Raw genomic sequence first — 54,385 nt, forward strand, 5'->3', positions numbered from 1 at the left:
ATAAACAATGGTCAACAACATCTCAAATGCTTAGTGGTATTGACCTTGATTCAGGAAGGTGTTGTTTTGTGGTCAACAACATCTCAAATGTGTGTGGATAAATAAACTAAGCATAAACAATGGTCAACAACATCTCAAATGCTTAGTGGTATTGACCTTGATTCAGGAAGGTGTTGTTTTATGGTCAACAGCATCTCAAATGTGTGTGGATAAATAAACTATGCATAAACAATGGTCAACAACATCTCAAATGCTTAGTGGTATTGACCTTGATTCAGCAAGGTGTTGTTTTGTGGTCAACAACATCTCAAGTTTGTGTGGATAAACAAACTAAGCATAAACAATGGTCAACAACATCTCAAATGCTTAGTGGTATTGACCTTGATTCAACAAGGTGTTGTTTTGTGGTTAACAACATCTCAAATGTGTGTGGATAAACAAACTAAGCATAAACAATGGTCAATAGCATCTCAAATGCTTAGTGGGAAACTTGCTGAGCTTTATGACTCTGAGAAATAATTATTCATGAAGGAATGATGTGTGTGGATAAACGAAATAGAATCAAACCAGGATTGATGTGTTTGATGTGTGTGGATAAAGGAAAATTAGGAATTAATGCTAAGATAGTGTTTGATGTGTGAGGATAAACGAAATAGAATCAAAATATACCATTTCTCAACACAATATTGTGTTTTGTTCTATTTTTATGATTGACCAAAGCTAGAATAGAACCCATTAGAGGATTGAGTGAAGGAATAAAATAGCTAACTTGAACAAGTGCAGAAGAAGACTTAAATTCTTACTAAAATGTACAAATTTGGATGACTCTAATAGAAGTAACCCACTACTTTAAACTAATTCAATTGCCATAAAATGTTCACTTCATTATGATATCAATGTCAATTCCCTCCCTTGTTGGCTATCACAACTAGGACCATTCCTTGTTATACTGCTTGTGACAATTCCATCTAGGAACAATATATATTAATATATAGAACAATATTGATGTTCAGTCTGAAATAGAAATAAGAACAGCTAGTAAAAGTTGCAATCATTATAGGATTTGGATTAATTGTTCTCCTAACCCTCATAAAACTTTCTCTCTAAATGTTTTCTATATACACTAATTGATTGTCCTTATAGCATTCTATCTAGAAATAATCCACATTGACCAATATGTTTTTGTTGACCAGTTCTATAAAAAGCTAATAATGCTAGTCTAAATATGTTGTGAACGTTGAAATTGAAGTTAGTAGTGTGACCACCGAATAATGAATGTTTTCTCCTTTTAAGACATGAATAAAATTCATTGTCTTTGTTCAAAGCAAAGGAGGTTGGGCTGCTTTTTGAAGAATGAAATGATTGCAGGCCTTTGAGCTTTAGAGGGAGCAAAAGAAATTCATAGACATTAGGCAGGTGAGTTAGGTGAAGCAATGATTTCCCATTTTCCTTTTTCTCTCAAGGATCAACATTTAATAAAGTTTTAGGGATTTGTCCTAATCATATTACTTTTGAACTTAATTTGCTGAGGTTGTCTAGGCGTTTGAATCAGTTTTCCGATACCACATTCAGTTCTAAGTGGCAATTACATCAAAGACAATTACATATTCGCATTAAATCAAATTGAAACAATAGATATCCTCCAAAATGACAATATTTATCAAATATTTAGCATACATTCAGAGTTGATCCTAATAACCAAAATTCCTAATTTCAAAAAAAACTCACAATGTATCAAATAATTGGCAATTTTTCAAATAAAATGAAGTTGCGAGTAGTTTACGGATCAAGTGATCCGTAAACTACTTAATATGCTTTACGGATCACTTGATCCGTAAACAACCCAACAACTTCCCGACAGCGTTTTCTGCCATCGTCGGCAAAAACCAAAACCCGAACGACAAACTTTCCTCAAAGAAGAAGAAGAAACGCGAAGAAGAAGCACAAACGTGAAGACCCACACCACAAGCGCGAAGACCCACACCTTCCTCCTAAACACGGAAACAATGGCGGCGATGGCGGCGAAGAAGAAGAAGAATGAAGAAGCTGCGCGGGAGGAAGAAGAAAACTGAAGAAGCAGAAAACTCAAGAAGCAGAACCGTTGGAGGAAGAAGAAGAGCATGCGCGGGAGAGAGAGAGGCGAGAGAGTTATTTCTTTAAAAAAAAAACAGTTAGGGCTTAAAGGACTTTTCACCATAATTGTTGGGTGCACCAACAATACTGCTGGGTGCACCTAACAACACTCATAACAGTTTTGATTGGGCCCATGTTATTTCATACATTTTTTCCCTACTTTTTTTTAAGTTTTCAAAGAAGACTGTAGACAATTGTTAATCATATCTTCCATAATTGTTAGATAGAGCTATTTTTATTTTTTGTTATTAAATTTAGTTAAATATCCTCACCTCTTATCTCTCATTCCTTTTCTTCTTCAAAACTTTCTATTTTATAATACATAATTGAGAAAGGTTTGAAAAAGAAAAGGAATAAGAAGTAAGGATGAAGATATTTAATGTTATTTCATACATTTTTTCCCTAAGTTTACACTTTTTTTAGTTTTCAAAAAAAATATTGTAGGCAATTGTTAAACATATCCTTCATGATAATTAGATAAATCCCTTTTTATTTTTTGTTATAAAATTTAGTTAAATATTCCCACCTCTTATCTCTCGTTCCTTTTCTCCTTAAAATCTTTCTATTTTATAATACATAATTGAGAAAGATTTGAAAAAGAAAAGGAATGAGAAATATGGGTGACAATATTTAAAAAATTTAATAACAAAAATAATGTTCTACATAATTTGTGTGTGTGTGTGTGCGCGTGAGAGATTAAATCAAAGCATACATAGAAAAGGATGGGTAGTATAATCATTTTTATGGACCAAAAAAGGAAGGAGAAGGAAAGACATATTGAATCATTAAACCATGACATGAAAAATAAAGGAAAAAGACACCAAGCCTTTGATTTAGCTAAATTGGTCTTCATATTAAAATCCGACTTTGAATCTGATCACGATAAGGAAGACGAGCTATATTGATCAAATCAAGACTAGAAAGAGACTTAATTACAAAATAATTAAGAAAATGAAATCATCAACTTATGAAACCTAGCCAAGTTAATGACATTAACTTCTTGAGTGTTCTGTAATTGGGTTTGTTCCTACTCTTGGTTTGACAACATAGCTCACTAGCCTTCTCAGGATTTTATTCAGAGTCAAATTCAAATTCGAAGACCGATTCATCTAAATCAAAGGTTTGATATCTTTTTCCTTTGTTTCTTTATGACGTTGTTGGCTTATTCAATATGATTTTCCTTCTCCTTCCTTTTTGGTCAAAAGCAATGATTTTACTATTTATCATCCTCTTTTTATGCTCTTATTCATTTTCATATACAATTATTTTATTTATCCAAACCATATACACAAACTAAGACATGACTTAACAGTATATATGGCATTATCATGATATGTATATCTATCATTAGATTTAAAAGACATGTGTTCATTAGCTTTATGTACTTATGTAATTTAAATATCAATATTTATTATTTTATCGTCATATAAAAAGTATGTTTCACTAAATATGCTTTTAGATTACACACACGTACTAATTTATATATATATATATATATATATATATATATATATATATATATATATATATATATGGTTTGGATTAATAAAATAGTTGTGTATCAAATTGAATCAAAGCATACAGAGAAAATGATGAGTAGTATAATCATTGTTATGGACCAAAAAAGAAAGGAGAAGGAAAGACATATTGAATTATTCAATCATGACATGAAAAATAAAGGAAAAAGATACAAAGCCTTTGATATAGGTAAATTGGTCTTCATATTAAAATCTGACTTTGAATTTGATCACGATAAGGAAGACGAGTTATATTCATCAAATCAAGACCAGAATGAGACATAATTACAAAACAATAAAGAAAATGAAATCATCAACTTATGAAACTTAGCCAAGTTAATGACATTAACTTCTTGATTGTTTTGTAATTGTGTTTGTTCCTACTTTTCATTTGACAACATAGTTTATCAGTCGTGTCAAGATTTTATTCAGTGGAATTCTAATTCGAAGACCAATAAAGCTAAATCAAAAGTTTGATATCTTTTTCCTTTGTTTTTTTATGTCATGGTTGGCTTATTCAATATGGTTTTCCTTCTCATTCCTTTTTGGTCAATAGCAATGATTTTTCTATTCATCCTCCTCTTTTTATGCTCTTATTCATTTTCATATACAATTATTTTATTTATGCAAACCATATATATAAACTAAGACATGACTTACCACTACATATGGCATTATCATGCAATGTATATCTAGCATTAGATTTAAAAGACCTATGTTCATTAGCTTTATGTAATTATGTAATTTAAATATCAATATTTATTATTTTATCCAAATAACAAAAGTATTTTTCACTAAATATACTTTTAGATTACACACACGTAATAATTTATATATATATATATATATATATATATATATATATATATATATGGTTTGGATTAATAAAATAGTTGTGTATAAAATTGACTCAAAGCATACAGAGAAATTGATGAGTAGTATAATCATTGTTATGGACCAAAAAAGAAAGGAGAAGGAAAGACATATTGAATTATTCAACCATGACATGAAAAATAACGGAAAAAGACACCAAACCTTTGATATAGGTAAATTGGTCTTCATATTAAAATCCGGCTTTGAATTTGATCACGATAAGGAAGACGAGTTATATTAATCAAATCAAGACCAGAAAGAGACATAATTACAAAACAATTAAGAAAATGAAATCATCAACTTATGAAACCTGGCCAAGTTAATGACATTAACTTCTTGATTGATTTGTAATTGAGTTTGTTCCTACTCTTCATTTGACAACATAGCTCATTAGTCTTGTCATGATTTTATTCAGAGTGGAATTCTAATTCGAAGACCAATTAAGCTAAATCAAAGGTTTGATATCTTTTTCCTTTGTTTTTTTATGTCATGATTGGCTTATTCAATATGGCTTTCCTTCTCATTCATTTTTGGTCAAAAGCAATGATTTTGTTATTCATCCTCCTCTTTTTATGCTCTTATTCATTTTCATATACAATTATTTTATTTATCCAAACCATATATATAAACTAAGACATGACTTAACACTATATATGGCATTATCATTCAATGTATATCTAGCATTAGATTTAAAAGACATGTGTTCTTTAGCTTTATGTACTTATTTAATTTAAATATCAATATTTATTATTTTATCCTCATATAAAAATATTTTCACTAAATATGCTTTTATAGATTACACACACATAATATATATATATATATATATATATATATATATATATATATATATATATATATATATATATATATATATATATATATGGTTTGGATTAATAAAATAGTTGTGTTTGAAATTGAATCAAAGCATAAAGAGAAAATGATGAGTAGTATAATCATTGTTATGGACCAAAAAATAAGGGAGAAGGAAAGAGATATTGAATCATTCAATCATGACATGAAAAATAAAGGAAAAAGACACCAAGCCTTTGATATAGGTAAACTGGTCTTCATACTAAAATCCAACTTTGAATCTGATCACGATAAGGAAGACGAGTTATATTCATCAAATCCAGACCAGAATGAGACATAATTACAAAACAATTAAGAAAATGAAATCTTCAACTTATGAAACCTAGCCAAGTTAATGACATTAACTTCTTGATTGTTTTGTAATTGTGTTTGTTCCTACTCTTCGTTTGACAACATAGTTCATCAGTCTTGTCATGATTTTATTCAGAGTGAAATTCTAATTTGAAGATCAATTAAGCTAAATCAAAGGTTTGATATCTTTTTCCTTTGTTTTTTTATGTCATGTTTGGATTATTCAATATGGTTTTCCTTCTCATTCCTTTTTGGTCAAAAGCAATGATTTTTCTATTCATCCTCCTCTTTTTATGCTCTTATTCATTTTCATATACAATTATTTTATTTATCCAAACCATATATATAAACTAAGACATGACTTAACACTATATATGGCATTATCATGCAATGTATATCTAGCATTAGATTTAAAAGACATGTGTTCATTAGCTTTATGTACTTATGTAATTTAAATATCAACATTTTTAATTTTATCCTAATATAAAAAGTATTTTTCACTAAATATACTTTTAGATTACACACACGTAATAATTTATATATATATATGGTTTGGATTAATAAAATAGTTGTGTATGAAATTGAATCAAAGCATAAAGAGAAAATGATGAGTAGTATAATCATTGTTATGGACCAAAAAAGAAAGGAGAAGGAAAGACATATTGAATCATTCAATCATGACATGAAAAATAAAGGAAAAAGACACCAAGTCTTTGATATAGGTAAATTGGTCTTCTTATTAAAATCCGACTTTGAATCTGATCACGATAAGGAAGATGAGCTATATTCATCAAATCAAGACCAGAAAGAGACATAATTACATAAAAATTAAGAAAATGAAATCATCAACTTATGAAACCTAGCCAAGTTAATGACATTAATTTCTTGATTGTTTTGTAATTGGGTTTGTTCCTACTCTTCGTTTGACAACATAGCTCATCAGTCTTGTCATGATTTTATTCAGAGTGGAATTCTTATTCGAAGACCAATTCAGCTAAATCAAAGGTTTGATATCTTTTTCCTTTGTTTTTTTATGTCATGGTTGGCTTTTTCAATATGGTTTTTCTTCTCCTTCCTTTTTGCTCAAAAGCAATGATTTTGCTATTCATCCTCCTGTTTTTATGCTCTTATTCATTTTCATATACAATTATTTTATTTATCCAAACCATATACATAAACTAAGACATGACTTAAGACTATATATGGCATTGTCATGCAATGTATATCTAGCATTAGAATTAAAAGACATGTTTCTTTAGCTTTATGTACTTATGTAATTTAAATATCAATATTTATTATTTTATCCTCATATATAAAATATTTTCAAAAAATATGCTTTTAGAATACACACACGTAATTACCCCACTACATCTCCCTTATTATGTTGGTTATTTGGGTCTTTCGAGATTGCATGTACGAACTAGCCAATGCAAGATGTTAAATTTTTTTAATTAATTGTTAGAGTGGATGTAAACTTTTTTTTGTTACATCATTTCTAAATAGAATTGATGTAATACATGCCCATTTCCAAAACAAAATTCTCTCACACCATAAATCCAAACCAAAGCACAAAACAAGGAACAATAGTTCAAAAAAAGTCCCCAATTAAATCAACACAAAGGACTTGTTGAAACCAGAACACAACAAAAATCAATCAATCAGTCAAAAACAATATATTACCTAAATAAAAAAGACAAGGCATGAAAGAAAGGAGAAATTCATAGTACACAATTGAGTATCAAAATAGTGTTACCTCCACGAAGAATTGCACGATGAAGTTGTCAAATCTATGAGTGATGGAAAGGAACCCTAGTGAGTGCATGGAAGATTGAGTGAGGGAGAAGTAGGTCCAGATCCACTCTACCACTAAGGTATCAACCATCTCTCAAAATAATTGTTCCATCTTGTGTTGCAACAGCCACTCAATCAATAGAAAAACAAACAATGCTCCAAAAAATCCCAATCAAATCACCACAAAAAAGTATTTGTCGAAGCCTAAACACCCAAAAAAATATAAATAAAACAATCACTCAAAAGCAATAGATTACCTAAATGAAAAATAAAATACATGGATTAAAATGTGGAAAATTTAAAGTATATAATTAAGTTATCAAAACAATGTTACCTCAATGGAGAATTGCTTGATGAAGTGTTGAAGTCAAGATGTGAGATTTAGATCCAGATTGTCACTAAGGCAACAACTGTCACCTAGAATCACTGCTCTATCTGGTGTAGTAGCCAATGATGTTGGAATCATAGTCCAAATTGTATGAACGTTTGATTCAATGATTTTTGAAGAAACATATATATTGCATCGTTGTTGGGATTGTTGGAGTGTGAGATTAGAGTAAATTTGCACTCTTTCATGTGGGATCTGTGATCCTATCCACCCTAATTCCTCATGTCATTGTTGGATATAGTGTTGCAACTTGTGTTGTTGTCAAACAACCTTTGTTCTCAAAGCTGCTGGCCTCCTAGTACTCTTCTATCTGCGCTCTTTGTCTACCATAAGGAATTAGGGTTGCACTTGTTCTTGGACTTTCACGGCTGATGACACTTAGCATTTATAAGAGAAATTGGTGGGTCTTAGGGTTTCAAGGGAATTGGGCCAATTTTTTTTTTCTTTTTTAAATTTGATTTGTTAGGCCTTAATTAGAGTCCAATTTAGTTTTTTTTAAATGCAAAATATTACATATAATATAATAAATAAAGAAGAAGAGTAATAATGAATATAATAGTATTATAAATGTAATTAACTAACAAAAAAATAAAACATAACAAAGAATATATTAATATGATATAAAAAAATAAAGAAAAATAGAAATAAAAGTTATATATTATATATAAGTATTTTAGGTAGGAAAATGTTGGATCTTATGATCCAAATCACATCCCCACCACCACCTCTTGATCCTAGGTAAGATCTTGATTTCAACAACCATGGTAGCAACAAATACCAAATTGAAGGATAAAATGTAAAGAGGTTTAATTGAGTAACACTATAGACACTAGATCTAAAAGAACTCTCCATGTAAAATCAAGGTTGTAGTCCAGATGCATCAAGATCCAACTTTTCTTCGCACAAGAGCAAGGTTGTAGCAAAGATGAGTTGACAAAGACACATTGGGGTTAAGTGAGATCCAACCAATGGCTCTAGGTATTGTCTTTATGTGGCAGAAAAAAGGTCAAGGCAAGAGGGAGAAAAGAGCATCATCTTCAAAAAAAGAGATCCAATCATCTCAAAATTGCTTTATCAATTTTGAATCCTCAAAGAATAAACATTATTATATAGAGCAAACAACTCTTACAATCTCATGGACAAAGTGGGTTTAGAACGTACTGCTATAATATTAGGGGCAAAATGATTTTAGAATGTAAAAAACAATGAGTAATATCATATGCTAAGTTGGACATTGGTTACAACCATGGGTGATAGATATGATCAACTCATACAATAAAATTATAAGATAAATTGTTTTTGTTCGAGGAGGGTTCATATAACATACTAATTGTGAAGTCATTCAACTTAATCTTATAACTTTGTCAATAGACATTCTCTAATATTTTTGAAGAATCCAATATATTGTTCAATAAAGTATTTTACTTATTGACGTTAAATAGATAATTTTTTTAAAAAAATTGCTATAAAAGCATAGAAATATAAAGTAAATAATAGGATCCTAGGATAATTTTGGATAAAAGAGAAAATTGAAATTTTCATTTAAGGATATTCTGTTATTAGAGTTTCTGTTTTCATGAAAAATTATATCTTTTCCATTATTTCTTATTTTCTTTTAGAATTAAATTATTTTTATTTATAAATAAAATTTAACATTTCTTTCCTTTTCCTCTTGATGTCTTCACCAAAAGATACCTCACATACTTATTTTTAGATTATTAACAAATATTTTATTTATTCACATTAACTAGTCAATAAATTATTTAAAAGTTTGCTATGAATGAATAGGAACAAAAGGAAAATTATAAGATCCTAGTAATAATTTTGGATAAGAAAGGAAGGAATTGAGATTTTTTTATAAAAATTATCATATCACTTTTCGATTTTTTATAAAAATTATCATATCACTTTTCGATTTTTCTTGTTTGTTTGTAGAAAAAAATATATTTTGCATTTATAAAAAAATTAACCGCTCTTTTCTTTTCCTCCTAATTTTTTCATGAATAGATACAGTAACATTTTGTTTTTAGATTGTTATAAAATTATTCATTTATTGAATTTAACCGTTAAACTTTTGTTATGAAGTTTACTACATGTAAAAGCATAGGAATGAAATAAAGTAATTTGTACAATCCTAGTGATAAATTTAGATAAAAAGGAAAGGTGAAATTTTAATTCACAGTAAATATTCTATTAATTAACATATATTTTTACAATATTAGATAAATTTTCTCTTATTCCTTATTCTCTCTTAGCAAATAATTTTTTTGGTTGTTAACTAAAATTTTGAACTGTCTTTCATTTTCCTCCTAGATTCTTCATGAAAAGATAGGTCAATTTGTTTTTTATATTGTTATAAAATTATTTATTCATTCACATTAATTAGTTAAAAAATTTAAAAGGTTTCTATGAAAGCATAAGAATAAAAAGTAAATAATAAAATCCCAGTGATAATTATAGATAAAATATAAAGGAAGATAAAATAAATATTTTATTATGATTTCTTTCTAAATAAACATATTATATAGCTTTCCCTTTATTTCTTATTTTCTTTAATAAAATATTTTTTTATTTGTAAATAGAAATTTAACATCTATTTTCTCTTCTTCCTAATTTATTCATGATACCTTAAAATTTTTGTTTTTAGATTGTTATAAAATGTTTTTTTTTTCACATTTATTAGTTAAAAAATAATTTGAAAGTTTTTTTTATTGAAGCATAAGAATAAAAAGTAAATAATCAGATCCTAATACGATAATTTAAGATAAAAAAAATAAAGGAATGTAAAATTTTCATTTAAAGTAAATATTCTATTATTTCAGTTTTCAGAATTTCAACGCACAAAATGAAGAAAAAATAAATTATTGCTTTGGAAATAATAGTACTTTTCGAGTTCTCAAAACATGCACTTAATCCGACTAGCACAATTTAGAGTAACTTTGAGATATAAATTATGGTAATAGAATTGTTTTATGAAAAACAATGTGCAGCATCATATCCGGTGCTTAGTGAAGCAGTACTACTGATTTCTCAAGGCAAAGCCAAACTCATGAGAATGCTTGCTAATAACAAAGTGGAAGGAAATTAAATGCTTCACATGCTAATAAGTCACAGTATCAGATATATAAGGCTGTAATGAGGCAATGAAAAGAGAATAAGAAGAAATACAGTTTTCCTTTCCTTACCTTTTCTCTCTTAGGAGGCCCCTAGTCCTCCAACTCTAGGAATCTGTTTCTGAATCGTAACAATTAATATAGCTTTCATGAATAGCCCAAGTACAGAACCGCCAAAGCAAAGTTGCTTACACATTGCTACTGTTTCTATTATTCCAGAAAACCAGTTAGTCATAGTGTGAGAAGTGTTGGTAATAGTCAATGTGTTTTTCTTTTGGGAATGATGCAGATAGACTAGCTAGCATTTATAGGCTCAGGGAAGCCACGTTAATTACAGTCATGGACCAGATATACTAGTACTATTTAATTTAACAGTCTTAATTAACAAGTTAGATTTCCTTACACTACACTACTTTCTTTTTATATGACAAAATAGTTTAAAATATGCATTCAAACATTCTGTTTTTACCAAATAAGTCAAATGCAAAAGTGAGATGAGGATTAATTTTGACATGTAAATATCGTTTTTGAGAATTTAAGTAACATAGGAGTATACACCCAAAAAATTAAGTAACTTAGGATCGAGTATTGATATGAATCATTAATGGTTGAAAACAAGCACTCGTGGCTATTTAGTAAAGGAATCTTACTGCTTAGAGAGCACTGAAATTTTGAAAGATAAACTATTTAACTAGCTCCAAAATCTCATAAATTCTAATAGTAGCATTTTGAGTTTGCCTAATTATAATAGGCAAAATAAGTGGGCACCGTTTTGTACTGTGAACATGGAAAGAAAGAGTCATAACAAGTTTACTTAGGCTTATAGGGATATTCATATTCTGCGTCACACCAATTCACCCAAGAATGTTGGGAGAACAAAATTAAGAGCACACCCAAAGGAAAATAGACTGTTAAATTACCACCTAATTTTCTTGTTTTTGTTTTTAAGTTTGGCTGCGTGGGGATCTCTTTGTTGTTTGCCTAAAATTGAAAGGTGCTATACCCAATATTTAATTTTCACATGTCCTAATGTAGTCGTTAATGAAAAAATGATATAGAATATAGTGCTTGTTTACAATGATGAATATAATTTTTTTTATTAATTAAAAAATTTATTTGATCGTGCGATAAATAAGCTTTTTTAGTAATTTTTTAATATTTTTTACAATATTACTTGAAATAACATTTTCAAAAATATTAGTTTTTATTTTTTAATATTTTTTATTTTTATCCTCATTATATTTATTCAATTTTAAAAAAAATAAATCATCATAAATTTATTATTTTTCTATCATTTTATATTTTTAAACTACTTTAATAATTATTTTTTATCAAATATTTATAATTTAACAAATTAGTTTTTCTTTATATGATTAGTAGTTCATAAATAACGAATGAGTTAATTGCATTAACTCATGGGTAGATATGGCTAACATATTTTTGTAATTAGTCTCCTGGAGCACGTCACCTTCACCCATAATTATCTTCATTGGTCTTTTTAAATTTGAAATGCTTAAATGGCGGACATGTATTATATTTAATTTGCAAAATGTTAAGATAGACAAAATTTTGGTGAGATATGAAGGAATTAATAAAACAAGATTGTTTGTTTGTTAATATACGAAAGAAATTAAGTGATTAACAGAGTTGCTAATACAATACAAGTTGCACCATAGTTTGGCACAACTATAGCTTATGTTTAATTTTGCGGCGGGGTCAAGGAAATTCAGTAAATTTTCATGAAGCTATTTTGTATGTCTTTCTACTGTTTTAATAATATCAAGAATTGATTATACTTCTCAAAATTAAGGTAATACCATAAAAAATATTTATTTATTATTTTCCTTTCATCATAAAATAGTAATTGATTATTTCTTATTATAAATCTAATCCAAACCCACTGCTTATCATATGTACTACATGATAGGATGGTAATGATCAACCCTAATAATAAAACCCTATCTTATGATATGTAGAAAAAGATAATAAAGTAAATTTAATAAATATTTTGGAATAAAAATGAAATAAAATATAAGAAGCTGAAAGTTAAAATATTATATTTTACAAAAATAAACTTATTTACCAAAGGTTATTAATGGGATCAAACATACTTTTTTAACTAATAAAAAAACTAAAAAATAACTTAAAATACTTGTTAAACATATTAAAGAAAGAAACTCATAAAAAATACTCATAGTAGTTGCATAAACTTTACCCTTTAATCTCTATACTTAAAAATCATATCATTTAGTTTTATTATAAACTAGTCTTGTTTGGTTAGCGTTTTTTAGTTGTTCATGGACACCAACGTGATAAAGCTGTTTAACAGGGAAATAGAAATTAACACTAAAGCATTAATCTAGTTGTTCATGGATAATTAACAGGAAAATAAAAATATTGTTCGTTGCACCAACAACATAGCAAAAAAAAAAAAAATGTTTGTTGCACCAGCAACATATTAACAGCAAAATGATAAAGACAGCCTACTCACTGTCACCATCTTCCTAATCTTCCTGCCTCCTGATTATGATATCCCAAAATTTTTCATAATACCTATAATAAATAGAGATTTCATCTCCATCATCAAAATCCATTTCTTGAAGAAAATCATACCATGGTTGGACAACACCTTTTCCACCAATGGCAGGATTCAGCGTTTCAACTTTCCATTGCAGTGGGGGGCCATGCCGCCTTAAGACTGTCATGTGGTTGCCGCAAGCTCTAAGAGGAACTTCTGTACAATGGGGGAGTTTCTGTAATTTCGAAAAAATTAATTTTTAAAATGGTAAAAATGTGTTTAAAGAGATTAAGATATGATGAAAGTCAGCTTAACATGGGTTCAGGATGATCTAGCATTTCCTGAGTAAGTTAAAGAGTCCATATGTGCTTCCTGGATGAATGCCTCTGCCTGCCACAAGTTTGCCGCTCCAGTGGTGGTATGAAATGTATGTCAAAAACAGAGTGATGGTCACATGCAAAGAAGTTGATGCTGGTTGACTCATAAAATTTCAAATCTTTCCGGAAGCTTTGGAGTCCATTTGCTAAATACACTTTATCTTTACGTTGTCTGGCTCGTACTTCATAAATGGCTCCATTGTATTTGAGATGAACCATCTCAGGATAGTTTCGTGCCCATTGAGTATGATAAAAGGCTGGAAGTTGTATGGTATTCTGAAAAAAAAGTGAGAAATATAAATGCATGTATATGTAACAATAATAGTAATGGAAGAATTGAGAAAAAAGATGACCTTGTCATTATTGAAGGCAACGATAAATTGCATGATCAGTGGTGGTCGCATGATGACATTTTTCCTCTGTAATCACAGGGATATAAAACCAAATGTCAAAAGAAACTTGTCAAGCAAAGGAAAATTATGAAATGACAGGGATGCACAATATAAAGGTTTGTAAACAAAACACCAAAAAAGAAAAACAGTGGAAAGGACTAATGTGCATACAAATGGAAACCAAATGAAAGGCAAAGACATTAAACGAAAAAACAGAACAACGACAACAATAGAACAAAACGAAAGTGGAAAACAAAAACAAAAATGATAGCCATGCACATAAAAGTTAGAAAAGAAACGACCAAGCCATGCACATAAAAATTAGAAAAGAAACGACCAAGGAGGGCCGGACACCTTCAAGTCCAGTTTTGTTTTTAAACTTGAAAAAGAAAGTAAGGAAAATGACACGACAAAAAACAACGGCATTGCAGAAAACCACTAAACCACGTGCATCAGACACATAGCAGAAAAATCGCAAACCAAAAACCCATGAAAATGAAAATAAACACAACAAAAAGGTAGGTGCTGTGAAGAGAAGAGTAGAAGTTATTTACCTCAGTTGATGCGGTTGAGGATGCGGTGCTCATTTTTTGTATGGCGTGAAAGCAGAGTTTGGACAGAGGAATGAAAAAGGATTTGCAGAAGAAAGTAGATGATAAGCCTTTAGTGTGGTATTTAATGTTTGCTTCTTTCCAATGTCGCACGGTTGTAAATAAATGTGATATCAATAACTGTGAATTGAAGAAGTACGAACTAGATGAAGAGTTTTTGTTCGAATTTGAAGCCTAAGACCGTTGGTATTGTAGGGCAGTAACTGTCTAAATTTATCTTGGGCCAAGATATGAGCATTGGGCCAACTTCTAGAATTGATTGTTAACATTTCATTTTTTATGTATTGTAGAGGGGGTATGAACGACTTATTTAAAGGTGATTATGTCATCTTGCATAACTGCATTTTTTTAATGTGGTTTTTTTGTGTAAAATAAGAATGATGTTGGTTTGAAGGAATGCAATATATGCAGCATGATGTGCTACATTTGGACGATTGGCATGAACGATTTTTAAAAAATATTGTTTCAAGCATAATTATCATATAAGCAGTAACATATGAACGCTAGATATTTCATCATTGAACTTCAGCAATTAAAATTTCTATATTTCGCAGAGAAATAAAGAAAATTTGTTCAAGTAAATGTCAAAGCAAATGTTAAGTTGTGATAAACTGCTAAATAATATAATGTTAAGTAAATGAAGTTATAAATGGAAGATATTAATGTGGTGATTAAGATTGCATACCTGACAATGTTAAATTTAACATTGTAATATATGATATCATCTTTGGCTGTATGTTAGAATGTATATAAGTAAGATAACAATTTGGAATTATTGCCAATAGATAGTACAATTTCTTGTTCGAAAATTTAGAGTTACCTTGTAAGATTTTTGAAAACCTCTTTGAAGACTACATTAGTAGTAGAAGTCATATTTTTTTGGTCTTTATCATGAATAAGAACTTTTAATCCTTGTCTTGAATTGACCCTCGATAATGCAACATATAATTGCCCATGGCTAAAAACTGGTTTTGGCAAATAAAGCCCAACCATAGAAAGTGATTGGCCCTGAGACTTGTTAATCGTCATTGCATAAGATAGCATGATTGGAAATTGTCTTCTTAAAAGCTTGAAAGGCCATGGTGATTGTGAAGGTGACATTGACATTCTTGGGATGTAAACATTATCACCAACATTTTTGCCAGAAATGATTTCAGCTGCAATGACATGTTTGGCTAGTCTAGTAACTATTAATCTAGTACCATTACAAAGTCCTTGCGTTTGGTCTAAGTTTCTTAGCAACATTATAGGACTACCGATTTTTAGCTTGATACGATGATTTGGCAGACCAGATGTGTTTAGTGAATTGAGAAATTCAGTTGTGATTGATTGAAAATGCCAACTGTCAATGGTTTCTGACTTCTCTATATAATCAGAGCTTAAGTATTCCTTTTGTTCACCTATTAAATTTATTTTAGGTACCATACAAAGTTAAATAGAGAATAAATGCTGAGTAGACCTTAGTTTTTGTAAATTTCAGATGTGCATAAATACCTGGAATCAAGGAGAGTATATAATCATTGACCTCTTCAACTGTTTCATTGGTGGAAGCTAATATTGCTCTAGATTTGAAGAAATCAGGATTACTGTGATGTTGATATAAATTTGGAAATGTTGATTTGACTATAGCATCAATGGGGTCATTATATTCAGTAATAAGTAGGTACTCAGGAATTTCAACAGTAGCATATCCATCATTTTGATTCCCAATAACTCCATCTCCAATATCTAGAATCCACTTTGCAAATTTATTAGTTTCTTGATCATCAATTAATTGGGCATTGCCTTGTAAACACATGTTTTTGGTGAGTGTTAAGACTTAACAGGAAGGCCACAGATATGATGAATTGATTGTTGCATTTATAATGTCTGAACGACTTCCTCTTGGAATGATTGGTAGAATTTGTCGGAAATCTCCACCAAATTCAATAACTTTGCCTCCAAAAATTTTATTGGGATTTTTTTTCTTTAAGAATGTCTCTTAAAGTTTGATCAAGTGCTTCAAAGCAAAATTTGTGTGCCATGGGTGCTTCATCCCAAATTATCAGATTTGTCTGATTTAACAATTCTGCTAGCTGATTTCCTTGAAATATATTGCATATAGAGTCTTCAAAAATTGGCATAGGTATCTTAAATTTGGAATGAGCAGTCCTGCCTCCTGGCAATAATAAAGAAGCTATGCCGCTAGAAGCAACCATAATCACAATTTGATTTTTTGCCCTCAGTGAACTTGCTAATGTTGTCCATATGTATGTTTTTCCTGTACCTCCATATCCATATAGAAAAAAACTGCCACCTTCATTGTTATTGACAACTTCCATAATTTTGTGATAAATTTTTTTTTTGTTCGTCTAGAATAAAAAATAAGTTGAGATTTGATAGAAATGAAGAATTAGCGGATGTAAAATTAGAAAATACAGATGGAATTTAACTTTGTTAAATGCAATTTATAATATACAAATTGGTAGATTACCTGTCATCGATAGAAAAAGATTTTTGAATTCTAATCTAGCCTCATCATTGTTGTAATTAAGTTCAGACAATATCAAGCTATTCTCTAGACATGATGCAGGATTTCCACCCTCAGGATATGGCATTGTAGGATAGTCTCTGAGTGATTTTTGGTTTGGATGCATAAGTTTTTCAATTTCCAATAATGTTAAATTTTTAAGTTGCTCATCATCAATGTGTAATTCTAACAAATGATAAAAGAGATAGTTAAACAATGCATATCTGTGATGTTATTCAATATAGAAAGTTACAAACTGATTAAAACTAACTTGTGTTCAAAGTTAATTTTTTTATAATGATATGCAATGTCTTCAGCTAACCAATTCCATATCTGATTCCAGAGTTCTTCAGGTTTAGTAATGACACCTGATAATAGTATTAACACAAATAATTTCCTCAAATAATTAGTTGTACCCTAGTCCTTAGCTTCTTTGATTGCTTCCACAAATTCTCTATCATCTTGCAAAAAACCCATTGCAAAGCATGCTTCTCTATATGTAGGGTATAGAACATTTTCAACCGTTCTAATATCTTCAAATGAAGTAGCTCCTTTACATGCAGTAAGCATCATTCTTAGATAAAACAATTCACCAGTGGTTGGTGGAACCCATATTAACCTGTCAATTGTATTGTCTTTCTTTCTAAGGTTCCATGATCTAGCCTTTTGGTTGTAGACAAATTTGGAAACAAATTGTGAATAAGTGAGATTTCTACCCTCTGAAAACATTTGTTGCTATGCATCCAGGCTAAGAATTTTGATTCTGAAATACATGGCTTTGACAGGATATCATCTATATCATCATCATCTTCATAAAAAACATTGTGTTGTCCTAGCAGATGAAAATGTAATCTCTCCACAGCAGGCTTTCTAGCATGTATTGGAAAACAAAAAATTCTCCAAGTAGCTTCACATGGAGAAATATATCTGACAAAAAAAAATCATAATTAAAAGAATTAATTAAAGAAACATTCAGTAACTTAAGTATACATGTTGAATTAATATTACCTGCAATCCACATATTGTTTAATCTCATCATTTTGACTGATAGCATTCTCAAGTGTACCATTATCATCATGAATAACAAAAGCAGTGACTCTGTCATAACCTTTGTTTATATATTTAATGGAAGTATTTTGATTACACCATTCAACATTTATATGTGCCTGGTATTTCCTCAACAATTTTGCATTGTAAGGTACTATATATCTATTATCAATAATAACTCCATTCTTTGAAATGGTATGGCCATCATTTCTTCTACGATAGATTGGATAGCCATTTGAATCTAAAACAGTTTGAGGGTGAAACATTTTTGGGTAAAAACAGCTACACTTGCCTTCTTTCATACATGGAGACTTAGGTTGGAGAATTCCACATGATCCATGTACCATATGATTTTGGACTAATGTATAGAGTTCAGGGTCATTTTCATGTGAAGGAATTTCTGCTAATATTATGTGGTCAATCTCATCGGAAGATGGATATTTATTATCTGGATGTAAGAATAGCAATAAATGCACATGAGGAAGTCCTCTTTTTTTTGAAATTCAATTGTGTGCATATCTGCAATTGTTAGCTAATTGTATTAATAGTGGAACATTAATGTAGAAATTATGTATAATTGTATTATATCAAGGAAAAATTAAAAAGAATAAACAAATGTGTAACTTTAAAAAGCATATTAATGGCAAACTCACATGCGACAACTTTTCCAAGCAAGTGCTTTTTTGTTAAGTCAAAAAGCATCTGCTCATACTTCAATCTGAAAACACGTGAGATAAGATCCGGTCTATCTGTTGGTTTTAGATTCAAAGGTGCAAACACTCTATGGATTTCAGGCCAATTTGGATTACAGGTTAAAGTAATAAAAAGATTTGGAAAACCCACATGGCTGCATATTGCCATACCATCAAAATAAAGTTGGTCCATATAGCGTGGACTGCCAACAAAGATTGACGACAAAATCACTCTTTTTCCTTTAGAAGATCCTTTACTGCATCCAGCATCTAATGATGTTTGTAAACTGCAATACTTGTCAACTCTAAGTTTTTTTTATTGTTCCTAATGTAGCTAAGTCTTTCAGACTCAACCATCGTGTATGCTTCAACAATGAATTGTTGGAATAGTTTTCTAGAATGCAACAAAGTTTGTGCTTCCTTTGATCTGGACTGTAGTCTATAAGCAAACCATTCTCTCATCGTTAGACGATTTCTCTTCCTTTTCTGCTGCTAGGTGTACAACGGTGAAGTATATCATGTCTATATCCATATTCACCATAAGGGAAGAGTAAAGGGTATTGGAGTCCTAGATAGCTAGAGTGTAATTCATGGATTCTTTGTAATTCTCCATTTTGAGGTTTAACAATAATATCCCTTCTTGAGTCTGAACTCAAAATCACAAACAATTAGAGCCGCAACTTTAGAAACATTTGGGAGATTGTATGTACGACCATCTTTCTCACGTGTAGCTTTCAATCTCAATTTTACATTATCGACTTGAGTATCTGCCAATCTGTCCCTGGCCATTCTAAAATTTTTTGCATGAACATTGTACTCATCCAGCATTTGACTTAAAGTTGAAACAATCTCTGGTTGAATTCCAACATGTTGACTGCAAAAAACAATATAAAAACAGATCCATTGGTGTGACGAAAAATGCTTTCACAATTAGAATACTTCATATTTGATAATAAAAGAAACAAAAGAAGTACTACCTCATTGTATTAACTCTATTTTCAATTTCATTCTGCGTATCAAAGATATACAATTGTGAAAATTTTGGTTGCTTTCCAGGCATTGGTAATAAGCTGCCTATTCGATGGCATGGTTGACGCTGAATTCTAATTGTAGGAGGTCCTCTACTTTCATTAATTGATTTGTCTAGCTTAATACCAGCACACGTAAAGGCAAACATCATGTTGTATGTCCGTATGTTACACTTATAATTTTTACTATCACTCGCTTTACCATCAAACAGAAGTCGTTCAAGATATCTCAAATGCTTAGTGGTATTGACCTTGATTCAGGAAAGTGTTGTTTTGTGGTCAACAACATCTCAAATGTGTGTGAATAAACAAACTAAGCATAAACAATGGTCAACAGCATCTCAAATGCTTAGTGGTATTGACCTTGATTCAGGAAGGTGTTGTTTTGTGGTCAACAACATCTCAAATGTATGTGAATAAACAAACTAAGCATAAACAATGGTCAACAGCATCTCAAATGCTTAGTGGTATTGACCTTGATTCAGGAAGGTGTTGTTTTATGGTCAACAACATCTCAAATGTGTGTGAATAAACAAACTAAGCATAAACAATGGTCAACAACATCTCAAATGCTTAGTGGTATTGACCTTGATTCAGGAAGGTGTTGTTTTGTGGTCAACAACATCTCAAATGTGTGTGGATAAATAAACTAAGCATAAACAATGGTCAACAACATCTCAAATGCTTAGTGGTATTGACCTTGATTCAGGAAGGTGTTGTTTTATGGTCAACAACATCTCAAATGTGTGTGGATAAATAAACTAAGCATAAACAATGGTCAACAACATCTCAAATGCTTAGTGGTATTGACCTTGATTCAGCAAGGTGTTGTTTTGTGGTCAATAACATCTCAAGTTTGTGTGGATAAACAAACTAAGCATAAACAATGGTCAACAACATCTCAAATGCTTAGTGGTATTGACCTTGATTCAACAAGGTGTTGTTTTGTGGTCAACAACATCTCAAATGTGTGTGGATAAACAAACTAAGCATAAACAATGGTCAATAGCATCTCAAATGCTTAGTGGGAAACTTGCTGAGCTTTATGAATCTGAGAAATAATGATTCATGAACGAATGATGTGTGTGGATAAACGAAATAGAATCAAACCAGGATTGATGTGTTTGATGTGTGTGGATAAACGAAAATTAGGAATTAATGCTAAGATAGTGTTTGATGTGTGTGGATAAACGAAATAGAATCAAAATATACCATTTCTCAACACAATATTGTGTTTTGTTCTATTTTTATGATTGACCAAAGCTAGAATAGAACCCATTAGAGGATTGAGTGAAGGAATAAAATAGCTAACTTGAACAAGTGCAGAAGAAGACTTAAATTCTTACTAAAATGTACAAATTTGGATGACTCTAATAGAAGTAACCCACTACTTTAAACTAATTCAATTGCCATAACATGTTCACTTCATTATGATATCAATGTCAATTCCCTCCCTTGTTGGCTATCACAACTAGGACCATTCCTTGTTATACTGCTTGTGACAATTCCATCTAGGAACAATATATATTAATATATAGAACAATATTGATGTTCAGTCTGAAATAGAAATAAGAACAGCTAGTAAAAGTTGCAATCATTATAGGATTTGGATTAATTGTTCTCCTAACCCTCATAAAACTTCCTCTCTAAATGTTTTCTATATACACTAATTGATTGTCCTTATAGCATTCTATCTAGAAATAATCCACATTAACCAATATGTTTTTGTTGACCAGTTCTATAAAAAGCTAATAATGCTAGTCTAAATATGTTGTGAACGTTGAAATTGAAGTTAGTAGTGTGACCGCCGAATAATGAATGTTTTCTCCATTTAAGACATGAATAAAATTCATTGTCTTTGTTCAAAGCAAAGGAGGTTGGGCTGCTTTTTGAAGAATGAAATGATTGCAGGCCTTTGAGCTTTAGAGGGAGCAAAATAAATTCATAGACATTAGGCAGGTGAGTTAGGTGAAGCAATGATTTCCCATTTTCCTTTTTCTCTCAAGGATCAACATTTAATAAAGTTTTAGGGATTTGTCCTAATCATATTACTTTTGAACTTAATTTGCTGAGGTTGTCTAGGCGTTTGAATCAGTTTTCTGATACCACATTCAGTTCTAAGTGGCAATTACATCAAAGACAATTACATATTCGCATTAAATCAAATTGAAACAGTAGATATTCTCCAAAATGACAATATTTATCAAATCTTTAGCATACATTCAGAGTTGATCCTAATAACCAAAATTCCTAATTTCAAAAAAAACTCACAATGTATCAAATAATTGGCAATTTTTCAAATAAAATGAAGTTGCGAGTAGTTTACGGATCAAGTGATCCGTAAACTACTTAATATGCTTTACGGATCACTTGATCCGTAAACAACCCAACAACTTCCCGACAGCGTTTTCTGCCATCGCCGGCAAAAACCAAAACCCGAACGACAAACTTACCACGAAGAAGAAGAAGAAACGCGAAGAAGAAGCTCAAACGTGAAGACCCACACCACAAGCGCGAAGACCCACACCTTCCTCCTAAACACGGAAACAATGGCGGCGATGGCGGCGAAGAAGAAGAAGAATGAAGAAGCTGCGGGGGAGGAAGAAGAAAACTGAAGAAGCAGAACCGTTGGAGGAAGAAGAAGAGCATGCGCGGGAGAGAGAGAGAGGCGAGAGAGTTATTTCTTTAAAAAAAAATAGTAAGGGCTTAAAGGACTTTTCACCATAATTGTTGGGTGCACCAACAATACTGTTGGGTGCACCTAACAGCACTCATAATAGTTTTGATTGGGCCCATGTTATTTCATACATTTTTTCCCTACTTTTTTTTAGTTTTCAAAGAAGACTGTAGACAATTGTTAATCATATCTTCCATAATTGTTAGATAGAGCTATTTTTATTTTTTGTTATTAAATTTAGTTAAATATCCTCACCTTTTATCTCTCATTCCTTTTCTTCTTCAAAACTTTCTATTTTATAATACATAATTGAGAAAGGTTTGAAAAAGAAAAGGAATAAGAAGTAAGGATGAAGATATTTAATGTTATTTCATACATTTTTTCCCTAAGTTTACACTTTTTTTAGTTTTCAAAAAAAATATTGTAGGCAATTGTTAAACATATCCTTCATGATAATTAGATAAATCCCTTTTTATTTTTTGTTATAAAATTTAGTTAAATATTCCCACCTCTTATCTCTCGTTCCTTTTCTCCTTCAAAACTTTCTATTTTATAATACATAATTGAGAAAGATTTGAAAAAGAAAAGGAATGAGAAATATGGGTGACAATATTTAAAAAATTTAATAACAAAAATAATGTTCTACATAATTTGTGTGTGTGTGTGTGTGCGCGTGAGAGATTAAATCAAAGCATACATAGAAAATGATGAGTAGTATAATCATTTTTATGGACCAAAAAAGGAAGGAGAAGGAAAGACATTGAATCATTCAACCATGACATGAAAAATAAAGGAAAAAGACACCAAGCCTTTGATTTAGCTAAATTGGTCTTCATATTAAAATCCGACTTTGAATCTGATCACGATAAGGAAGACGAGCTATATTCATCAAATCAAGACTAGAAAGAGACTTAATTACATAATAATTAAGAAAATGAAATCATCAACTTATGAAACCTAGCCAAGTTAATGACATTAACTTCTTGAGTGTTCTGTAATTGGGTTTGTTCCTACTCTTGGTTTGACAACATAGCTCACTAGCCTTCTCAGGATTTTATTCAGAGTCAAATTCTAATTCAAAGACCGATTCAACTAAATCAAAGGTTTGATATCTTTTTCCTTTGTTTTTTTATGACGTGGTTGGCTTATTCAATATGGTTTTTCTTCTCCTTCCTTTTTGGTCAAAAGCAATGATTTTACTATTCATCCTCCTCTTTTTATGCTCTTATTCATTTTCATATACAATTATTTTATTTATCCAAACCATATATACAAACTAAGACATGACTTAACACTATATATGGCATTATCATGATATGTTTATCTATCATTAGATTTAAAAGACATGTGTTCATTAGCTTTATGTACTTATGTAATTTAAATATCAATATTTATTATTTTATCATCATATAAAAAGTATTTTTCACTAAATATGCTTTTAGATTACACACAGGTAATAATTTATATGTGTGTGTGTGTGTGTGTGTGTGTGTGTGTGGCTTGGATTAATAAAATAGTTGTGTATGAAATTGAATCAAAGCATACAGAGAAAATGATGAGTAGTATAATCATTGTTATTGACCAAAAAAGAAAGGAGAACGAAAGACATTGAATTATTCAACCATGACATGAAAAATAAAGGAAAAAGACACCAAGCCTTTGATATAGGTAAATTGGTCTGCATATTAAAATTCAACTTTGAATCTGATCACAATAAGGAAGACGAGCTATATTCAGAGTGGAATTCTAATTCGAAGACCAATTAAGCTAAATCAAAGGTTTGATCTCTTTTTCCTTTGTTTTTTTATGTCATGATTGGCTTATTCAATATGGCTTTCCATCTCATTCCTTTTTGGTCAAAAGCAATGATTTTGTTATTCATCCTCCTCTTTTTATGCTCTAATTCATTTTCGTATACAATTATTTTATTTATCCAAACCATATATAAAAACTAAGACATGATTTAACACTATATATGGAATTATCATGCAATGTATATCTAGCATTAGATTTAAAAGACATGTGTTCTTTAGCTTTATGTACTTATTTAATTTAAATATCCATATTTATTATTTTATCCTCATATAAAAATATTTTCACTAAATATGCTTTTAGATTACACACACAATATATATATATATATATATATATATATATATATATTAATAAAATAGATGTGTATGAAATTGAATCAAAGCATAAAGAGAGAATGATAAGTAGTATAATTATTGTTATGGACCAAAAAAGAAAGGAGAAGGAAAGACATATTGAATCATTCAATCATGACATGAAAAATAAAGGGAAAAGACACCAAGCCTTTGATATAGGTAAATTGGTCTTCATATTAAAATCCGACTTTGAATCTGATCACGATAAGGAAGACGAGTTATATTCATCAAATCAAGACCAGAATGAGACATAATTAAAAAACAATTAAGAAAATGAAATCATCAACTTATGAAACCTGACCAAGTTAATGACATTAACTTCTTGATTGATTTGTAATTGAGTTTGTTCGTACGCTTCAATTGACAACATAGCTCATTAGTCTTGTCATGATTTTATTCAGAGTGGAATTCTAATTCGAAGACCAATTAAGTTAAATTAAAGGTTTGATCTCTTTTTCCTTTGTTTTTTTATGTCATGACTGGCTTATTCAATATGGCTTTCCTTCTCATTCCTTTCTGGTCAAAAGCAATGATTTTGTTATTCATCCTCCTCTTTTTATGCTCTTATTCATTTTCATATACAATTATTTTATTTATCCAAACCATATATATAAACTAAGACATGACTTACCACTACATATGGCATTATCATGCAATGTATATCTTGCATTAGATTTAAAAGACCTATGTTCATTAGCTTTATGTACTTATGTAATTTAAATATCAATATTTACTATTTTATCCAGATATAAAAAGTATTTTTCACTAAATATACTTTTAGATTACACACACGTAATAATTTATATACATTTATATATATATGGTTTGGATTAATAAAATAGTTGTGTATAAAATTGACTCAAAGCATACAGAGAAAATGATGAGTAGTATAATCCTTGTTATGGACCAAAAAAGAAAGGAGAAGGAAAGACATATTGAATTATTCAACCATGACATGAAAAATAATGGAAAAAGACACCAAACCTTTGATATAGGTAAATTGGTCTTCATATTAAAATCCGATTTTGAATCTGATCACGATAAGAAAGTCGAGTTATATTCATCAAATCATGACCAGAATGAGACATAATTACAAAACAATAAAGAAAATGAAATCATCAACTTATGAAACCTAGCCAAGTTAATGACATTAACTTCTTGATTGTTTTGTAATTGTGTTTGTTCCTACTCTTCATTTGACAACATAGTTCATCAGTCTTGTCAAGATTTATTTAGAGTGGAATTCTAATTCGAAGACCAATAAAGCTAAATCAAAAGTTTGATATCTTTTTCCTTTGTTTTTTTATGTCATGGTTGGCTTATTCAATATGGTTTTCCTTCTCATTCCTCTTTGGTCAAAACCAATGATTTTTCTATTCATCCTCCTCTTTTTATGCTCTTATTCATTTTCATATACAATTATTTTATTTATCCAAACCATATATATAAACTAAGACATGACTTAACACTACATATGGCATTATCATGCAATGTATATCTAGCATTAGATTTAAAAGACCTATGTTCATTAGCTTTATGTACTTATGTAATTTAAATATCAATATTTATTATTTTATCCAGATATAAAAAGTATTTTTCACTAAATATACTTTTAGATTACACACACGTAATAATTTATATATATATATATATATATGGTTTGGATTAATAAAATAGTTGTGTATAAAATTGACTCAAAGCATACAGAGAAAATGATGAGTAGTATAATCATTGTTTTGGACCAAAAAAGAAAGGAGAAGGAAAGACATATTGAATTATTCAACCATGACATGAAAAATAACGGAAAAAGACACCAAACCTTTGATATAGGTAAATTGGTCTTCATATTAAAATCCGACTTTGAATTTGATCACGATAAGGAAGACGAGTTATATTTATCAAATCAAGACCAGAAAGAGACATAATTACAAAACAATTAAGAAAATGAAATCATCAACTTATGAAACCTGGCCAAGTTAATGACATTAACTTCTTGATTGATTTGTAATTGAGTTTGTTCCTACTCTTCATTTGACAACATAGCTCATTAGTCTTGTCATGATTTTATTCAGAGTGGAATTCTAATTCGAAGACCAATTAAGCTAAATCAAAGGTTTGATATCTTTTTCCTTTGTTTTTTTATATCATGATTGGCTTATTCAATATGGCTTTCCTTCTCATTCCTTTTTGGTCAAAAGCAATGATTTTGTTATTCATCCTCCTCTTTTTATGCTCTTATTCATTTTCATATGCAATTATTTTATTTATCCAAACCATATATATAAACTAAGACATGACTTACCACTACATATGGCATTATCATGCAATGTATATCTAGCATTAGATTTAAAAGACCTATGTTCATTAGCTTTATGTACTTATGTAATTTAAATATCAATATTTATTATTTTATCCAGATATAAAAAGTATTTTTCACTAAATATACTTTTAGATTACACACACGTAATAATTTATATATATTTATATATTTTATATATATATATATATATATATATATATATATATATATATATATATATATATATATATATATATATATATATATATATGGTTTGGATTAATAAAATAGTTGTGTATAAAATTGACTCAAAGCATACAGAGAAATTGATGAGTAGTATAATCATTGTTATGGACCAAAAATGAAAGGATAAGGAAAGACATATTGAATTATTCAACCATGACATGAAAAATAACGGAAAAAGAAATCAAACCTTTGATATAGGTAAATTGGTCGTCATATTAAAATCTGGCTTTGAATTTGATCATGATAAGGAAGACGAGTTATATTAATCAAATAAAGACCAGAAAGGTACATAATTACAAAACAATTAAGAAAATGAAATAATCAACTTATGAAACCTGGCCAAGTTAATGACATTAACTTCTTGATTGATTTGTAATTGTGTTTGTTCCTACTCTTCGTTTGACAACATAGTTCATCAGTCTTGTCATGATTTTATTCAGAGTGAAATTCTAATTTGAAGATCAATTAAGCTAAATCAAAGGTTTGATATCTTTTTCCTTTGTTTTTTTATGTCATGTTTGGATTATTCAATATGGTTTTCCTTCTCATTCCTTTTTGGTCAAAAGCAATGATTTTGTTATTCATCCTCCTCTTTTTATGCTGTTATTCATTTTCATATACAATTATTTTATTTATCCAAACCATATATATAAACTAAGACATGACTTAACACTACATATGGCATTATCATGCAATGTATATCTAGCATTAGATTTAAAAGACATGTGTTCTTTAGCTTTTTGTACTTATTTAATTTAAATTTCCATATTTACTATTTTATCCTCATATAAAAATATTTTCACTAAATATGCTTTTATAGATTACACACACATAATATACATATACATATATATATATACATATATATATATATATATATATATATATATATATATATGGTTTGGATTAATAAAATAGTTGTGTTTGAAATTGAATCAAAACATAAAGAGAAAATGATGAGTAGTATAATCATTGTTATGGACCAAAAAATAAGGGAGAAGGAAAGAGATATTGAATCATTCAATCATGACATGAAAAATAAAGGAAAAAGACACCAAGCCTTTGATATAGGTAAATTGGTCTTCATACTAAAATTCAACTTTGAATCTGATCACGATAAGGAAGACGAGTTATATTCATCAAATCCAGACCAGAATGAGACATAATTACAAAACAATTAAGAAAATGAAATCTTCAACTTATGAATCCTGGCCAAGTTAATGACATTAACTTCTTGATTGATTTGTAATTGTGTTTGTTCCTACTCTTCGTTTGACAACATAGTTCATCAGTCTTGTCATGATTTTATTCAGAGTGAAATTCTAATTTGAAGATCAATTAAGCTAAATCAAAGGTTTGATATCTTTTTCCTTTGTTTTTTTATGTCATGTTTGGATTATTCAATATGGTTTTCCTTCTCATTCCTTTTTGGTCAAAAGCAATGATTTTGTTATTCATCCTCCTCTTTTTATGCTGTTATTCATTTTCATATAAAATTATTTTATTTATCCAAACCATAAATATAAACTAAGACATGACTTAACACTACATATGGCATTATCATGCAATGTATATCTAGCATTAGATTTAAAAGACATGTGTTCTTTAGCTTTATGTACTTATTTAATTTAAATATCCATATTTATTATTTTATCTTCATATAAAAATATTTTCACTAAATATGCTTTTATAGATTACACACACATAATATACATACATATATATATATATATATATATATATATATATGGTTTGGATTAATAAAATAGTTGTGTTTTGAAATTGAATCAAAACATAAAGAGAAAATGATGAGTAGTATAATTATTGTTATGGACCAAAAAATAAGGGAGAAGGAAAGAGATATTGAATCATTCAATCATGACATGAAAAATAAAGGAAAAAGACACCAAGCCTTTGATATATGTAAATTGGTCTTCATACTAAAATTCAACTTTGAATCTGATCACGATAAGGAAGACGAGTTATATTCATCAAATCCAGACCAGAATGAGACATAATTACAAAACAATTAAGAAAATGAAATCTTCAACTTATGAAACCTGGCCAAGTTAATGACATTAACTTCTTGATTGATTTGTAATTGTGTTTGTTCCTACTCTTCGTTTGACAACATAGTTCATCAGTCTTGTCATGATTTTATTCAGAGTGAAATTCTAATTTGAAGATCAATTAAGCTAAATCAAAGGTTTGATATCTTTTTCCTTTGTTTTTTTATGTCATGTTTGGATTATTCAATATGGTTTTCCTTCTCATTCCTTTTTGGTCAAAAGCAATGATTTTGTTATTCATCCTCCTCTTTTTATGCTCTTATTCATTTTCATATACAATTATTTTATTTATCCAAACCATATATATAAACTAAGATATGACTTAACACTATATATGGCATTATCATGCAATGTATATCTAGCATCAGATTTAAAAGACATGTGTTCATTAGCTTTATGTACTTATGTAATTTAAATATCAACATTTTTTATTTTATCCTAATATAAAAAGTATTTTTCACTAAATATGCTTTTAGATTACACACACGTAATAATTTATATATATATATGGTTTGGATTAATAAAATAGTTGTGTATGAAATTGAATCAAAGCATAAAGAGAAAATGATGAGTAGTATAATCATTGTTATGGACCAAAAAAGAAAGGAGAAGGAAAGACATATTGAATCATTCAATCATGACATGAAAAATAAAGGAAAAAGACACCAAGTCTTTGATATAGGTAAATTGGTCTTCTTATTAAAATCCGACTTTGAATCTGATCACGATAAGGAAAATGAGCTATATTCATCAAATCAAGACCAGAAAGAGACATAATTACATAAAAATTAAGAAAATAAAATCATCAACTTATGAAACCTAGCCAAGTTAATGACATTAATTTCTTGATTGTTTTGTAATTGGGTTTGTTCCTACTCTTCGTTTGACAACATAGCTCATCAGTCTTGTCATGATTTTATTCAGAGTGGAATTCTTATTCGAAGACCAATTCAGCTAAATCAATATTTATTATTTTATCCTCATATATAAAATATTTTCAAAAAATATTCTTTTAGAATACACACACGTAATTACCCCACAACATCTCCCTTATTATGTCGGTTATTTGGGGCTTTCGAGATTGCATGTATGAACTAGCCAATGCAAGATGTTAAATTTTTTTAATTAATTGTTAGAGTGGATGTAAACTTTTTTTTGTTACATCATTTCTAAATAGAATTGATGTAATACATGCCCGTTTCCAAAACAAAATTCTCTCACACCATAAATCCAAACCAAAGCACAAAACAAGGAACAATAGTTCAAAAAAAGTCCCCAATTAAATCAACACAAAGGACTTGTTGAAACCAGAACACAACAAAAATCAATCAATCAGTCAAAAACAATATATTACCTAAATAAAAAAGACACGGCATGAAAGAAAGGAGAAATTCATAGTACACAATTGAGTATCAAAATAGTGTTACCTCCACGAAGAATTGCACGATGAAGTTGTCAAATCTATGAGTGATGGAAAGGAACCCTAGTGAGTGCATGGAAGATTGAGTGAGGGAGAAGTAGGTCCAGATCCACTCTACCACTAAGGTATCAACCATCTCTCAAAATAATTGTTCCATCTTGTGTTGCAACAGCCACTCAATCAATAGAAAAACAAACAATGCTCCAAAAAATCCCAATCAAATCACCACAAAAAAGTATTTGTCGAAGCCTAAACACCCAAAAAAATATAAATAAAACAATCACTCAAAAGCAATAGATTACCTAAATGAAAAATAAAATACATGGATTAAAATGTGGAAAATTTAAAGTATATAATTAAGTTATCAAAACAATGTTACCTCAATGGAGAATTGCTTGATGAAGTGTTGAAGTCAAGATGTGAGATTTAGATCCAGATTGTCACTAAGGCAACAACTGTCACCTAGAATCACTGCTCTATCTGGTGTAGTAGCCAATGATGTTGGAATCATAGTCCAAATTGTATGAACGTTTGATTCAATGATTTTTGAAGAAACATATATATTGCATCGTTGTTGGGATTGTTGGAGTGTGAGATTAGAGTAAATTTGCACTCTTTCATGTGGGATCTGTGATCCTATCCACCCTAATTCCTCATGTCATTGTTGGATATAGTGTTGCAACTTGTGTTGTTGTCAAACAACCTTTGTTCTCAAAGCCGCTGGCCTCCTAGTACTCTTCTATTTGCGCTCTTTGTCTACCATAAGGAATTAGGGTTGCACTTGTTCTTGGACTTTCACGGCTGATGACACTTAGCATTTATAAGAGAAATTGGTGGGTCTTAGGGTTTCAAGGGAATTGGGCCAATTTTTTTTTCTTTTTTAAATTTGATTTGTTAGGCCTTAATTAGAGTCCAATTTAGTTTTTTTTAAATGCAAAATATTACATATAATATAATAAATAAAGAAGAAGAGTAATAATGAATACAATAGTATTATAAATGTAATTAACTAACAAAAAAATAAAACATAACAAAGAATATATTAATATGATATAAAAAATAAAGAAAAATAGAAATAAAAGTTATATATTATATATAAGTATTTTAGGTAGGAAAATGTTGGATCTTATGATCCAAATCACATCCCCACCACCACCTCTTGATCCTAGGTAAGATCTTGATTTCAACAACCATGGTAGCAACAAATACCAAATTGAAGGATAAAATGTAAAAGGTTTAATTGAGTAACACTATAGACACTAGATCTAAAAGAACTCTCCATGTAAAATCAAGGTTGTAGTCCAGATGCATCAAGATCCAACTTTTCTTCACACAAGAGCAAGGTTGTAGCAAAGATGAGTTGACAAAGACACATTGGGGTTAAGTGAGATCCAACCAATGGCTCTAGCTATTGTCTTTATGTGGCAGAAAAAAGGTCAAGGCAAGAGGGAGAAAAGAGCATCATCTTCAAAAAAAAAGAGATCCAATCATCTCAAAATTGCTTTATCAATTTTGAATCCTCAAAGAATAAACATTATTATATAGAGCAAACAACTCTTACAATCTCATGGACAAAGTGGGTTTAGAACGTACTGCTATAATATTAGGGGCAAAATGATTTTAGAATGTAAAAAACAATGAGTAATATCATATGCTAAGTTGGACATTGGTTACAACCATGGGTGATAGATATGATCAACTCATACAATAAAATTATAAGATAAATTGTTTTTGTTCGAGGAGGGTTCATATAACATACTAATTGTGAAGTCATTCAACTTAATCTTATAACTTTGTCAATAGACATTCTCTAATATTTTTGAAGAATCCAATATATTGTTCAATAAAGTATTTTACTTATTGACGTTAAATAGATAGTTTTTTTAAAAAAATTGCTATAAAAGCATAGAAATATAAAGTAAATAACAGGATCCTAGGATAATTTTGGATAAAAGAGAAAATTGAAATTTTCATTTAAGGATATTCTGTTATTAGAGTTTTTGTTTTCAAGAAAAATTATATCTTTTCCATTATTTCTTATTTTCTTTTAGAATTAAATTATTTTTATTTATAAATAAAATTTAACATTTCTTTCCTTTTCCTCTTGATGTCTTCACCAAAAGATACCTCACATACTTATTTTTAGATTATTAACAAATATTTTATTTATTCACATTAACTAGTCAATAAATTATTTAAAAGTTTGCTATGAATGAATAGGAACAAAAGGAAAATTTTGGATAAGAAATGAAGGAATTGAGATTTTTTATAAAAATTATCATATCACTTTTCGATTTTTTATAAAAATTATCATATCACTTTTCGATTTTTCTTGTTTGTTTGTAGAAGAAAATATATTTTGCATTTATAAAAAAATTAACCGCTCTTTTCTTTTCCTCCTAATTTTTTCATGAATAGATACAGAAACATTTTGTTTTTAGATTGTTATAAAATTATTCATTTATTGATATTAACCGTTAAACTTTTCTTATGAAGTTTACTACATGTAAAAGCATAGGAATGAAATAAAGTAATTTGTACAATCCTAGTGATAAATTTAGATAAAAAGGAAAGGTGAAATTTTAATTCAAAGTAAATATTCTATTAATTAACATATATTTTTACAATATTAGATAACTTTTCTCTTATTCCTTATTCTCTCTTAGCAAATAATTTTTTTGGTTGTTAACTAAAATTTTGAACTGTCTTTCATTTTCCTCCTAGATTCTTCATGAAAAGATAGGTCAATTTTTTTTTTTTGTATTGTTATAAAATTATTTATTCATTCACATTAATTAGTTAAAAAATTTAAAAGGTTTCTATGAAAGCATAGGAATAAAAAGTAAATAATAAAATCCCAGTGATAATTATAGATAAAATATAAAGGAAGATAAAATAAATATTTTATTATGATTTCTTTCTAAATAAACATATTATATAGCTTTCCCTTTATTTCTTATTTTCTTTAATAAAATATTTTTTTATTTGTAAATAGAAATTTAACATCTATTTTCTCTTCTTCCTAATTTATTCATGATACCTTAAAATTTTTGTTTTTAGATTGTTATAAAATGTTTTTTTTTTCACATTTATTAGTTAAAAAATAATTTGAAAGTTTTTTTTTTATTGAAGCATAAGAATAGAAAGTAAATAATCAGATCCTAATACGATAATTTAAGATAAAAAAATAAAGGAATGTAAAATTTTCATTTAAAGTAAATATTCTATTATTTCAGTTTTCAGAATTTCAACGCACAAAATGAAGAAAAAATAAATTATTGCTTTGGAAATAATAGTACTTTTTGAGTTCTCAAAACATGCACTTAATCCGACTAGCACAATTTAGAGTAACTTTGAGATATAAATTATGGTAATAGAATTGTTTTTTGAAAACCGATGTGCAGCATCATATCCGGTGCTTAGTGAAGCAGTACTACTGATTTCTCAAGGCAAAGCCAAACTCATGAGAATGCTTGCTAATAACAAAGTGGAAGAAAATTAAATGCTTCACATGCTAATAAGTCACAGTATCAGATATATAAGGCTGTAATGAGGCAATGGAAAGAGAATAAGAAGAAATACAGTTTTCCTTTCCTTACCTTTTCTCTCTTAGGAGGCCCCTAGTCCTCCAACTCTAGGAATCTGTTTCTGAATCGTAACAATTAATATAGCTTTCATGAATAGCCCAAGTACAGAACCGCCAAAGCAAAGTTGCTTACACATTGCTACTGTTTCTATTATTCCAGAAAACCAGTTAGTCATAGTGTGAGAAGTGTTGGTAATAGTCAATGTGTTTTTCTTTTGGGAATGATGCAGATAGACTAGCTAGCATTTATAGGCTCAGGGAAGCCACGTTAATTACAGTCATGGACCAGATATACTAGTACTATTTAATTTAACAGTCTTAATTAACAAGTTAGATTTCCTTACACTACACTACTTTCTTTTTATATGACAAAATAGTTTAAAATATGCATTCAAACATTCTGTTTTTACCAAATAAGTCAAATGCAAAAGTGAGATGAGGATTAATTTTGACATGAAAATATCGTTTTTGAGAATTTAAGTAACATAGGAGTATACACCCAAAAAATTAAGTAACTTAGGATCGAGTATTGATATGAATCATTAATGGTTGAAAACAAGCACTCGTGGCTATTTAATAAAGGAATCTTACTGCTTAGAGAGCACTGAAATTTTGAAAGATAAACTATTTAACTAGCTCCAAAATCTCATAAATTCTAATAGTAGCATTTTGAGTTTGCCTAATTATAATAGGCAAAATAAGTGGACACCGTTTTGTACTGTGAACATGGAAAAAAAGAGTCATAACAAGTTTACTTAGGCTTATAGGGATATTCATATTCTGCGTCACACCAATTCACCCAAGAATGTTGGGAGAATAAAATTAAGAGCACACCCAAAGGAAAATAGACTGTTCAATTACCACCTAATTTTCTTGTTTTTGTTTTTTAAGTTTGGCTGCGTGGGGATCTCTTTGTTGTTTGCCTAAAACTGAAAGGTGCTATATCCAATATTTAATTTTCACATGTCCTAATGTAGTCGTTAATGAAAAAATGATATAGAATATAGTGCTTGTTTACAATGATGAATATAATTTTTTTATTTTTTTTATTAATTAAAAAATTTATTTGATCGTGCGATAAATAAGGTTTTTTTTGTAATTTTTTAATATTTTTTAAAATATTACTTGAAATAACATTTTCAAAAATATTAGTTTTTATTTTTTAATATTTTTTATTTTTATCCTCATTATATTTATTCAATTTTTAAAAAAATAAATCATCATAAATTTATTATTTTTCTATCATTTTATATTTTTAAACTACTTTAATAATTATTATTATCAAATATTTATAATTTAATAAATTAGTTTTTCTTTATATAATTAGTAGTTCATAAATAACGAATGAGTTAATTGCATTAACTCATGGGTAGATATGGCTAAGATATTTTAGTAATTAGTCTCCTAGAGCACGTCACCTTCACCCATAATTATCTTCATTGGTCTTTTTAAATTTGAAATGCTTAAATGGCGGACATGTATTATATTTAATTTGCAAAATGTTAAGATAGACAAAATTTTGGCGAGATATGAAGGAATTAATAAAACAAGATTGTTTGTTTGTTAATATACGAAAGAAATTAAGTGATTAACAGAGTTGCTAATACAATACAAGTTGCACCATAGTTTGGCACAACTATAGCTTATGTTTAATTTTGCGGCGGGGTCAAGGAAATTCAGTAAATTTTCATGAAGCTATTTTGTATCTCTTTCTACTGTTTTAATAATATCAAGAATTAATTATACTTCTCAAAATTAAGGTAATACCATAAAAAATATTTATTTATTATTTTCCTTTCATCATAATATAGTAATTGATTATTTCTTATTATAAATCTAATCCAAACCCACTGCTTATCATATGTACTACATGATAGGATGGTAATGATCAACCCTAATAATAAAACCCTATCTTATGATATGTAGAAAAAGATAATAAAGTAAATTTAATAAATATTTTGGAATAAAAATGAAATAAAATATAAGAAGCTGAAAGTTAAAATATTATATTTTACTAAAATAAACTTATTTACCAAAGGTTATTAATGGGATCAAACATACTTTTTTAACTAATAAAAAAACTAAAAAATAACTTAAAATACTTGTTAAACATATTAAAGAAAGAAACTCATAAAAAATACTCATAGTAGTTGCATAAACTTTACCCTTTAATCTCTATACTTAAAAATCATATCATTTAGTTTTATTATAAACTAGTCTTGTTTGGTTAGCGTTTTTTAGTTGTTCATGGACACCAACGTGATAAAGCTGTTTAACAGGGAAATAGAAATTAACACTAAAGCATTAATCTAGTTGTTCATGGATAATTAACAAGAAAATAAAAATATTGTTCGTTGCACCAGCAACATAGCAAAAAAAAAAAAAAATTTGTTTGCTGCACCAGCAACATATTAACAGCAAAATGATAAACACAGCCTATTCACTGTCATCATCTTCCTAATCTTCCTTCCTCCTGATTATGATATCCCAAATTTTTTCATAATACCTATAATAAATAGAGATTTCATCTCCATCATCAAAATCCATTTCTTGAAGAAAATCATACCAATGTCGCACGGTTGTAAATAAATGTGATATCAATAACTGTGAATTAAGGAAGTACGAAGTAGATGAAGAGTTTTTGTTCGAATTTGAAGCCTAAGACCGTTGGTATTGTAGGGCAGTAACTGTCTAAATTTATCTTGGGCCAAGATATGAGCATTGGGCCAACTTCTAGAATTGATTGTTAACATTTCATTTTTTATGTATTATAGAGGGGGTATGAACGATTTATTTAAAGGTGATTATGTCATCTTGCATAACTGCATTTTTTAAATGTGGTTTTTTTGTGTAAAATAAGAATGATGTTGGTTTGAAGGAATGCAGTATATGCAGCATGATGTGCTACATTTGGACGATTGGCATGAACGATTTTTTAAAAATATTGTTTCAAGCATAATTATCATATAAGCAGTAACATATGAACGCTAGATATTTCATCATTGAACTTCAGCAATTAAAATTTCTATATTTTGCAGAGAAATAAAGCAAATTTGTTCATGTAAATGTCAAAGCAAATGTTAAGTTGTGATAAACTGCTAAATAATATAATATTAAGTAAATGAAATTATAAATGGAAGATATTAATGTGGTGATTAAGATTGCATACCTGGCAATGTTAAATTTAACATTGTAATATATGATATCATCTTTGGCTGTATGTTAGAATGTATATAAGTAAGATAACAGTTTGGAATTATTGCCAATAGATAGTACAATTTCTTGTTTGAAAATTTAGAGTTACCTTGTAAGATTTTTGAAAACCTCTTTGAAGACTACATTAGTAGTAGAAGTCATATTTTTTTGGTCTTTATCATGAATAATAACTTTTAATCCTTGCCTTGAATTGACCCTCGATAATGCAACGTATAATTGTCCATGGCTAAAAACTGGTTTTGGCAAATAAAGTCCAACCATAGAAAGTGATTGGCCCTGACACTTGTTAATCGTCATTGCATAAGATAGCATGATTGGAAACTGTCTTCTTAAAAGCTTGAAAGGCCATGGTGATTGTGAAGGTGACATTGACATTCTTGGGATGTAAACATTATCACCAACATTTTTGCCAAAAATGATTTCAGCTGCAATGACATGTTTGGCTAGTCTAGTAACTATTAATCTAGTACCATTACAGAGTCCTTGCGTTTGGTCTAAGTTTCTTAGCAACATTATAGGACTACCGATTTTTAGCTTGATACGATATTTGGCAGACCAGATGTGTTTAGTGAATTGAGAAAGTCAGTTGTGATTGATTGAAAATGCCAACTGTCAATGGTTTCTGACTTCTCTATATAATCAGAGCTTAAGTATTCCTTTTGTTCACCTATTAAATTTATTTGAGGTACCATACAAAGTTAAATAGAGAATAAATACTGAGTAGACCTTAGTTTTTGTAAATTTCATATGTGCATAAATACCTGGAATCAAGGAGAGTATATAATCATTGACCTCTTCAACTGTTTCATTGGTGAAACCTAATATTGCTCTAGATTTGAAGAAATCAGGATTACTGTGATGTTGATATAGATCTAGAATTGTTGATTTGACTATAGCATCAATGGGGTCATTATATTCAGTAATAAGTAGGTACTCAGGAATTTCAATTGTAGCATATCCATCATTTTGATTCCCAATAACTCCATCTCCAATATCTAGAATCCACTTTGCAAATTTATTAGTTTCTTGATCATCAATTAATTGGGCATTGCCTTGTAAACAAATGTTTTTGGTGAGTGTTAAGACTTCACAGGAAGGCCACATATATAATGAATTGATTGTTGCATTTATAATATCTGAACGACTTCCTCTTGGAATGACTGGTAGAATTTTTCGGAAATCTCCACCAAATATAATAACTTTGCCTCCAAAAATTTAATTGGGATTTTTTTTTCTTTAATAATGTCTCTTAAAGTTTGATCAAGTGCTTCAAAGCAAAATTTGTGTGCCATGGGTGCTTCATCCCAAATTATCAGATTTGTCTGATTTAACAATTCTACTAGCTGACTTCCTTGAAATATATTGCATATAGAGTCTTCAAAAATTGGCACAGGTATCTTAAATTTGGAATGAGCAGTCCTGCCTCATGGCAATAACAAAGAAGCTGTGCCGCTAGAAGCAACCATAATCACAATTTGATTTTTTGCCCTCAGTGAACTTGCTAATGTTGTCCATATGTATGTTTTTCCTGTACCTCCATATCCATATAGAAAAAACATGCCACCTTCATTGTTATTGACAACTTCCATAATTTTGTGATAAATTTTTTTTTGTTTGTCTAGAATAAAAAATAAGTTGAGATTTGATAGAAATGAAGAATTAGCGGATGTAAAATTAGAAAATACAGATGGAATTTAACTTTGTTAAATGCAATTTAAAATATACGAATTGGTAGATTACCTGTCATCGATAGAAAAAGATTTTCGAATTCTAATCTAGCCTCATCATTGTTGTAATTAAGTTCAGACAATATCAAGCTATTCTCTAGACATGATGCAGGATTTCCACCCTCAGGATATGGCATTGTAGGATAGTCTCTGAGTGATTTTTGGTTTGGATGCATAAGTTTTTCAATTTCCAATAATGTTAAATTTTTAAGTTGCTCATCATCAATGTGTAATTCTAACAAATGATAAAAGAGATAGTTAAACAATGCATATCTGTGATGTTATTCAATATAGAAAGTTACAAACTGATTAAAACTAACTTGTGTTCAAAGTTAATTTTTTTATAATGATATGCAATGTCTTCAGCTAACCAATTCCATATCTGATTCCAGAGTTCTTCAGGTTTAGTAATGACACCTGATAATAGTATTAACACAAATAATTTCCTCAAATAATTAGTTGTACCCTAGTCCTTAGCTTCTTTGATTGCTTCCACAAATTCTCTATCATCTTGCAAAAAACCCATTGCAAAGCATGCTTCTCTATATGTAGGGTATAGAACATTTTCAACTGTTCAAATATCTTCAAATGAAGTAGCTCCTTTACATGCAGTAAGCATCATTCTTAGATAAAACAATTCACCAGTGGTTGGTGGAACCCATATTAACCTGCCAATTGTATTGCCTTTCTTTCTAAGGTTCCATGATCTAGCCTTTTGGTTGTAGACAAATTTGGAAACAAATTGTGAATAAGTGAGATTTCTACCCTCTAAAAAACATTTGTTGCTATTCATCCAGGCTAAGAATTTTGATTCTAAAATACTTGGCTTTGACAGGATATCATCTATATCATCATCATCTTCATAAAAAACATTGTGTTGTCCTGGCATATGAAAATGTAATCTCTCCACATCAGGCTTTCTAGCATGTATTGGAAAACAAAAAATTCTCCAAGTAGATTCACATGGAGAAATATATCTGACAAAAAAAATCATAATTAAAAGAATTAATTAAAGAAATATTCAGTAACTTAAGTATACATGTTGAATTAATATTACCTGCAATCCACATATTCTTTAATCTCATCATTTTGACTGATAGCATTCTCAAGTGTACCATTATCATCATGAATAACAACAGCAGTGACTCTGTCATAACCTTTGTTTATATATTTAAATAGATATTTAATGGAAGTATTTTGATTACACCATTCAACATTTATATGTGCTTGGTATTTCCTCAGCAATTTTGCATTGTAAGGTACTATATATATATATTATCAATAATAACTCCATTCTTTGAAATGGTATGGTCATCATTTCTTATACGATAGATTGGATAGCCATTTGAATCTAAAACAGTTTGAGGGTGAAACATTTTTGGGTAAAAACAACTACACTTGCCTTCTTTCATACATGGAGACTTAGGTTGGAGAATTCCACATGGTCCATGTATCATATGATTTTGGACTAATGTATAGAGTTTAGGGTCATTTTCATGCGAAGGAATTTCTGCTGATATTATGTGGTCAATGACATCTGAAGATGGATATTTATTATCTGGATGTAAGAATAGCAATAAATGCACATGAGGAAGTCCTCTTTTTTTGAAATTCAATTGTGTGCATATCTGCAATTGTTAGCTAATTGTATTAATAGTGGAACATTAATATAGAAATTCTGTATAATTGTATTATATCAAGGAAAAATTAAAAAGAATAAACAAATGTGTAACTTTATAAAGCATATTAATGGCAAACTCACATGCGACAACTTTTCCAAGCAAGTGTTTTTTTGTTAAGTCAAAAAGCATCTGCTCATACTTCAATCTGAAAACACGTGAGATAAGATCCGGTCTATCTGTTGGTTTTAGATTCAAAGGTGCAAACACTCTTCGGATTTTAGGCCAATTTGGGTTACAGGTTAAAGTAATAAAAAGATTTGGAAAATCCACATGGCTGCATATTGCCATACCATCAAAATAAAGTTGGTCCATATAGCGTGGACTGCCAACAAAGGTTGACGGCAAAATCACTCTTTTTCCTTTAGAAGAGCCTTTACTGCTTCCAGCATCTAATGATGTTTGTAAACTGCAATACTTGTCAACTCTAAGTTTTTTTTATTGTTCCTAATGTAGCTAAGTCTTTCAGACTCAACCATCGTGTATGCTTCAACAATGAATTGTTGGAATATTTTTCTAGAATGCAACAAAGTTTGTGCTTCCTTTGATCTGGACTGTAGTCTATAAGCAAATCATTCTCTCATCGTTAGACAATTTCTCTTCCTTTTCCTGCTGCTAGGTGTACAACGGTGAAGTATATCAGGTCTATATCCATCTTCACCATAAGGGAAGAGTAAAGGGTATTGGAGTCCTAGATAGCTAGAGTGTAATTCATGGATTCTTTGTAATTCTCCATTTTGAGTTTCAACAATAATATCCCTTCTTGAGTCTGGATCAAAATCACCAACAATTAGAGCAGCAACTTCAGAAACATTTGGGAGATTGTATGTACGACCATCTTTCTCACATGTAGCTATCAATCTCAATTTTACATTATCGACTTGAGTATCTGCCAATTTGTCCCTGGCCATTCTAAAATTTTTTGCATGAACATTGTACTCATCCAGCATTTGACTTAAAGTTGAAACAATCTCTGGTTGAATTCCAACATGTTGACTGCAAAAAACAATATAAAAACAGATCCATTGGTGTGACAAAAAAATGTTTTTGCAATTGGAATACTTCATATTTGATAATAAAAGAAACAAAAGAAGTACTACCTCATTGTATTAACTCTATTTTCAATTTCATTCTGCGTATCAAAGATATACAATTGTGAAAATTTTGGTTGCTTTCCAGGCATTGGTAATAAGCTGCCTATTCGATGGCATGGTTGACCCTGAATTCTAATTGTAGGAGGTCCTCTACTTTCATTAATTGATTTGTCTAGCTTAATACCAGCAGACGTAAAGGCAAATATCATGTTGTATGTCCGTATGTTACACTGATAATTTTTACTATCACTCGCTTTACCATCAAACAGAAGTCGTTCAAGATATTTTGGTGGACTTTGTAATAATGGAAGCTCAACTTTCCCATCTCCACAACATAAGCTGAATTTTTGACTTGTTGTATTTCTACCTTTTGAAATTCTTTCATCATACCACATTTTTGCATTGCAATTTGTACATTGCATGGCCTGATCACCCAAGTCAGAATAGCCTGAAATTGTCTAATGAGATAGTGGAATTTAATTTAAAGGATACCAGTTGATATCCTTAACGTTATATCAAAGCTATAATTATAACCTTCAGTATCGATTGCAGCTTCATTAGTATTGGATTCACAATTTTCATCGCCAGAGACAGAATTAGAATCAGATGTTGTGACAATTTACGTTAGATATCATAGATATAATTAAAATTTGGGCAAAAAAGTGAGTAAGGATTTTCTATCATCATACCTTGTGGAGATTCAGAATTCATATCTTCTAATAAATTAGTTGTCATGACTTAAAAAATAGAGACAAATTAAGTCAAGTTGAACAGATTAATGTATTTATAAAAGAAAACATCTTATTTATAATTTCTCATCATGACATTGTATATCTTTTAGAGTGGAATCTATACTTGTCTCATGTGATCTGTCAGGCGGAGCCTTTTTTTTTGCAAGATACCTTTTCTATACATTTTGGCTTTACCTGAGGTACATGCATTTGCATGTGCATTCTTTTGCATGTTTGCAGTTGATATCAATGAAGCTCTTTGGTATATCAATTCACCACAACAAAGATTTGAAATACACAGAGACCAAATTATAGATCAAAGTAATTCCAAATGTTCAATTCTGTAATAAAAACAAAATTAAACATGCAAGTTGAATTTAAGTAGTTTCGAAAATCAGTCATGGATGAATGATCAGACTGAGCTATAAAGATATATTATATATAGAGGAGTAAGTTCTAGATATAGAATCCACTATGTGATTGATCTGCATTTTTAGAGGTAAAAAATTTAGAACGCAATTTACAACAAAGGATGGAATATTTTGTAAATTAATAAACAAATGTTAATTGACATCAACCAAGAGATGCCAAATATAAAATGCCGGTTTGGGGGATTAAATGTGATTTGACATTTTTATATAATGGATTTCATAATTAATAAGCAGATTTATCTTGGCATCCAAAATTACAGCTGAAGATTCATGCGTAAATTTTAATAAACAAATCTTAATTGACATAAAGCAAGAGATGCCAAATATCAAATCTGTGTTTGCTAGATTAAATGTGATTAGACATTTTGACAGTTATCATTATAATAAAAAAAAATCGAGCATCAAATTGAAATCACAACACAAAACTATAACTAAAGATGCAGGGTAGAGAAAACTTTGATATTGAATGTTGTCCAATCTCTCTTTAATTGATCAATGTGTCATATTTGCAATTCTCATCTCTAATAGAATCGAAATAATACTTGCCTTGAATCTGACCTCACTTAGCACTGATTATACTAAATTTCCAAATTAGCTGTGCAATACCAATCCTTGCCTTGAATCTGTCCTCACTTAGCACTGATTATACTAAATTTCCAAATTAGTTGTGCAATAACAATTTCGTATTTTACTGATTCTAATGACTTACCAATAATATTTGACTAGTAAAAGAACTGAGTTTTTAATTAGTAAATGTCAACTTATATTTTAGTTCATGTGCAATTCCCTCCAAAAAAACCTTAATTTGTGAGTTAGCTGGACTTGGCAACATTTATCAGCATTCTTGTATTGAACCGAAATAATCCTTGCATTCAATCTATCTTTATCAATTATCTTAACTCGTTAACATTCATAAGCTAACTTGAATTGATTACATACATTAAGATTTTGACAACAACAATGCACAGATTGGAATTGCATCACAAGGTTAACAAATAGAGTAATGCAAAGTCCCAAAAAACTACTGTTTCATTTAATGAAAGAGGGGAAAACCAGTTTTGTGTACAACTACAAAATCAATTTAACAAAAATTAATGTTCCAACAACGTCCTCCATGCAAAGCGTTCAAAAACCACAAAAATTGCGACGGGGCAAATATTACAATTTGACCATATGGTCATAAAAAAACATCCAAGGCAACATTTCAACAACATAATTCATTCAGGCTGAGAATGCTTGGCTAATTTGTTCGAGGAAACTTCAGCAGGTGAGATCTCAAAGTTTTTTCGCTCATTATCCAACTCATCAGAAGATACGCGCTTAGTTGGTGTCAATGGAATCCTGAGAAGAGGGTCATGATCCCCGGTAACAGACACAGATTGCTGCATAAAATATTAATTGACCGGTAAGCTAAATTCTGTTGACATCATCCAAAAATGCACCAGCAAAAACACACAACGATATCCCCAACTTACAAATTCAAACTCTGTAGGCTCACTTAAGGCAAGCATCGACCGATCATGATCAGCTGTAATAGACAGAGATTGCTGCATCAAATATTGATTGATGAGTCAGCTAAATTTTATTGCCATCATTGCAACATACACCAAGAAAAATAGAGAAAGACAATGTTAGCTCACAGATTCAAGCACTGTAGGATCGGTCGACTCAAGTATTGAATTCTCGATCTTGCAACATGGCTAGATGATATATCAATTGACAGTTAAAAAACAAATGGAATATATGCATACACTCATAATAACTAAAATAGATTTGACAAAATACAACCTCATTATCGGGAATGTTGGACATTTTAGTGTAATTGATCTCTTTATTATGTTAAAATAAGAGTGCACCCTTGTTTTAATGTAATAACGAGATGTTCGGTTTAGGCAAATTTTGGAAGTTACATGGAAGTTACTAAAACTTCCATCAATGGTTGGAAGTTACATGGAAGTTACTAAAACTTCCATCAACGGCAGTTTTTAAAAAAGAAAAAACTTCCATCAACCGCCAAAAACCACCTGTTCTTTGATCATAAATAATCATTCTGGTTCAGAAAGCATAACGGGTGACAAAACATACAAGACCAAAACAAAACTCTTGAATTATAATCTTCTGATTTTATCCGATTGAACAATTTTGGTTGAACCCCGAAATTTGATTCAATCTGAAAGTGTTATACACGACTTCAGATTTATCCAGTATTATCTCGATTTTCAAATTAACCAACAGGGAATCATATCTAGTACAACATTGATCAAGTCTAATTCATCTGAATATTTAAGAACAACAGAATTCCTGAACCTTGCTTGCACCTTCACTTTGAATGCAAGGAAACAACCCAATAGCCTATCTAGTGCTTGAGGATAGGCATTTAAATCAACACCCTCATCCTTGCGTAGAAAAAGAAGAATCAAAATCGATAGCAAGGTAACAAATGCTCAGTGTAAATTAAAAAAACATTGCATGAAAATACAATAACATACTTCTATTTTGAGCCTGTTGACTTCATCCACTGACTGACCAATTAATTGTGCACATTCACGATCCCAGATAAAAAAATTTGGTTTGTTCACCCTTGTGAGTAACCATCAACTCAACCCAATACCTGCCAATATAGATACCAGCATAAGAAAAAGTACTTGATGAACCTCATACTAATTAAACAGTGAATCAATCACCTCAGTACAGGTTGATCATTCTCTTTGCCACACGGACATGTGAACGACACAGTTTGCATGTCAGCTTTTTTATAACATTGACCACAAGCCAGATAGCACCATGAATAGTTGTCCATCACTATGGTTGTAATCTTGGCGACAGTAACACAAACAAACTCCTGTTTGAAGAAACTGACATTAGATTTTCTACAAAGAAAAGCTACAAATGAATACGAACATCACCTCTAAACTGACATTAATCTCAGAGATATTTTTTACTTCAGTCTTTGACAGAAATGCATCTTTTGATGATAATTGAGATGAGCCTGAAACCTGTGAACTCCCTTGTCCAATAGGCGCCAAAATTGCTCTAACCTCGATCCCTAAATCTAAAAGACTAAAACAATACAACAAATGCAAAAACCCAGCAAACATTACTTATATTTTTTACAATTTGAAAATACAATCACATAAGCACCACATTGCCAAAATACCTCTCTCTAAATTCTTGAATTTCCAGCACGAGGTCATTGATCATGAGTTTGGACGCCTTGAAAGAATTACTGACCGATGCCGGATATGATCCTACAGATTAGACCCAAAAAAAAATATAATCTAGCAATCATGGAAATTGAGAAATCTAACATTACACTGACCCTGTGCTTCCTTAATCCTAGCATGAGTCAAGAGAATAACGATCGGCCTTTCATCTTCAATATCATTCAAATAAGACAAAAACTGTAAGCAGTAATTTTCCCAGAGTGTACAGGATAGTACCTGGCCACTATCAGAAGGAAACAACAATTAATGTATCAGTATATCAGCAACTAATCATCATCAGTTACAAACAACAATCATACACACTCAAATTAAATTGTCAAAGATAACCTCAAATCCTTTAAATTCAAAACAACCCTCGTATTTTTGGATGACACATATCGGAATACCACTTCATCAACCACGCCAATAACATCTAAAACAACCACAAGGTTAATGTATCTTACTTAAAAAGGCATAAGCAAGCCAATTAAAATCAATCCACAAATTGTAATCAACAATCTTATCAACCAAGAGTCCAATTTTAAAATCACCAGCAATGACACTGGAAAAAGAAACAAATCTGAATTTCCTAAAAGGTAACTGTTCCATATCACATTGCGTAACAACAATAACTTCAGTAAAACATAATTTATATTCATGATCACAAACTCTGAATTTCCCATCATTCTTGATAACTTTAAAATTATGCATCACATAAGTAAAATTCTCTTTCAAATCAGCCATGCGAGACTTCAGCTGATCCTGCTTGCAAGCAAAATGGATTTCATCTCCCTACAATATAGAAAGGATATAAATACTTCATTGAATGACCAATAATATAATAACATAATTTATAATCCCAAAAAACCGCCAAAAACATACATCAGAATCAACAACTTCCATTTCGGCTTGTTCAGTCTTTCTGGGAATCCCAATGAACCAAAGATCAGTGATCCTTACAGAAAGCTTAAGAGCTTCCCTTGATCCATCTATCAATTTTATTTTATCAGCAACACGTGCCATAACTTTATAATCAGAAACCCTGAACAACAACTCCAAGAAAAATAGAACATCAGTTAAAAACCAAGCATATAGTCAAACGGGCACAAAAATAAACTACCACCTCAACCACTGCAAACCAAAGCTAACAGCCTGTCACCAACAAAACAAAGAAGAAAATTCATAAAACACACAAAAGACCACAATAAACTCCATATAAATTAGTAAAAATAAACATATGGACAAAACATCTGCACATGTGACTAAACAGAATTAACATATAAAAATCCATTAACATCAAAATTAACAAACCATACAAAAACAATCATCCTCAACTCAAACCTCAACTTTTCTCAGCCAAACCCAAACTTGGGTACAAAAGTATAATTTCCATTTGCCACACTCAAAACTAACAGCCAAACTGTAAAACAAACTACTCAATCAAAGAATCCACAACATGAATATCACCTTAGGTTCTCTAGATCAAACTCAACAAAACTAAACTGCAAAACAAAATTGGCAATTAAAAAAAACTGCAAAATCACAGCCATGCACAATACAAAAATTAGATAAAGACATTCAACAAAAAAAACATTACCTCTTGTTCTCACAACCAACCAAACACTAGAGCCAAACCAAACTGGGAAACAAAAAGGAAAATCACAACCATGCACAACATAAAAGTTAGAAAACAAATGACGAAACAAACAAACAGTTTTCCTCATAAACTTGAAAATTAAACAAACTGTAAAGCAAACCTGTCAAGCAAAGAATGTACAACATGAACAATTACCTTGGCTTCTCCCAATCAACCTTAGCAAAACTAAACTGCAAAACAAACTTCTCAACCAAAGGAAAAATGTAAAATCACAGCCATGCACAATAGAAAAATTAGACGAACACATTCAACAAAAAAAACATTACCTTTTGTTCTCACAACCAACCGAACAACAAAGCTAAACCAAACTGGGAAAGAAACGAAAATGACACAACAACAAACAACGGCATTGCACAAAACCCCCAAACCACGTGCCTAATCAAAGAGTAGAAGCTAGCTTAGCCATTAAACACATGGGACAAAAATTCCTTGCTGATCAAAAAGTTAACACGTAAACCACTTGCTGATTAAAAAATCAACACGTAAACCACTTGCTGATAAAAAAATAACACGTATCATATAGGAGCCATGCACAACATAAAAGTTAGAAAACAAACGACCAATCAAACAAACACTTTTGCTCTCAAACTGAAAATGAAACAAACGAAAATAACACAACAACGGCCAACGTCATTCTACAAAACACCCAAACCACCTGTCCAATCAAACAATGCAAGCTAGCTTATATCCATCAGACACATGGGACAACAATGTTTTTTTAGGAAAAAAACAAACACGTAAACCACAGACGTGTTGCACCCGAAGAAGAAAACAAAAGGACAACAAAATCAGAACAAACCCAGCAAAAGCCAAACGAAAGCTAAAAAGTACATGCACAACATAAACATTACCTTTTCTTCTCAAAGTCAAACCCAGCAACGGAGGAAAAGCAAACCCCAAAAGAAACTTGTCAACCAAAGAAAAACTGTAAAATCACAGCATGCACAATATAAAAGTTAGTAAACAAAGCACCAAAGAAAAAAAAACAGCGAAAAAGACTAACACACATACAAACTGAAACCAAACCAAACACAAAGACATTAAATAAAAAAACTAAACAACCCCAACAACAAAACAAAACCAAACTGGAAAACAAAAACGAAAATCACAGTCATGCACATAAAAGTTAGTAAAGAAACAACCAGAGCCGAGCCTCACACCTTCACATCCAGTTTTGCTTTCAAACTTGAAAAAGAAACAAACCAAAATGACACAACAACAACTAACGGGATTGCATAAAACCCCCAAACCACGTGCCCAATCAAAGAGTGGAAGCTACCTTAGCCATCAGACACATGGCACAAAAATTCCTTGCTGATCAAAACAATTAACACGTAAACCATTGCAGATAAAAAAATCAACACGTAAACCACCCATGTGTAAAAGCTGAGGACAAACAAAAAACACATCAAAATGATAATAAACCCAGCAAAAGGGACAGGTGGCAATTTCCTAAGAAAGGTCACACCAGTAATTTAACACATCAAAATGACAAAAAAAACCAGCAAAACGGACAGGTGACAATTTTCTAAGAAGGAGCTCACCAGTAATTTTCCTGGGGTTCTCTTTTATAATATAGTAGATTAGATACTTTAATTTCAAATATTGTTTGGTTCCCGTTACTATATAAACTTTATCTTTTAGTCATTGTTATTTGTAACGACTGAAGTATAAAAATACTTATACAAAGGTTAAAAATATTGAGTTTAAATATAGAAACTAAAAGTTAAAGTTTTTACAATTATATAGATAAAATGAATAATTTTTTCAAAAATAAATATAAAATTAATGAGCCTTGCACTGAATTAAAATGAATTTTTATCTGATAAAAATATGAGCCTTTTTAAATCAATATCTATGTCCTATTAATTAATAACATGTTGTATGGATTTATACAAATTCAAGTCTACCATTTCTCTTAACTTCAATGCTGTCATTAGACAAGATGTTGGTTTCGTGCATGTTCAGGGAATTTAATCAATCAATCAAATGAGGCCTTCATTCAATAAAGTAACAGCAACGAAAACATATGTTAGCACAGAGATCGTCCACCTATGGATGGTGAAGCTATGCGTTTATTCATTTTCACGTATCAACTGCCAAAACAGAAAGAAGGAGAGGGTTACTGACTTTTAATCTTAATTAGCCAATCATTGATTTGGAATAAGAATATTGACAATTGTTATAAATTGAAAATGAGAGTAAGGAATAGAAAGACCTACGACTATTAGGGAGAATGGGAGTGGGAGATGAAAACATAGAGTTTAGCTTTATTTCCCCCCATTAATTTAGTTTTAAAACTAGTTATTTATTTCTTACATATTTAATTTACTTATTTATTATTGATGTGACATCATATATTCACTGTTGGTCTATTTCTGTGTTAAAAAATCAGTTTAATTGTGATATTGTTTGAAAAGCAACTTCGTTTAGAAAGAAAATCTAGCCATAAATTATTATTCCATCCATCATCTAATTCAAAAAATCTGCACTAAGTTGTGAGTAGTTTGTACATGATTTGAGTTTTAATATATTTCCGAAACCTTAAAGTACAATTTTTTTTTGAAATACTTAAAGTACAGTTATTATGTGAAGTAAATGTTTACATATTTATGAAACAAACATACGTGAGGCACCGATAGAGTTCTGTAAAACGTGAATTCGGGTGTCCCCAGAACCACTTTCCAATCTTAGAGACAGGTCCCTCCTCCCTCTCAAAGCAAGCATGCCTAAGATTCAATGAAATTAAAATGTGTTACTACTATTGCGTTTTGATCATCAAAATTACTGTCCCAGCTGAAATTTGTTATCAGTCTTTTCATACCTTACATAAAATGTGTTTAGGTTGCTTAAAAGATGGTTTTGGGCCTTTTTTGGGTACACAACTGAAATTTTAAGGAGTGTTGCTAGGTGCACCCAACATTATTGCTAGTGCATCCAACATTCTAAAAAAATGGTAAAATTGCCCTTATTTGGTTTTTCTCTTACGGATCAAGTTGATCCGGAATTCCGGATCAACTTGATCCGTAAGAGGAAAAATAAAAAATTTGTTAATTATACAATATATTTAAAGATATTTATTTTGCTAATCTAATTCAATCATAATTAGCATGAATTATGATTATATATAAATATATCCTCTTTTAGGAAATTATGATTGATTGATTAGAATGAATTATGATTATATATAGATATATCCTCTTTTAGGAAATTATGATTGATTAGCATGATTGATTGATTAGCATGAATTATTATGATTTATTAGCATTAATTATTTATAATAAATCAATATTTATAATTAATGAAATAAAAATATTTAAATGTATAAATTATATTATAAAATAAATATCTTTAAATATCTTGTATAATTAACAAAATTTTTACTTTTCCTCTTACAGATCAAGTTGATCCGGAAGTCTCTTACGGATCAAGTTGATCCGGAAGAGACTTCCAGATCAACTTGATTTGTAAGAGGAAAACCAAGCAAGGGTAATTTTGTCATTTTTTTAGAATGCTGGGTGTACCTAGCAACACTCAAAAGTAAATGAAGTTTCACTAAAACACAATGGGATATGCTAGGTGCACCCAACAATATTGCTGGTGCACCCAGTAATTTTAGTGAATGGGTCATTTTGCCCTTTAAGTAAAAATTTAAAAAAGCGCCCCTCCTCCTAGAAGCACTCACTTCCCTGCCTGCTGCTTCTTTTCTTCTTCCGCGAGACCAGCGCCCCCTTCTTCTTCTCCGCGAGACCAGAGTGCTTCTTCTTCTCCTCGGACCACTTGCTGTTTGCCTTCGAGGTAGGTGTCCCTAACTTGGCATTGCTTTTATTATGCAGTTTAGTTGTAGCATTTAGGGTAGGATAGTGGAACCTTAGGGTAGAAGACGCCGAAAAAAATGGGGAAAGGAGGTTACGGTGATGTCTTCCGGAAGAATCGTGACGGCTTCTTCCGGAACTTCTGGAATAAGGTGTTCCGGAAACTTTCCGGAAGAAGGGTTCTTCCGGAAATAACCAAAGGTCATCCGAAAGAACACTTCTTCCGGAAGGCTTCTGGAACAGAAGTAGTTCTTTTGGAAAATTTCCGGAAGAAGGGTTCTTCTGGATGACCTTTGAGTGTTCCGGAAGAACTTTTCGGAAGAACCACTTCTTCCGGAAAGTTTTCGGAAGAAGTACTTCTTCCGGAAGTTTTTTTTTTTAAATATTGTTTCTTTAAAATGAATGATTATTTTATTTTTATGAATTAAGTAGGTGTATGTTTTTGAAATTTTATAAAAAAATGAGGTTTGGCTTTTTCATGACAAATGAAGTTGTTTTTTTTATAATTTAAATTGTGTATGTTTACTAAATATTTATTTCTAAATTATTTGTGTTTTGTTTATAAATGAAGTTGTTTATTGTTATAAATTAAGTTGTGTGTGTTTTTGTTTATTTTTTTTTAAATTAGTGTATTTTAATTATAAATAAAGTTGGTTATTTGTATAAATTAAGTTGGTTATTTTTGTTAATTGGTTTTGTTTATTTTTATATGATATTAGTTGAGTATTTTACAAATTATTTAATTTTAAATTAGTTATGTTTTTTGTTTATAAATGAAGTTGTTTATTTTTATAAATAAAGTTGTGTGTGTTTTGGAATTTTTTTAAATAGTATTTTTTTTTTATAAATGATATAAATTAAGTTGTGTATGTTTTGAAATTTTTTTTCCAATTTTTGTTTTATTTTTATTTATAATTTTAGTTGTGTGGTTTTTTTATATAAATAAAGTTGTTTTTTTATTAAAAATGAAGTTGTTTTTTTTATAAATTAATTTGTGGATGTTTACTAATTAATTATTTTTACATTAGTTGTGTTTTTCTTATAAATGAAGTTGTACATTTTTTTAAAATTAAGTTTTGGATGTTTACTAATTAATTATTTTTACATTAGTTGTGTTTTTTTTATAAATGAAGTTGTTTATTTTTTTAAAATTAACTTGTGGATAATTAATTATTTTTACATTAGTTGTGTTTTTTTTATAAATGAAGTTGTTTATTTTTTTTAATTAAGTTGTGGATAATTAATTATTTTTACATTAGTTAAGTTTTTTTTATAAATGAAATTTTTTATTTTTTTTAAATTAAGTTGTGGATAATTAATTATTTTTACATTAGCTGCGTTTTTTTATAAATGAAGTTGTTTATTTTTTAAAAAAAATTTGTTGTGTGTGTTTTCATATAATTTTATTTAAATTAGTCTTATTTTTTTATAAATAAACTTGTTTTATTTTTATAAAGAAAGTTGTGTATGTTTTGACCGAAAAAAATAGGTGTTCCACATGATTTGCAGATCATGGCTAGAACACGAGGTTTAGGTCGCGCTCTAGGTAGACTTATAGGCAGACATAGGCAGGATGATCATGATGCAGTTGATGTTCCCGAGAGACGTAGGCCTACTGCATCAACCCGTAAGCAACGGGTTCATCAGATGACTGCGGATGCACCTGATATGGCTGAGGATGTTCCTGACATAACTGAGGACGTCCCTGATATGGCTGAGGATGCACCTGAGATGACTGTGGACGTACAGGGTGATGATGATGCTGCTGAGGGATTTCCAGGTGGGCCACGTGACCCATCAGTGCTGACATCATTTGCGGACCATGTTGCACACACCGTTTGGAGTGGACAGGTATTTTAATTTGTTAATTATTTATCATTGTTGATTTGTTTGTCATTAATTATTTTTTTATAATTGTATAATTTGTACTTCAAATCACGAATGTTCATATTTGAAGTTGGTGTCACATGGGAGGAAGGTGACATTGATTGGGAGGCCAGTGCCTGAGATTGAAGGACTGGTTGGTGCCACAGGATTAAGTCCACTAATCGATTGTTCAGTTGTTACTGGCGATCCTGGACTTATATCTACATTTGTGGAGAGGTGGCACAGCGATACCAGCACCTTCCACCTTCCGGTAGTAGAGTTGACGATCACATTGGATGATGTGTCGTCACTCCTCCATTTGTTTATCATTGGCGCGTTGCATAGTTT

The 54,385-nt window shown here is 30.1% G+C and overlaps 2 pseudogenes; both read right to left on the reverse strand.

The window, feature by feature from the left end:
- Nucleotides 1-13,483: 13,483 nt before the first annotated feature.
- Nucleotides 13,484-17,198, reverse strand: LOC114410567 (annotated as a pseudogene).
- Nucleotides 17,199-19,746: 2,548 nt separating this feature from the next.
- On the reverse strand, nucleotides 19,747-43,045 carry LOC114410568 (annotated as a pseudogene).
- Nucleotides 43,046-54,385: the final 11,340 nt, after the last annotated feature.

This window comes from Glycine soja, chromosome 4 (genome assembly GCF_004193775.1).
Source record: "Glycine soja cultivar W05 chromosome 4, ASM419377v2, whole genome shotgun sequence".
Taxonomy (NCBI): Eukaryota; Viridiplantae; Streptophyta; class Magnoliopsida; order Fabales; family Fabaceae; genus Glycine; species Glycine soja.